The sequence below is a fragment of the Piliocolobus tephrosceles genome, chromosome 2 (assembly GCF_002776525.5).
Source record: "Piliocolobus tephrosceles isolate RC106 chromosome 2, ASM277652v3, whole genome shotgun sequence".
NCBI classification, from domain to species: domain Eukaryota; kingdom Metazoa; phylum Chordata; class Mammalia; order Primates; family Cercopithecidae; genus Piliocolobus; species Piliocolobus tephrosceles.
The window spans coordinates 116,801,193-116,864,444 of record NC_045435.1 but is presented as its reverse complement, the minus strand read 5'-3'; the positions used below and the strand labels follow the sequence as shown (position 1 = coordinate 116,864,444).

General features: G+C 41.9%; 1 protein-coding gene across 1 annotated transcript; it reads left to right on the top strand.

Moving 5' to 3' along the window:
• Positions 1-25,411: 25,411 nt before the first annotated feature.
• SKIL (SKI like proto-oncogene) lies at positions 25,412-59,632 on the top strand. Its single transcript, XM_023213463.2, has 7 exons — positions 25,412-25,850; positions 27,790-29,519; positions 46,385-46,482; positions 49,382-49,614; positions 53,188-53,429; positions 54,006-54,230; positions 55,220-59,632. The coding sequence occupies exons 2-7, from the start codon at positions 28,422-28,424 to the stop codon at positions 55,376-55,378; spliced, it is 2,055 nt and encodes a 684-aa protein (XP_023069231.1). The 5' UTR covers positions 25,412-25,850; positions 27,790-28,421; the 3' UTR covers positions 55,379-59,632.
• Positions 59,633-63,252: the final 3,620 nt, after the last annotated feature.

The window sequence follows — 63,252 nt, the reverse complement described above, 5'->3', positions numbered from 1 at the left end:
TTTTTTTTTTTGAGACGGAGTCTCGCTCTGTCGCCCAGGCTGGAGTGTAGTGGCCGGATCTCAGCTCACTGCAAGCTCCGCCTCCCGGGTTTACGCCATTCTCCTGCCTCAGCCTCCTGAGTAGCTGGGACTACAGGCGCCTGCCACCTCGCCCGGCTAGTTTTTTGTATTTTTAGTAGAGACGGGGTTTCACCGTGTTAGCCAGGATGGTCTCGATCTCCTGACCTCGTGATCCACCCGTCTTGGCCTCCCAAAGTGCTGGGATTACAGGCTTGAGCCACCGCGCCCGAAAATTCAACACTTTTTACATGCATATGCACATGCACACACACACGCACATGTGGGCACACACACACACACACACTCTTTACCTCTCCTCTCTCCCCTCAGCATAGTTATACACAATTTTTGGTTAACGATAAGGTCTTTACATTGCTATGATTATGTCAATGCTTTCCATAGCAGAACTAGGTAATGTATTATGATTTTTCCTTTTTCCTTCTTGAGTAACTTTTTGGTTTTTCTTCTTTTCTTTTTTCTTTTTTCTTTTCTTTAATGAAGTCTTGCTCTGTAGCCCAGGCTGGAGTGCAGTGGCATGATCTCGGCTCACTACAATCTCTGCCTCCGAGGTTCAAGTGTTTCTCCTGCCTCAGCCTCCAGGGTATCTGAGATTATAGGCACGCACCGCTGCACCCAGCAAATTTTTTATATTTTTAGTAGAGACGGGTTTCTCCATATTGGCCAAGCTGGTCTTGAACTCCCAACCTCAGGTAATTCACCCACTTCAGCCTCCCAAACTGCTAGAATTACAGGCATGAGCCACCGTGCCCGGCCAACTTTCTGGGTTTTCCTACAGTTAATAAGTACCTTACAACAAAAATTTTGCTCAGTTTTCTATTTACCTGTTTACCACTATTCACCTTCAAAACTTCTCACTAAATAATAAATCTCTCTCAACATGTTCAAACTTTAGGAAATGTGTCATTTTCTGTCACTTCTCATCCTCCTGCATTAATCTGGACCAGTACATGGTTGTGATTCTGAGGCTTCCCTTCACCATCGGTCTCTCTTTGTCCTCTTTGCTTGCAGTTTTCATCCTTGTGGATTTATGCTTAGTTTAGTCATTTACTTCCTTTTTTATGAGGATTCAGAAACGTACAGATATTATTTTTTTGGGAAGGCTTATCAGGTACTGGAAACACGACATACCCTAGCCTGAGATGATTCCAACTATCTGCATGACAGTCGGATTTCAGAGTGAAAAGAAATGTCCTCGTAAACTCTAGTAATGCTAATTCTAGTCTACAGATAACACATTTAAGAAACTCATGACCACTCCTTTTGTAAGTTCTGGCAAGTAGCTCTTAGCCATATGGGAAAGTGAACACTGATGTGGTTGTTGGTCATTCATCTCAAAGAACCAAAGGACTCTTGTGGCCAAAAGTGGGAAATTTCAGTCAAAAACAAACTTTAATGGATTGAAACACATAAAATATGCTCATAAGGACACAGAAAACTAAAACCCAAAAACTCACTTGTCATATGTTTGGAGGATGTTCATTATCCTGAAAATTGGTAAATATAAATAAATAAATAAATAAATAAATAAATAAATAAAACATACTGCCTTTCCTGAAAACAAAAACAAAAACAAAAAAGCTGTATTTCAAGGTAACCAATAGATGATAAGCAAAAGTTCTTCCTTTTAAAAAATATTTCCAGCTAATTCATGAAGATGAAATAAATGATATTGCAATCCCTAATGAAATAATGGATCCAAGCAATGATCATCAATGGCTGCTGAAACCACTTGCTGAAAACTGATTGGGGAACATTATAATAGATGGATCAGGCTAACAACACCTGAACACACTGATCAATCTTAATATTACAAGAGGATAAGTAGCTATTATGTGTATCATGTCATGTAAGAGAAAGTACACAAAACTGACAATAAAACCTTCTTACCGCAAAAACATCACATGTAATCTGATTAAGTCCCTAGATTTTACTACCATTCTCCATAAATTTTTTCTTAATAACTAAAGGGAAAAGAGAGGGAGCCCAAACATGATAAATTGACATTATAGGGACTCAAAAGGATAATCAAAATTCAGAATACAAGAAACTCTATAAGACAAATGATATATATATATATATTTTTTGAGACACAGTTTTGGTCTCTTGCCTAGGCTGGAGCACAGTGGCGCGATCTCAACCTCCATCTCCCAAGTTCAAGCGATTCTCCTGCGTCAGCCTCCTGAGTAGCTGGAACTACAGGCATGCACCACGACACCTGGCTAATTTTTGTATTTTTAGTAGAGAGGGGGTTCTTGAACAGTGTTAGCCAGGCTGGTCTTGAACTCCTGACCTCAAGTGATCTGCCCACTTCAGCCTCCCAAAGTACTGGGATTATAGGCGTGAGCCACAGCACTCTGCCAAATGTTAGTTTCTTTCACAAATAAAGTGCAAGAAAAAAGAAGGAATGCCTATAGATTATGGGACTTAAACATACTCAAGCACAGTATGTGAATCTTCATTCAAGCACAGAAACTATAGAAACAAATATTTATGAGACATCCAGGAAATGTGAACACTGGCTAGATATTTGATGATATTATGATATTAAGGAATTATTGTTAATTATTTAACAATTAGAAGTTACTGTTGGCCGGGCGTGGTGGCTCATGCCTGTAATCCCAGCACTTTAGGAGGCTGAGGGGGGCGGATCATGAGGTCAAGAGATCAAGACCATCCTGGCCAACATGGTGAAACCTCGTGTCTACTAAAAATATGAAAATTAGCTGGGTGTGTCACGGGCCTGCAATCCCAGCTACTCGGGCGTCTGAGACAGGAGATCGCTTGAACCTGGGAGACAGAGGTTGCAGTGAGCCAAGATCACGCCACTTCACTCCAGCCTGGCAACAGAGCAAGACTGTCTCAAAAAATAAATAAATAAATAAATAAATAAATAAATAAATAAATAAATAAATAAAAATTTTATGTATATATATATAGTTAATTGTTTAAGGTATGATACTGGTATTGTGATTGTGGGTTTTTTAATTTTTTTTAATTTTTATTGTGTTTTAAAGACTTCTTGCTGTTTGGGAATACATACTGAAATAAAGAGAGGCTTATGTGACCTGCCTTCCTTGTCCCACAACTGTTATCCCACAGGGTTGAGTCTCTTTATAACAGAGTCAGAAAACTGGCATAGAGGCCCAGAAACCCAGGCCCCCTCTGACTCATCACAGAGCTTGCCTTTGTAAGTCACCAGAGTCAGCCTGGGTCTGCGAGCCAAGGTAGATCCAGGGTAGCTGGTCACTGGGAAAAGTAGTAATTGCTGAGTATGAAAATGTTTCCCTGGGCCAGTGATAGGAAGTGGTGGGACCATGGTAAACTGAAGAGTATGCTCTAGCTGAAGGCCTTCAAATTCAATGAAAGAAGAAGGTGGGCCGGGCACGGTGGTTCACCCCTGTAACCCCAGCATTTTGGGAGGCCGAGGTTTGTGGATCATGAGGTCAGAGGTTCAAGACCTGCCTGGCCAAGATGGTGAAACCCTGCCTCTACTAAAAATACAAAAATTAGCTGGGCATGGTGCCGGGCACCTGTAAACCCAGCTACTCAGGAAGCTGAGGCAGAGAATTGCTTGAACCTGGGAGGCGGAGCCTGCAGTGAATCGATATCACACCACTGCACTCCAGCCTGGGTGACAGAGAAAGACTGTCTCAAAAAAAAAAAAAAAAAAAAAGAAGAAGAAGAAGGTAGGGAGAGAAAGAGAAACACTGAAGACCAAAGAAGTTACATTCTCTGGCCAAATTCATGATCCCTAAAGTAGACCTAAACCTATACTTGAGCTAAATCTAGACTTTGCTTAGAAGTGCAACTTTTGGCCATACGCATCTCCTTAAAGTCAATACAAAACTCTAGCACTTCATCAGAGTGAATTAAAAATATTACGCTTCTCACTGACAAAGCAAGAATGGCTAGGAAGTGCTCTACCAGGAAAAAGGCAATCCCTTGAGGAGACTGACTGTGTTGATTTAATGATAAGATTTTGTACACGTAAGTGTGTCAGCCAGCACAGGCAACCCATGCAGGTGGAGGGTTAGAAGTCCCCAGTCAGTACTGATAGCCCGCAGTCACAGTGAAGGGGTCCAAAGGGCAGGCACCCTTTTGCATACAGACAAAGGGCATATTTAGACTGCCCAGTCATGGGAGACTTCCCCAGGCACTGAAAAAGAGTAAAGACAGGGAGTAAGGGCCTCACTCAGAAAGAGGCAAAAACCTACTTCTGCTTTTCTCTCTGTAATTGGTTGATTTTTTGTTCAATTTAAAAATAGGCCGGGCACGATGGCTCAGGCCCATAATCCCAGCACTTTGGGAGGCCGAGGCAGATGGATCACCCGAGGTCAGGAGTTCAAGACCAGCCTGGCCAACATAGTGAAACCCCGTCTCTACTAAAAATACAAAAATCAGCCAGGTGTGGTGGTGGGTGCCTGTAATCCCAGCTACTCAGGAGCCTGAGGCAGGAGAAACGCTTGAACCCAGGAAGTGGAGGTTGTAGTGAGCCAAGACTGTGCCATTGCACTCCAGTCTGGGCAACAGAGCAAGACTCTGTCTCAAAAAAAAAAAAAAGCTGAGATTTTTATGTATTTATTTTACCTTAAGTTCTAGGGCACATGTGCAAAACGTGCGGGTTTGTTACATAGGTATACATGTGCCACGTTGGTTTGCTGCACCCGTTAACTCATAATTTACATTAGGTATTTCTCTAATGCTATCCCTCCCCCAGTCCCCCACCCCACAACAGGCCCTGGGGTGTGATGTTCCCCACCCTGTGTCCAAGTGTTCTCATTGTTCAGTTCCCACCTATGAGTGAGAACATGCAGTGTTTGGTTTTCTGTCTTTGTGATAGTTTGCTGAGAATGATGGTTTCCAGTGTGATCCATGTCCCTGCAAAGGACATGAACTCATCCTTTTTTATGGCTGCATAGTATTCCATGGTGAATATGTGCCACATTTTCTTAATCCAGTCTATCATTGATGTACAGTTGGGTTGGTTCCAAGTCTTTGCTATTGTGAATAGTACTGCAATAAACATACGTGTGCATGTGTCTTTATAGCAGCATGATTTATAATCCTTTGGGTATATACCCAGTAATGGGATGGCTGGGTCAAATGGTATTTCTAGTTCTGGATCCTTGAGGAATCACCACATTGTTTTCCACAATGGATGAACTAGTTTACACTCCCACCAACAGCATTCCTATTTCTCCACATCCTCTCCAGCATCTGTTGTTTCCTTACTTTTTAATGATTGCCATTCTAGCTGGTGTGAGATGGTACCTCACTGTGGTTTTGATTTGCATTTCTCTGTTGACCAGATATGATGAGCAGTTTTTCATGTGTCTGTTGGCTGCATAAATGTCTTCTTTTGAGAAGTGTCTGTTCATATCCTTTGCCCACTTTTTGATGGGATTGTTTGATTTTTTCTTGTAAATTTGTTTAAGTTCTTTGTGAATTCTGGATATTAGCCCTTTGTCAGATGGGTAGATTGCAAAAATTCTCTCCCATTCTGTAGGTTGCCTGTTCACTCTGATGATAGTTTCTTTTGCTGTGCAGAAGCTCTTTAGTTTAATTAGATCCCATTTGTCAATTTTGACTTTTGTTGCCATTGCTTTTGGTGTTTTAGTCAAGAAGTCCTTGCCCATACCTATGTACTGAATGGTATTGCCTAGGTTTTCTTCTAGGATTTTTTATGGTTTTAGGTCTAACATTCAAGTCTTTAATCTATCTTGAGTTAATTTTTGTATAAGGTGTAAGGAAGGGATCCAGTTTCAGCTTTCTACACATGGCTAGCCAGTTTACCTAGCACCATTTATTAAATAGGTAATCCTTTCCCCATTTCTAGTTTTTGTCAGGTTTGTCAAAGAACTATTTTAAATTCTTTTAAAGCATCTTTTTTTTGTTTGTTTGTTTGTTTTTTGAGGCGGAGTCTTGCTCTGTCGCCCGGACTGGAGTGCAGTGGCCGGATCTCAGCTCACTGCGAGTTCCGCCTCCCGGGTTTACGCCATTCTCCTGCCTCAGCCTCCGGAGTAGCTGGGACTACAGGCGCCCGCCACCTCGCCCGGCTAGTTTTTGTATTTTTAGTAGAGACGGGGTTTCACCGTGTTAGCCAGGATGGTCTCGATCTCCTGACCTCGTGATCCACCCGTCTCGGCCTCCCAAAGTGCTGGGATTACAGGCTTGAGCCACTGCGCCCGGCTTAAAGCATCTTGTATTTATTTATTTAATTTATTTATTTTGAGATGGAGTCGTGCTCTGTCACCCAGGTTGGAGTGTGGTGGCATGATCTTGGCTCACTGCAAACTCCACCTCCCGGGTTCAAGCAATTCTCTGCCTCAGCCTTCCAAGTAGCTGGGATTATAGGTGCCTGCCACCAGACCCAGCTAATTTTTGTATTTTTAGTAGAGACAGGGTTTCATGATTTTGACCAGGCTGGTCTTGAACTCCTGACCTCGTGATCTGCCCGCCTTGGCCTCCCAAATTGCTGGGATTACAGGCGTGAGCCACCGCGCCCGGCCCAAAGCATTCTTTTAAATGCTAAAAATTATCAGAAGGTGAGAGGAAGCTGTTACCAAAAAAAAAAAAAAAAAAATAGAATTTAGGCTGTGTTTCAATATTTTGCTCATCAGGTAAGATTCTTATTTATTGGTGGGTTAGCAGAAAGACTCAATGTATCAACTTCTGCACTATCAAGAAGGAATATTTATTGAGAGTACCATGTAAAGGAACCACAGCAAACCGTGAGGACACAGATATGAAGAAGATGCAGTTTCTGCCCTGCCAGATTGTAAGTGGTAGATGAAGGTTTTACCCGAGGTCAGGAGTTTGAGACCAGCCTGGCCAACATGGTGAAACCCTGTATCTACTAAAAATACAAAATTAGCTGGTCATGGTGGTGGGCGCCTGTAATCCCAGCTACTCAGGAGGCTGAACCCAGAAGGCGGAGGTTGCAGTGAGCTGAGATTGCACCATTGCCCTCCAGACTGGGCAAAAGAGTGAAACCCTGTCTCAAAAGAAACAACAACAAAAAAACCACCTAAAAATAAATAAATTACATTCTAAGACATAATGTGGTAAATGCACCGGATTGTGAGATTAAGAAAGGTTGAGATGGCTGGGCATGGTGATTCATGCCTGTAGTCCCAGCACTTTGGGAGGCTGAGGTAGGAGAATCGCTTGAGCCCAGGACTTTGAGACCAGCCTGGGCAACATAGTGAGATGCATCTCTACACAAAATTATAAAAACTGGCTGGGTGTGATGACACATGCCTATAGTCACAGCTTCTCTGGAGGCTGAAGGTCAAGGATCACTTGAGTTAGGGAACTGAAGGCTGCAGTGAGCTGTGATTGCACCACTGCACTCCAGCCTGAGTGACAGAGTGAGAATCTATCCCTGTAAAAGAAAAGAAAAGAAAGACTCTGGCCAGGTGCGGTGCCTCACGCCTGTAATCTCAGCACTTTGGGAGGCCGAGCGGGGGTGGATCATCTGAGGTCAGGAGTTCAGGAGCATCCTAGCCAACATGACAAAACTCTGTCTCTACTAAAAATGGAAAAATTAGCCGTGCATGTGGTGCATGTCTGTAGTCCCAGCTACTTGGGAGGCTGAGGCAGGAGAATTGCTTGAACCCAGGAGGTGGAGGTTGCAATGAGCAGAGATCGTGTCACTGTACGTCCGCTTGGGTGACAGAGCGAGATTCCATCTCAAAAAAATCAAAAGGAATAAAAGAATGGCTACTCCATAGACAGAGCAGCCGTGAGGGCTGCTGATTGCCCGTTTTAATGGTTATTTCTTGACCATATGCTAAACAAGGGGTAGATTATTCATGCCTCCCCTTTTTAGACCATATAGGGTAACTTCCTGATGTAGGCATGGCATTTGTAAATTGTCATGGTGCTGGTGGGAGTGTAGCAGTAAGGATGACCATAGGTCACTCTCGTCCCCATTTTGGTTTTAGTGGGTTTTGGTCACCTCCTTTACTGCAACCTGTTTTGTTTGTTTGTTTGTTTTCCTGAGATAGAGTCTTACTGTGCTGCCCAGGCTGGAGTGCAATGGCGTGATGTCGGCTCACTGCAATCTCTGCCTTCCAGATTCAAGCAATTCTCCTGCCTCAGCCTCCTGAGTGGTTGAGATTAGAGGTGCCCACCACCACGCCCGATTAATTTTTGTATGTTTAGTAGACACAGGGTTTTGCCATGTTGGCCTTGCTGGTCTCAAACTACTGACCTCAGGTGATCCACCTGTCTCGGCCTCTCAAAGTGCTGAGGTTACAGGTATGAGCCACTGTGCCCGGCCACTGCAACCTGTTTTATCAGCAAGGTCTGTATGACCTGTATTTCATGCTGACCTCCTATCTTATCCTGTGACTCAGAATGTCTTAATTGCCTGGGAATGCAGCCCAGTAAGTTTCAGCCCTATTCTACCCAGTCCCTATTTAAGGTCAGGTCCGGTGGCTCCTGCCTGTAATCCCAGCACTTTGGGAGGCTGAGGTGGACAGGTCACAAAGTCAGGAGATCGAGACCATCCTGGCTACCACAGCGAAACCCTGTCTCTACTAAAAATACAAAAAATTAGCTGGGCATGGTGGCACGCACCTGTAGTCCTAGCTACTTGGGATGTTGAAGCAGGAGAATTGCTTGAACCTGGAAGGCAGAGGTTGCAGTGAGCCAAGATTGCACCACTGCACGGCAACCGAGGAAAAAAAAAAAAACACAAAAAAAAAAAAAAAAAAAAAAAAAAAAAGATGGAGTTGCTGTGATTCACGAACCTCTGACATTTCCCCCCTCCCTTTTATAAGAGAACCTTTAATCCTAAGAGCTGCAGAGGGAGGAAGATCCAGCTTCTGTAACTTCTTCAGGCTGAATAGGGCGATGATATTCCTGCCTAACTATGAGGGTCTCTTGCATTGAGGGTAGAGAGGAGCTCAGTCAGAAAGCATTGGTATGGTAAGATACACTCATAACTCTTGAGTTTCGACAAGAAGTGGTATCTGGAAGATTAATAAGTCTTTAAGAAAAGATTCAGTAAACTTGTCCTGTGTTCCTATACAAAGAGTATAATGGCCATATATTCCCCAAGAGTAAAGCAAAATAGGCCAGGCACGGTGGCTAATGCCTATAATCCCAGCACTTTGGGAGGCTGACACGGGCAAATCACTTGAGGTCAGGAGTTCAAGACTAGCCTGATCAACATGGTGAAACCCTGACTCTACTAAAAATACAAAATTAGTCATGCATGGTGGGCATGCCTGTAATTTCAGCTACTTGGGAAGCTGAGGCAGAATTGGTTGAACCTAGGAGGCGGAGGTTGCAGTGAGCCAAGATCATGCCATTGCACTCCAGTCTGGGTGACAAGAGCAAAACGCTGTCTCAAAAAAAAAAAAAAAAAAAAGTGTAAAGCAAATAAATAAATCAATTCCAAGTTAAATTAGAAGACCTTTCATGAACTGGGCAACTGTTGGGACTAGGTCCATATGGGGTTTTTAGCTGATTGTAGTGTGCCCAGAATTAGAATTCTGATCCAAATGTTTATGTTACCCATCCCTCTTGTTTCTTCTGAGCAACAGAGATTACTGGTTGGTTCACAGGAATAAGCAGGGTTGCCGGGCACAGTGGTTCATGCCTGTAATCCCAGCAGTTTGGGAGGCCAAGTCAGGCAGATCACGAGATAGGGAGTTCGAGACCAGCCTGTCCAATATGGTGAAACCCCGTCTCTACTAAAAATATAAAAAATGAGCTGGGTGCAGTGGTGTGTGCCTGTTGTCCCAGTTACTCAAGAGGCTGAGGCAGGGGAATCACTTGAACCTGGGAGGCAGAGGTTACAGTGAGCCGAGATTGTGCCACTGCACTCCAGCCTAGGCGACAGAGCGTGTCTCTGTCTTAAAAAAAAAAAAGGAGGCCGGGCATGGTGGCTCAAGCCTGTAATCCCAGCACTTTGGGAGGCCGAGACGGGCGGATCACGAGGTCAGGAGATCGAGACCATCCTGGCTAACACGGTGAAACCCCGTCTCTACTAAAAATACAAAAACTAGCTGGGCGAGGTGGCGGGCGCCTGTAGTCTCAGCTACTTGGGAGGCTGAGGCAGGAGAATGGCGTAAACCCGGGAGGTGGAGCTTGCAGTGAGCTGAGATCCGGCCACTGCACTCCAATCCAGGCGACAGAGCAAGACTCCGCCTAAAAAAAAAAAAAAAAAAAAAAGGAATAAGCAAGATTAACCTACATTAAAGAAGCAAACTTAAAAACAGCTAATGAAACTAGACTCTAATAACAGGTATACCATAGTTTTTGAAATATAATATTTCTCTCTCCAGTTTCCCATTTTTACTATAGACAAATCATAGTAAGGGTGATTTGCTTTATTTTACTTGGCCTGATTATTTGCACAAAGTGCAGCAAGAATAATTATTTTTCACATAAGATCTGTTTGTTTTTATTTATTTTATATGTTATATTTTATATTTTTTGAGATGGAGTCTCGCTCTTGTTGCTTAGGCTGGAGTGCAATGATGCAATCCTGGTTCACTACAACTTCTGCCTCCTGGGTTCAAGTGATTCTCCTCCTTCAGGCTCCTGAGTAGCTGGGATTACAGATGCCCAGCACCATGCCCAGCTAATTTTTGTATTTTTAGTTGAGACAGGGTTTTACCATGTTGGCCAGGCTGGTCTCAACCTTTTGACTTCAGGTGATCTGCCCGCCTTAGCCTCCCAAAGTGTTGGGATTACAGGCATGAGCCACCATGCCCAGCAGAAGCTCTTTTTAAATTGGCTTTGATGGAATTCTGTTCCATAGAAAGAATTTTAGATAAGACTTTTTTAAAGCTGAGCCCAGCTATGGGTTTGTAACCACAAATACAAATGAGTTGGGTAAATTTCTTTCCTCTTGAGGTCCAAGATAACTTAAGGCTCCTGGATCTGTCGGAAAGTGACATTCTTTTTTTATTTTTTTTTTTTTTGAGACGGAGTCTCACTCTGTCGCCCAGGCTGGAGTGCAGTGGCTGGATCTCAGCTCACTGCAAGCTCTGCCTCCCAGGTTCACGCCATTCTCCTGGCTCAGCCTCCCAAGTGGCTGGGACTACAGGCGCCCGCCACCTCACCCGGCTAGTTTTTTTGTATTTTTTAGTAGAGACGGGGTTTCACCGTGTTAGCCAGGATGGTCTCGATCTCCTGACCTCGTGATCCGCCCGTCTCGGCCTCCCAAAGTGCTGGGATTACAGGCTTGAGCCACCGCGCCCGGCCCAAAAAGTGACATTCTTTACTCACCACAGGTCAGAAACCCTGCACAGGGACTGTTGTAGGCAAGGTATGAGGCCAGTTCCCCATGGGGCTTTGATTGGCTCTATAAGTCAAGTTTAATTCCCTAAAGAAAAACACACCATTCCAGTCAAAACCTTGTCAAAATAACCAATTGTGTCCTGTTACAAAAGAAAACAGATTCTTACTGCACCTATGCAAATAACTATATTGCCATAAGTTAAGAATACTCACAACTACTTTCCAAATTTGGGAGAAATCAGGTAGAGAAAAACAAATATGCTCCAAATTTTGTTCATAGGAATATACTCAACTGTTAAAAGCTGTATATAGCTCAAAAGAAAAGTTTTCTCGACTCTGAAAAATGAAACAAAAGATCAGCAGCATTTTAAGCAAAGTTAAAAAGATTAGACTTCTTCATAACTTCTGTTTGATAGTTATTAACATTTTAGTTCTCTATGAGAGTTCTGAAAGCTTTTTCCGCTATTTTGATGTCACAGTCTCCAAAGTTATTAGAAAACCTGCATTTAAGAGCACTTGTTACAGTTAAAACAAGACAACAATTGTCTGTGGAAGATAAAAAGTTTTAGGACAGCTGCTATTAAAGCCACAATTGACAAGGAAATTTGGTTACTTCTGTGGCACACAAAATTTTACATAACAGTGATAATTACTAGTAACATACACTAAGTCATATTAGAATTATAGGAATTTCCATAACTTTGGAACTTATACCAATAACACATTTATGTTAAGATAGTCCAAAGAAAGCAAAATACCATTCCACATTTGATAATGCTTCCTGTATTATTTTTATACCAAATAAGCCAAATTTCACCTTCACATTAATGTACTATTTTTATTTCCCAAAGATTACTAAAGTTACATGAACTGAAAGGCATTACAGTTTGTATTTTGCTTTCAAAAAGTATATATATATTTTTTGAGCCAGAGTCTCACTCTGTCACACAGGCTGGAGTGCAATGTGCGATCTCAGCTCATTGCAAACTCTGCCTCCTAGGTTCACGCTATTCTCCTGCCTCAGCCTTCCAAGTAGCTGGGATTGCAGGCGCACACCACCACACCTGGCTAATTTTTTTGTATTTTTAGTGGAGATAGGGCTTCACTATCTTGGCCCGACTGGTCTCCAACTCTTGACCTCGTGATCTGCCTGCTTCGACCACCCGAAGTGCTGGGATTACAGGCGTGAGCCACCGCGCCCGGCCTCATCCTTGCCTTTTTTTAAGAGGGACTTCTAATTACTCTGTTTTGGAAGAGACTCTAACTTTCCTAAGTTGGGCCTCTAACCCAATCCCATGCTTTATCTGGGTACTCCATCACTTACCCAAAGTTGTCCAATCAGTGCTACAGTCCATTTCCTTTGGGTCAGGGGGGGTCTCCTCAGTATTTTCCCTTTTGTGGTTCATGAGAAAGATGTTACCAGACCCCAACACTTACCCAAAGGTAACTGCTGGGTTGGGGGTTTCTGTAATATAGTCGTTTCTGTGGTCACCAGAAATATGTTACCAGATTCCAACACTTACCCAAAGGTAGCTGCTAGGTCAGGGGTTTATGCACTATAGTCCCTTCTGTGGTCACCAGAAATATGTTACAGGACAGGGGTCCTGATCCAGACCCCAAGAGAGGGTTCTTGGATCTCACGCAACAAAGAATTCAGGGCAAGTCCGCAGTCCAAAGCAAATGCAAGTTTATTTTTTATTTCATTTTATTGAGACTGAGTCTCACACTGTTGCCAGGCTGGAGTGCAGTGGTGTGATCTCAGCTCCCTGCAACCTCCGCCTCCTGGGTTCACGCCATTCTCCTGCCTCAGCCCCCCAAGTAGCTGGGACTACAGGCACCCGCCACCACGCCCAGCTAATTTTTGTATTTTTAGTAGACACGGGGTTTCCCCATGTTGGCCAGGATGGTCTCAATCTCTTGACCTCGTGATCTGCCTGCCTCGGCCTCCCAAAGAGCTGGGATTACAGGCAGGAGCTGCAAGTTTATTAAGAAAGTAAAGAAATAAACTGGGCGCAGTGGCTCACGCCTGTAATCCCAGCACTTTGGGAGACCAAGGCGGGCGGATCATCTGAGGTTGGGAGTTCGAGACCAGCCTGACCAATATGGAGAAACCTGTCTCTACTAAAAATACAAAATTAGCCGGGCTTGGCGGCCATGCCTGTAATCCCAGCTACTGGAGGAGGGCGGGGTCCGGGCTGAGGCAGGAGAATCGCTTGAACCTGGTAGTCGGAGGTTGCAGTGAGCCAAGATAGCACCATGGCACTCCAGCCTGGGCAACAAGAGCGAAACTCTGTCTCAAAAAAAAAAAAAAAAAAAAGAAAAGAAAGAAAAAAACAAGAAAGTAAAGGAATAAAAGAATGGCTACTCTATAGACAGAGCAGCCCGGAGGGCTGCTGGTTGCCCATTTTTATGGTTAGTTCTTGACAATATGCTAAACAATGGAGGATTATTCATGCCTCCCCTTTTTTAGACCATATAGGGTAACTTCCTGACGTTGCCTAGGCATTTGCAAACTGTCACGGCATTGGTGGGAGTGTAGCAGTGAGGATGACTAAAGGTTACTCTCGTGGCCATTTTGGTTTTGGTGGGTTTTAGCCGGCTTCTTTACTGCAACCTGTTTTATCAGCAAGGTCTTTATGACCTGTATTTCGTGCTGACCTCCTATCTCATCCTGTGACTTAGAATGCCTTAACCGTCTGGGAATGCAGCCCAGTAGATTTCAGCCTTATTTTACCCAGCTTCTATTTTAGATGTGGTTGCTCTGGTTCACACGCCTCTAACCATACCACTTGTAAGTCAAAATTATGAAGAAAAGAAGGTGTACTTGGCTACCTGGGAGCCTGAGGATTTTCTGGTTCCAGTTACAGTTTTCCTTATAATCCACCACCTCCACATGACTTAAAGCTAATGGAATGGATATCGACCCCTTAACCAAAATTATCTGATTATATGGACAGGATGGATGAAAATAATGACAAAGTTTTTTTTTCCTCTCTCTCTCTCTTTTAGTTCTGAGATCTTCTTGGAACAAATACTTTGTACTAAGAAGAAAGTCATCTTAATATTTATAAGGTGGACATGGCACTTCTATGCATGCAAAAAGAATCAACAAATGCCATATTAACCAGAACTTTCAGTTTATCTTTCTCTTACCCTGGACTTCTCTCTTTCCCTCCCTCTCTCCTTTCCCTCTTTCTTCCCTGTCTCATAGCTGAAATGAGAGCAAAGAGAAATTTAAGGTGGGAAATAAAATCAAATCAAGGGTATAGTCAACACACAATCGCAGCTAGTGGTAGCCTACAGGTGTGATCCTGAGCTTCTAAGGAGCTGGGGAAAAAATGTGATTAATAAGAATCCTCTTAGGGCTGGGTGCAGTGGCTCACACCTGTAATCCCAGCACTTTGGAAGGCCGAGGCGGGAGGATCACCTAAGATCAGGAGTTTGAGACCAGCCTGACTAACATGGTGAAACCCTGTCTCTACTAAAAATACAAAAATTAGCTGGGCACAGTGGCATGTGCCTGTAATCCCAGCTATGTGGGAGGCTGAGGCAGGAGAATCACTTGAACCCGGTACGCGGAAGTTTCAGTGAGCCAAGATTGTGCCAGTGCACTCCAATCTGGGCAATAAAAGCGAAACACTGTCTCAAAAAAAAAAAAAAAAAAAATCCTCTTAGTTTTCGTAAGACAGAAGCAAAGCAGTTAAGGCCCAACAGAAACTTCTCTCATGGTTTATCATAAAGAAAACACCGAGTTATCCTCAACCAACAAAAGATAGGTGGCTCTTTCTTAGAAAATTCCATATACAGATAGAGAACATAACGCCAAAAATCCTCTTCAGAAAGGGAACTCTTTGTGTTTTGAGTTTGAGCATTTCTGATAGTCTGATTTGATCCAAGGGAAAAATCCAAGGAGGGGAAAACAAGTCTAAAGAGCGAATGGCCTTGCAGTCCTCCAGGCAATTTTTGATGAATAGCGTTCCTCACAATTGTGCTTTGATAAGAATTAAAGTGCAGAGAACTTATATCCTGAAGGACAGAAATTCAATACAGCAGATTAACAGCAGAAGCCTACTTCTGACATTTTGATATTTGAACAATAGATGGAGCAGAGATTATGACTGGTGTCATTTTCTGAAGCAAGAAGCCAAACTTGGAGAGGCAACATAAGATCTTCCAGTTTAGTTAGAGATCTCAGCTGAATATCTGAGCCGGTGTGATGCTGCTGGTAAGGTCACAGAGGGCTGCAGGAGACTGGACTCTTACTTCCTATTTATTTTGGCCCACCATGATCTCTGCAATACATGTATATTTAGTGAATGGCCTCAGAAGTCTACCTCAGTGTGGATGATTGTTTACAACTAAATAATTTTGCAACATTTATTAGCATGCTGTTCTCCACTTTTGTAAAATGAAGTATTTATTTTATTAATATCTATTTTAAAATGTGTAAAATATTTAAATATTGAATACTGAAGGTCTGGCCTTTGTCCATTCAGGAGAAGCTGACTAAAGCACACTTAAAAAATATTATAGACTGGGCGCAGTGGCTCACGCCTGTAATCCCAGCACTTCGGGAGGCTGAGGCAGGCAGATCACCTGAGGTCAGGAGTTCGAGACCAGCCTGATCAACATGGAGAAACCCCGTCTCTACTAAAAATACAAAATTAGCTGGGTGTGGTGGCACATGCCTGTAACCCCAGCTACTTGGGAGGCTGAGGCAGGAGAATCGCTTAAATCTGGGAGGCGGAGGTTGCAGTGAGCCGAGATTGCACCATTGCACTCCAGCCTGGGCAACAAAAGTAAAACTCTTCAAAAATAAATAAATAAATAAAATAAAATAATAAATACATAAATATATTATATAGAGCTTTATTTCAGAAACTGACTTATTTAAAAATCGACAAAATGGTTGATGGAACTTCAGGGTAGTAACTTCACATTTACGTTAATCTTCAATGAGACCATGTGGTTTCTTTAAAATCTATATTACCTGCGCAAATGAAAACTATTCATTAGAAATCCAGTCTCTGATTTTGGCAACAGAGCCAATATTTATCTCCCACAGAGGCCAATTCTAGTGAGCTTTAAATCCAGGATAGTTAACTTTGTGAGTGTAAGACTTTAGTATCAACACTTATTTCCCCTGCTGTCAACTGAAAGAATATGTTGACCACCTACTATAACTAATTTAACTGGGGAGTGGTTGAAACATTAATGAATAAAACGACAGTGTTGTTAACATTTTTTTCCTGGAAAATAACTTTAATACGTACATTAGGCATATTTGCAAATAATCATTTTACTGCCTGAGGTTTTAATATATAACTAATTAATAAGGGAAAAATGCATCAATTCCACTTGTCTAACTCTGTCTTTTCCTGTTGTAAAAAGAGAAAGTCTAATTGGCCTAATTAATTAGTATTAACCCTCTGGGCTGGGCTTTTTGGGTCAGGCTAAGTGTAGGTTTTTGGTTCTGGTCCCTGCTCCTGACTCATTCAGCAACCATCCTTTGCTCAGGGGATACCCTAAGGCCAGAGTAAGTGACTGTGAGCCAGATGGTTTCTGTTAGAAGAGGATAGAGGAGTTGCATGCATCATGATTGATATAATTCAAAATAGAAAGTTTCTAATTTTTTGTTATGGTAAACACCGTTGATGCACATACTTGTTATACATCTTTTTGCATTTTTTCACTCTCTTTGTTAGGATAAATTTCTTGAATAATTGTTGAGTCAAAGGATTTGAAATTTTTTTTTTTTTTTGAGAGGGAGTCTCACTCTGTCATCCAGGCGGAGTGCAGTGGTACGATCTTGGCTCACTGCAACCTCCACCTCCTGAATTCAAGCGATTCTGCTGCCTCAGCCTCCCCAGCAGCTGGGACTACAGGCTCCCACCATCACGCCGGGCTAATTAATTTTTTAAATCTTTAGTAGAGATGGGGTTTCACTGTGTTTTGATCTCCTGACCTCATAATCTGCCCGCCTCGGCCTCCCAAAGTGCTGGGAATACAGGCATGAGCCACCACACCTGGCCTGACATTTTTTTTTTTTCTTTTTCTTTTTCTTTTGAGACAGGGTCATGCTCTGTCACCCAGGCTGGAATGCAGTGGTGCCATCTCAGCCCATTGCAACCTCTGCCTCCCTGAGGCTGAGGAGGCTCAGGCAATCCTCTCACCTCAGCCTCCGAGTAGCTGGGACCACAGGTGTACACCACCATGCTAGGCTATTTTTTGTATTTTTAGTAGAAATGGGGTCTCGCCATGTTGCCCAGAGAGAGAGAGAGCGAGAGAGAGAGAGCGAGAGAGAGAGAGAGAGAGAGAGAGAGAATCCCAGAGCGCTCTTTTTACTTAATTATGCCAATTTTGCTAAAGAGCATTTAAAAACTACTTTCAGGGTGGTGGAGCAGCAGGCCTATCTTGGACAGTCAGGCCTGTTCCTTCTCTTAAGAAAGTCTGCATTACGCTTTTGTCCTTCCTGCCTGAGTGAGCAATCTGAGTGACCCTGCTGCCACTGTTGTCCCTTGATCACCCTTGGGTAGGGGAACTCTTCCTTCACTTTTTCTGTATACTTCCCTTCACTTGGTATAGAGTCTCAAACTTGAGAGGACAGAGAAGCACTTGGGAGCTTGTTTAATAGAGATTAAAGGAAGAAGGCCGGGCACAGTGGTTCATGCTGTAATCCCAGCACTTTGGGAGGCGGAGGTGGGTGGGTCAGGAGTTCGAGACCAGCTTGGCCAACATGGCAAAACCCCGTCTCTACTAAAAATACAAAAATTAGCCAGTCATGGTTGTGCGCGTCTACAATTCCAGCTACCTGGGAGGCTGAGGCAGAAGAATCGCTTGTACTTGGGAGGTGGAAGTTGCAGTGAGCCAAGATCAAGCCATTGCATTACAGCCTGGGTGATGGAGTGAAACTCTGTCTCAAAAAAAAAAAAAAGATTAAAGGAGGAAGATTCCTGCATTCTGATCCCCAATATTCTAATTTGGTAGTTCTGGGGCCCAAGAACTCATATTTTTAACAGACTCCTTAGATGATTCTGGTGTAAGCACTTGGCAAATCCCACTTTCAGAAAAATTGCTCTGGTGCTTTGATGGGTACTTTTCGGGTAGTAAGAAGTCAAGATGAGGCTGGGCGTGGTGGCTCACGCCTGTAATCCTAGCACTTTGGGAGGCTGAGGTGGGCAGATCACTAGGTCAGGAGATTGAGACCATCATGGCTAACGGGTTGAAACCTTGTCTCCACTAAAAATACAAAGAATTAGCTGGGCGTGATGGCATGTGCCTATAGTCCTTGGGAGGACTTGGGAGGCTGAGGCGGTAGAATTGCTTGATTCTGGGAGTTGGAGGTTGAAGTGAGCCGAGATCATGCCACTCCACTCCAGCCTGGACGACAGAGCGAGACTCCGTCTCAAAAAAAAAAAGGTGGGGGGGGGAAGTCAAGATGAAAAGTTTCCTATTTAAAAACATTGGTTGTGCTACTCTTCATTTCAGTAAGTCAGTTCTGGGTCTCATCAAACAGTTTTCTGATGGGGATATTGAATTCTGAAGTGCTCAATACTTCCCAGATAAGAATGCTGCTGGTCCTCTCATTTTCCTGCTATCATCCTTTAGATTAACCCATCTGTCTCATAGTCTTCCATATCTAACCCCTCTGGCTCTCTGTTCTTATTAGGACATGCCAGAATCCATTAAGGATCTCCACAGTTTCTCCTGATCCTACTTAGAAAATAATATTTTGAAGATCTGTCCCTGGGACAGGTCAGGGAGTTGGTAGGGAGGTCATCTTGCTGTCTACCAGAGACCTGGCCACACCAAGGTTATCTGGGTTAATTAGAACCTGGCTCTTTGCCTTGAAGGTTCAGATAGCCAATTTTGTCAACAAACAAGAGTGATCTGGTCTGTGAGCAGACTCATCTTAACTAAATGTACAGCATTGGAAGCACACCACCAGCATGCCATACATGTGTTTACAGGTAGAAAAGGAACTGGAGCATTTGCACTGGCACAGATCTCCATGTGCAAGTGGTTTGAGAAGCCCCATTATAATCACAAGCTTATTTCATGGGTAAAAAATCAGCCGGGTGCAGTGGCTCACACCTGTAATGCCAGTACTTTGGGAGGCCGAAGTGGGCAGATCACCTGAGGTCAGGAGTTTGAGACCAGCCTGACCAACATGGAGAAAAACCGTCTCTACTAAAAAAATACAAAATCAGCTAGGCGTGGTGGCACATCCCTGTAATCCCAGCTACTTGGGAGGCTGAGCCAGGAGAATCTCTTGAACCCAGGAGGTAGAGGTTGCAGGGAGCCGAGATCGTGCTATTGCACTCCAGCCTGGGCAACAAGAGTGAAACTCCATCTCAGAAAAACAAACAAACAAACAAACAAAAACAATCAGAATAAGGAAAGGTAAATACCTGATTTTCTGAATACATTGAGGCTGATTCTTTAATCTCCACAACTGAGATAATTTTGTAACCTTGCTGATCAATTATGCCTTTTGAAGGATACATTTATTTTGTTGATTTGTTAATGCATTCAGTTAAATTTTACTCTGAACAGAGAATCATTTTTTGTCTTTGAAGTGACTTTGCCTCTTTCTGCTTCCTTCCCTCTTTCTTTCCTTCCCATTTTTATTTCTTTCTTTTTGTTTGTTTTACAGGTAATTCTCAGAGAGCCAACTTAATATCCTTTTATTCCAAGTTACTGCATAGAGTGGGAGGTAGGGACATAGTTTGCAGTTACTGGTTCAGATACTTCACAATTGTCCCCTAGTGTTTCTGTAGTACTCACTTCTTGTAATCCCAGAGCTTTGGAAGGCAGAGGTGGATGGATCACTTGAGGTCAGGAGTTTGAGACAAGTCTGACTAACATGGTGAAAAATTACCAAAAATTACAAAAATTAGCTGGGCATGATAGAATGCACCTATAGTCTCAGCTCCTCAGGAGACTGAGGCAGGAGAACTCCTTGAATCTGGGAGGTGGACGTTGCAGTGAGCCAAGATCTCACCACTGCACTCCAGCCTGGACGACAGAGTGAGACCCTGTCTCAAAAACAAACAAACAAACAAACAGAAAAAAGAAAAGAAAAATAAAACCCTAAGAAACTGAATTTTTAAGTATTTTATTTTAATTAATTAAATTTAAGTAGCCACCTGTGGCTAGTGGTTAACACATCGGACAGCACAGCCCTCTAACCATTGAAAATAGAGAGTTACTTCTCTGACAGGAAGCAAATCGTAAAGTTGGTTTACTAAAAATACAAAAATTAGCCGGGCGTGGTTGCACGCACCTGTAATCTCAGCCACTTGGAAGGCTGAGGCATTTTTTATGTTTGTTTATGTTTCAAGCTTCATGGTTTTTTTTTTTTTTTTTGAGACAGAGTCTCACTCAGTCGCCCAGGCTGGAGTGCAGTGGCACGATCTCGGCTCACTGCAAGCTCCGCCTCCCGGGTTCACGCCATTCTCCTGCCTCAGCCTCCCAAGTAGCTGGGACTACAGGCGCCCGCCACCTCGCCTGGATAATTTTTTGCATTTTTAGTAGAGACGGGGTTTCACCGTGTTAGCCAGGATGGTCTCGATCTCCTGACCTCGTGATCCACCCGCCTCGGCCTCCCAAAGTGCTGTGATTACAGGCATAAGCCACTGTGCTCTGCCTAGTTTGGGCTCTTTTGGCTGTAAGTAAGAGAAACCCACTATGGCTAGCTCAAGTCAAAAAAGAGGATTCATTTAAAGGTTCTAAGAGCATCCAAGAACAGAAACACAGTTCAGCCTCTGGGATGAACTGGAATCTAAGACTTGAAAATGCAAACATTTCTGGCCGGGCGCGGTGGCTCAAGCCTGTAATCCCAGCACTTTGGGAGGCCGAGACGGGAGGATCACTAGGTCAGGAGATTGAGACCATCCTGGCTAACACGGTGAAACCCCGTCTCTACTAAAAATACAAAAAACTAGCCGGGTGAGGTGGCGGCGCCTGTAGTCCCAACTACTCGGGAGGCTGAGGCAGGAGAATGGTGTGAACCCGGGAGGCGGAGCTTTCAGTGAGCTGAGATCCGGCCACTGCACTCCAGCCTGGGTGACAGAGCGAGACTCCGTCTCAAAAAAAAAAAAAAAAAAAAAAAAGCAAACATTTCTAACACGATTTTTCTCTATTTTACCATTTCTGGCTATTCCTTTTTGTATTTTTCTCTTTCCTTCCAGTTGCATGGAGCCTAAGTTAAAGCCTGAAAAAGCAGCTGGGCATGGTGGCATGCACCTATAGTCTGAGCTACTCAGGAGGCTGAAATGGAAGGATAGCTTGAGTGCAGGAGTTCAAGGCTGCAGTATGCTAGGATCACAACTACCAATAGCCACTGTATTCCAGCCTGGGCAACATAGCTAGACCCTGTCTTATTTAAAAAAGAAAAGAAAGGAAAAAAAGCTGGATAAAACCAAAAGGAAGTGCTGTGTGACACTATTCAGGGAGATGAGGTTAATAGTTTTCAAGCATCTGGTTTTCATCTTATTTACGGTACAGAAGTAGAAATAGGGACCTTGTAGATCCAGTACTGACTTGGCAGATAAGAGGAGAAAGCAGTCCAGAGGAGAAACCCTACTCAATGAGGGGAAGAAACTGTGCACTGGCAGTAACAGTAACACAAAACAAGTATGGAGGAGTAAAGTGTAAAGGGAAGAGGACAGGTAGGAAAATGATTAAAGTGCTGTGAAGAAGTTAAAGATCAGACCAGGCGCTATGGCTCACGCTTATAATCCCAGCACGTTGGGAGGCCGAATTGGGCAGATCACCTGAGGTCTGGAGTTCAAGATGAGTCTGGTCAACATGACGAAACCCCATCTTTACTGAAAATACAAAAATTAGCAGGGTATGGTGGCACACGTCTGTAATTCCAGCTACTTGGGAGTCTGAGGCAGGAGAATCACTTGAATTGCTTCACATGGTGAAACCCCCTCTCTACAAAATACAGAAATTAGCCAGACGTGATGGTGCGCGCCTGTAGTCCCAGCTACTTGGGAGATAGCACCACTGCACTTCAGATTGGGCAATAGAGCCAGACTCCATCTCAAAAAAAAAAAAGTTGAAGATCATAATTCTGAAAAATAGAAATTAATGAAAAGCTACAGGAAAAAAATGAGATCGAAAAGGAAATGGTTGAGATTCTTTTGTGAAACTGAAGGACCTCCTAGCATTTGACTTGCTGCTAAAAATAAAACAAACAAACAACAAAAAAACTTTTAAACACATTTTTTAAAATCGAGGCTCAAGGAAGGAAGACTTTGGCAGAAGGACCATCAGAGACCATAACTGGTTTCTTTTCTTTGGAAAGGAGCAGAAGGTGTAAATGCAAACACAAGCCAGTGTTAGAAAGCTTAATTAACATTTGACTTTCTTCCCTCTCCTTCATAAAAATAAAAATAATTTATGTTGAATTTTTGCATCTTACCCTATCCTTTCTCATTTCCATCTTCTTTGTAATTAATATTAGTGAGTCATTATCAACAGATCAGTACATGGAGACAAAAGAAAAGCATTTGCCTGAAACTATTTATCAGGTCACAGAACAGAACTGGCCTTCGAGTTTGTAACCTCTCCACTCTTGGTCTCTATTATCAGACAGCAATAACTACTGAAGAAGACATTCTAGACTACCTAGTACCAGTTAATTTGAATCTTCTATCTGTACTGTTTAATGGAAGGAGATGAAACAATAGGTAGTCTCCATCCCCAATCATTTGAAATTCTCATGCGCAGGCAAGCACGCTCTCATGGTGGTCTTGCTCAACTCCTGCTGGCAGCCAAGAAGGTGAGGTGGGAGGTCATGCAAAATCCACCTAATAACTATTTGTTGACCAATCCTTAATTGACTTTTCGACACTGATGAAGACCAAGAGCCTGTGGAATTACAAAATTCATTACCTCGCAGTGCTTATTTTTTCTAAGGCCTGCATTTTCTGTGTCTGTGCAATTCTGTATTTGGAATAAAGAACTATTATCATTTCTTTTCAATGTCGTATGATACATACAATCAATTTTACTGGTAAGTTCTGAAAATCCTTAAGTAGGCCTGCAAAAATGTGGCTTCCTGTGAGCCTCCCTATCTGCCTCAGATCTATGTATAAAGCGACCCCGTTCAGTTTCACTTGCTTTCAAACACGTATCTTTGAGATTTGGGAATTCAAGGGCAAAGTGATTTTAATTTGATGCATTTTGTACTTTGACCAGTAAGGGAAAAATAAATGCCCTCAATTTTGATTGGTTCTAGTCATATTTGCCGGTCACTATTTGTCAAACCATTGCACAGAAAATCACAGGCATGAAAGATCTCTCAAAAACAGATTTCTGAGGAATGCAAATAAACAGAATGGGGAGGCGGATTAATGTGTTTGATTTCTCAAAAGTCTATTTACTGTCCAATTTATCTTGGTCCTTGGACATGCTAGCAAGTAATTATTCTTATGGCTGGTAAAATGACTACTAAACATTTATTAATAATTGCAGTTTCAGAATTACTTTTTTTTATTATTAACCAGTCATGTGGGTTTCTAAAAATTGTTCCTTCTGGCTAGACACAGGAGCCAGGTGCTGAGTTGACCTGGTGCGAAGTTTCAGGATTGTCCAGTCTTCACAGCAGATCTTCAGCCAGGCCTTCTGAATATTCTCCCAGTTACAAAATCTATCCCCCCAGACTCGCAGATGCTGTTTTTCCCCCACTGGCTCTGCACAGAACATCATTATCTTTGCCAAGCTTCTGTCTCTATGGCAATAACAGATGGGAAGTGCTGTGGAATTATTCATGTTCAGGAAAGGAGGCAGTCAAGAAGGAAGAAAAGGGGGGCGGGGTGGAGAGGGGGCACGACCTGGCAGCTCGGCGGTGGGGGCCTAAGGAAGGGAACTTGGGTGGAGGTGCAGCGAGTGGTGGGGATCGAGAGGCTTGTGAGCCTTTCGGAGGCCTGTTGTGAGGAAATAATAATAAAAATAATATATACGAGCACGAGTATTTCCAGCCGGCCGACTCCAAATGTGGGCCCCCATAGGAACAACTCGAAGCAGTAAAACTAGAAGAAATTGGACGAAAATGGGGGAAAAAAGGGACAAAGCTCGAGTCTCCTGAATTCTGTGCACTGCTACTCGGTGGACTATTTCAGTTCCTGATCTTGTGGTGGGGTGGAGAAAAGGGGATTTCTTGGTGTTTCGAAATGTGACGGAGCAGCTCTGCAGAGTTCAATATGCTAATCGGCTACCCTGGGAACCAGGAAGACCACCCTACACGCCTCAGAGGGTCACAGCCGGAAAGCTCTTGAGTCCTATATTCCCAACCTCGTCTCGTTACTCTCCAAAAAAAAAAAAAAAAAAAAAAAAAAAGCCCTCAGTACTAACACTGTAAAAACCTGTAATTTATAGCTCCCTTCTGGAACCGAGAGAGCAGGCCGGTGGGGTAGAGGCAGGAGGCTGGGGAGCAGGGATAAAAATGTTTGCTCTCGGTTTTGCCAGAACTTTGGCCACCTCTCCCGCCCGACCCGATGGCTGATGGAGGTCAGCCAGGGGAAGGCGTCTGGGTGGAGGCCGCTCGGGCGAGGCCGGGGCCGCCGGGGCGGGGCGGAGCGCCGGCAGCTGGCTGGGCGGCCCTCGGGCAGGAGGCCCCAAGGGGGCGAGGGGCAGCCCAGAAGGGAGGTCCCGCGGGGGCGGGGAGCAGAGCCGGCCCCGGGGGCCCTGCAGGGCGGCCGCCGCCCCGCTGCCTCCGGGGCGGGGCGGCCCAGCTGCGGCCCCGCAGGGGGAGGGTCGCCCGTGCCTGACCTCGGGCGGCGGCGTTCTGCCGGGCGAGCACTGCCTCCGCCCTGCCGGGTGCTGGGGTCGCGCACAGTGCACTGCGCGGCTGCCCTGCCCCCTCTTCCCCGCTGCGCGGCGTCCGAGCAGCCAGGGCGCCCCCGGGTCTGGCCCATCACCACAGAGCGGCGGGTGGGGCGGGGGCGGGGCGGTGGCCCCAGACAGCCGGCTGGGCGACTAGAGGAAGGAAGGAGGGAGGGCGGCGGTGAGGGTGGGGTGGGGAGGGAACATCCTGTCTGCGCCGGGTGCACCGCAGACAGCGCCGCGCGCCAGCCGCCCAGACGGCGCGCGGGGCCAGAAGCGCCGGGCGCGCGCCTGGGGGGAGGGGCACGCGCGCGAGACGACTGGGCCAGGGGGGTGCTCTGAGGAGCCACAATAGGCCAGACGGCGCGCGCGTGCCCGAGGGGGTCGGGAGCCGCGAAGTGGCGGCGGCGGCGACGCCGGCGGTCCCGCGCGCGCGGCGCCGCCGCTGGCTTCGTTCCCTTCCCCTCCCCCTCCCCGCCGCCCTCGCTCTCCCCCGGGCGGCCGGAGACGGCGGCGGCGTCTGCGGGAAGCCGTGTGTCTCCGCAGTGACGTGGGCGGGCCGAGGACTCGGTGACGTCAGAGGGCTGTGTGTAGCGATGTGTGTGGGGTTCGGAGCGGCGCCGGCACAGCCGAAGGGAGCAGGCGAGCGGCGACGGCGGCGGCGGGCACAGGTGCGGCTCCGGCTCACGGCGGGGACGTGGCGGAGGCGGTGGGAGGACAGAGGCGCTCACCCTCCTGGGAGCCCGACGGTGGCGACAGTGGTGGTGGGGAGTTCACAAAGCTCGTGGAGCTTCCCCGGGCACCGAGGCCCCAATAGGGGGTTTGGATTTGCGGATCCCGGGTGGGGTCGGGGCCAGAGGGGGTCCCTAGGCTCGTGTCCCACAGCTGATCACGCTTCGTTGGCCCTAGGCGGTGGGCTCGGGCAGGGCAGGGCACTGCACTTGACGGGAGCCGCGGGGACCCCGGAGACCCGGACGCCCGTCACCGACCCCCTCCCCCACTCCAGCAGTGCTCCGCGGGGATGCCCTGGTCTCGACCTGGTCCGTCAGTCCCCGGCTGCGCGGGGATCCGCTTTCGGCGCCTGAACTGCCCCAGTGCCCTCTTCGTTCTGGCCCGGGGCTGGTGGGGGGAGGTGCAGCATTAGGGGCGCTGAGGTGACACCCGAGAACTTCCCAGGGAGAGGGTGCGCGGGGGGTGCGCGGGGGGGGATTTCCACAGTCCTTCCCGCGGCCCCCGCGGGGGGGCGGTGTTGGGAGGACACTTGGGGTTATCCCAGGCTCGCGGGTGGGGGTGGGGGGACTCCTCCCTTTACTTCCCTCCGCCCCCTTGCACACCCACCCCCAGGTTTCCCGTGTCCCTTGTTCTTCCCCTCTTCGGGTTAGAGATAGGTGGGTGGCTTTGAGTGGGCGGAGGACTTTTAGGGGCTCCCGCATTCTAGGGCATGCCTCTTGCCCTCTTCCTTGGCCTGTGTTGACTGAGGTGTGTTCTCGTGGTGGACAAAAGTCTGTACGATGGTTGGTGGCATTGGTCCTTACTCCTTTGGGTCTGTTTTAAGGTAAATTGCTGAGAGTTTGGAAAGTAAAAATTTCTATTTATTGGATTTCTTTTGGGTTTTCTCTCAAGAAGGAAGTAGAAGAAGAGTCTTTTCTTTTCCCCTCTTCCTCCATTTGCATTCTTTGTGAGGTTTGTCTGCCTTGTGTTTTTTGTCCCGGATTAGTCTTGTTCAAGGATGGAGATTCCCAGGCGTGGAGTCTATAGCTTTTGGCTTCCATTAAGTAAAATCGCTAACCTTTTAAAGAGAGAGTTAATTTTTGTCTACAGTCATTCCAGAAAAATAGTGTACACGGACTAGCTGAATTAATTCACTTGAAATTGTAACTTAGTTACATATGGTAGATATGTTAACTCCTATCTGATTTTTTTGGATGAAACTGTTTTTTTTTTTTTTTTTTTTTTTTAAATAGGAGATGAAGTAATGGATTTTTTTCCTCCCTTAAAATGGCATAACTGAGAAAGCCTCTGGTACTGATTGAGATGATCTGTTCAAGAGTCTTCATATTCTGAACTCGAATGGCTTTTTGTGTTGTATTATTGCTCGCTTTCCCAAACTCCAAATTGCTTTCCTATTTAAATGAATGTTCTTCTAGTAAACTGGTGTTAGATTTAAAGAAATCACTCAAGCTTCACCTTTGCTAAAGTGAACTCAGTTTAAGATTAAGAAACTGGTTTCGGCCGGGTGCGGTGTCTCACACCTGTAATTCCCGCACTTTTGGGAGACCCAGGTGGGAGGATCACCTGTGGTCAGGAGTTCAAGACCAACCTGACCAAAATGGTGAAACCCCGTCTCAACTAAAAATACTAAAAAATTAGGTGGGTGTCGTGGCTTGCGCCTGTAGTCCCAGCTACTCGGGAGGCTGAGACAGGAAAATTGCTTGAACCCAGGAGGCGGAGGTTGCAGTAAGCCGAGATCACTGCATTCCAGCCTGGGTGACAGAGCGGGACTCCGTTAAAAAAAGAAAAAAAAAAACAACTGGTTTTAAACTGTCCCCGTTTGGCCTCTGAAGCAAATTCAAATGTAACTCTTTCCCCACCCCCCTTCTCTTCTTCCAGATTAATTAAAAGAAGAATGAACTATAATCCTTGAAGATAACTGGGCAATTTTTTAAGTCAGAGGCTGTTCTTACTGGTTTGAGGATTTACACACGTCTTCGGTTTTCCAGCACAGACCAGCAGACCATCATTTTTAGAGGAAATACTCCCTCTGCCCTCCTTTTCGGTTTCCTTGGTGGTAAAGATTAAATTTGGTTGCATGATTTTGAGTTGTGTTTGAGTCTAGATTTTATGGCCCAAGGAATGGCATAAACTTTTCATGTGTTTTGCTTAAAACAAACCAAACCATTGCATTGATCCTGGACATCTTTAATTGAGAAATTGGTAACTTTATTTTAATATGTATATCTGAAGAATTCAAGAAAACAAAGGCATTCTCAGAGGTGTGCCTCTTTACTGTTAGAGGCAAAACGAACAATTATATAGGACTTGCAGTGAAATTATACCAGATTATATAAGGAGAACCAAAACTAAGTCGCAAAATTTATTAATTTAAGGGAATCTCTCTTTGAAAAGTTTCTTTGAGAGTAAGTTACCATAAGCATTTGTATACATTCATTTCCTCTTTTTCAAATAAGCAACTAAATAGAAATGCTAATCTCAGATTTAATTATTTAACAGAATAGTGTAGAATGGAAAACCTCCAGACAAATTTCTCCTTGGTTCAGGGCTCAAATAAAAAACTGAATGGGATGGGAGATGATGGCAGCCCCCCAGCGAAAAAAATGGTAACAGACATTCATGCAAATGAAAAAACGATAAACAAGGTGCCAACAGTTAAGAAGGAACACTTGGATGACTATGGAGAAGCACCCGTGGAAACTGATGGAGAGCATGTCAAGCGAACCTGTGCTTCTGTTCCTGAAACTTTACATTTAAATCCCAGTTTGAAACACACCCTGGCACAATTCCATTTAAGTAGTCAGAGCTCGCTGGGTGGACCAGCGGCATTTTCTGCTCGGCATTCCCAAGAAAGCATGTCGCCTACTGTATTTCTGCCTCTTCCATCACCTCAGGTTCTTCCTGGCCCATTGCTCATCCCTTCCGATAGCTCCACAGAACTCACTCAGACTGTATTGGAAGGGGAATCTATTTCTTGTTTTCAAGTTGGAGGAGAAAAGAGACTTTGTTTGCCCCAAGTCTTAAATTCTGTTCTCCGAGAATTTACACTCCAGCAAATAAATACAGTGTGTGATGAATTGTACATATATTGTTCAAGGTGTACTTCAGACCAGCTTCATATCTTAAAGGTACTGGGCATACTTCCATTCAATGCCCCATCCTGTGGGCTGATTACATTAACTGATGCACAAAGATTATGTAATGCTTTATTGCGGCCACGAACTTTTCCTCAAAATGGTAGTGTACTTCCTGCTAAAAACTCATTGGCTCAGTTAAAGGAAACTGGCAGTGCCTTTGAAGTGGAACATGAATGCCTGGGCAAATGTCAGGGTCTGTTTGCACCCCAGTTTTACGTTCAGCCTGATGCTCCATGTATTCAGTGTCTGGAGTGTTGTGGAATGTTTGCACCCCAGACGTTTGTGATGCATTCTCACAGATCACCTGACAAAAGAACTTGCCACTGGGGCTTTGAATCAGCTAAATGGCATTGCTATCTTCATGTGAACCAAAAATACTTAGGAACACCTGAAGAAAAGAAACTGAAGATAATTTTAGAAGAAATGAAGGAGAAGTTTAGCATGAGAAGTGGAAAGAGAAATCAATCCAAGGCAAGTTTTTTATATCAATTTTTAATAATGGTAATGGTTTACTTTGAAATGAAAATTAAATGTTTAGTGTGTAAACTTAACCTGTATGTTGAACATTGCTCATGCAACAACAACAAAATGCCAATTGATATTTTTGTATTGCAATTTTTAGGTCATAAAGTGCTTTCCAGTATGTTTTCTCATTTGACTTTCCAAACAGTGGAAAAGTAAGACTTGTGAGAGAAGTGAGACCATTATTCCATTTTATAGATAAAGCAAATGAAGCTCAGAGAGATGAAATGACTTTCCCAAAATTATGTAGCTAGGGAGTGGAGGAGTTAGGGCTTATTATTATTTTTTTTGTACTTTTAGTAGAGACCAGGTTTCAACATGTTAGCCAGGCTGGTCTTGAACTCCTGACCTCGTGATCCACCCACCTTGGCCTCCCAAAGGGCTGGGATTACAGCCTTGAGCCACCATGTCCCGCCAGGGCTTCTTTTTCTTATCCTCTTTTGCACACATCCTGCCTCTTGACCACTACATCTGTTTTTCTAGGACTCAAGATAATTTGCACTTTGGTGTTATCTCCATTTGCAAATGTACAATGACTAGTCAAAACAATTCCTGTGGGCTCGAAACAGCATTTTTCAGAGATGCACCTATGATTTCTGATGTTTCTATGCTTAGATATTTAGGCTTGCTCAATATTTGAAACGGAAAAGACATGTATCTGAAGAATTTGTGATTTGAGTAAGCAAGTATCCTTTTTTTTAAAGAAAAGGATAACAAAAAAAAAAAAGACAGAATAAGGAAAAGTTTATTTTAAACTAATAAAGTATTAATATAAAAACCTGCTAGGCTCAGTGGCTCACACCTGTAATCCCAACACTTTGGGAGGCTGAGGTAGGTGGAGCACCTGAGGTCAGGAGTTTGAGACCAGCCTAGCCAACGTGGTGAAACCCCGTCTCTACTAAAAATGCAAAAATTAGGCGGGTGTGGTGTCACACACTTACAATCTCAGCTACTCAGGAGGCTGAGGCAGGAGAATCGCTTGAACCCCGGAGGCGGAGGTTGTAGTGAGCCGAGATTGCCCCATTGCGCTCCAGCATAGGCGACAAGCGGGAAACTACATCAAAAAACAAAACAAAACAAACGAACAAAAAAAACAACCTATCAGCAGGTGGGAGCAGTGACTCACAATCCAAGCACTTTGGGAGGCCGAGGCGGGCAGGTCACTCAGATCAGGAGTTTGAGACCAGCCTGGACAACATGGTAAAACCCCATCTCTACTACAAATACAAAAATTAGCCAGGCGTGGTGGTGTGTGCCTGTAGTCCCAGCTACTTGGGAGGCTGAGCCAGGAGAATCTTGAACCTGGGAAGCGAAGGTTGCAGTGAGCTGAGATCACGCCACCACACTCCAGCCCGGGCATCAGAGTAAGACTCTGTTTCAGAAAAAAAAGAAGAAAAACACAAACAACCACCGATCAGCCAAGGTATCATAATTTTATTTTTCCTGCTGCATTATCTAGTAGGCTAAACTATTATCTTCATTCTGAGGTTTTGAATGCCTAGGTCCTAGGTAATGGACAAGATTTGGATTATTAAATATTCACTTTGTTGGTTGGGTTGTTTTATATTTTTTCTATTTGACTAAAATTGATATATAATAACAATTCCTAACACTAAGTGTTTAAAATGTGGCAAGCGTTGTTCTTGAGCAGTTTTACATGTGTAATTTTATTTAATTCTTAACAAGAGGCTGGCTATGTTTCATTTAGGAACTTTGAATTTTTCCACTATTAGTTTTGATTCCTTGAAATATCTTTGCCCTTTTCTATTCTACAGAAGAAATGAATAAAGCATATTAAATGACTGACTGAAGGTTTATTCACAGCAAAGTTAGAACTTGGACTTAGTCCTTAAGACTTGGGATCCTGTGCTTTATTCTGTTGCCTTTAAAGTTTTGAGGGAAATTTAGTTCACAGTGTAGTTTAAGACATTGGTTTAGCCTAATGAAGATAATAATTTTAGACTCATTTATGGTAGTTTGTTGCTTGCTGCTTCCAGAAGACCAGCACTTTGAAGTTTCTTGCCAGTGTCTGCTAGAAAAGTTTATATTCTTCAAGTGCAGTTATTAACTGATTTTTTTTTTTTTTTTTTTTTTTTTTTTGAGACCGAGTTTCACTCTTGTTGCCCAGGCTGGAGTGTAGTGGCACGATCTCAGCTCACCGCAACCTCCGCCTCCTGGGTTCAAGGGATTCTCCTGCCTCAGCCTCCTGAGTTGCTGGGATTACAGGCACCCGCTTTAATTTTTGTTATTTGTAGCAGAGACTGGTTTCGCCATGTTAGCCTGGCGGGTCTCAAACTCCTGACCTCAGGTGATCCACCCGCCTCAGCCTCCCAAAGTGCTGGGATTACAGGTGTGAGCCACCGTGCCCGTCTGTTAACTAATTTTAAATCAGGATTGACTTCAAGCCAGTGCTCAGTGTAGAACTTGCTTACAGCTGGACTTGTCCTGTGCTGAAGTTTGTGCTCAGAGGTTATATTTCAAAATGTGAAATGCCCCTTTTGATATTTGTGATATCTTGCCCCCAAGCTAATTAGGTGCTGTACTCTTTTTTTTTTTTTTTTTTGTAGAGACAAGTCTTGCTCTGTCGCCCAGGCTGGAGTGCAGTGGCGTGATCTCAGCTCACTACAATCTCTGCCTCCTGGGTTCAAGCAGTTCTCCTGCCTCAGTCTCCCGAGTAGCAGGAATACAGGCGCACACCACCACACCCAGCTAATTTCTTTTGTATTTTAGTAGAGAGGGGGGGTTTCACCGTGTTGCCCAGGCTGGCCTCGAACTCCTGAACTCAGGCAATGCGCCCGCCTCTGCCTCCCAAAATGCTAGGATTACAGGCATGAGCCACCATGCCCGACGGTGCTGTACTCTTACACATCTATTGAAGGCCACATTATTTGCCAGATATTGTTGCTCCAGTCTTTTTTTTTTGAAATGGAGTTTTGCTTTTACTTCCCAGGCTGGAGTACAATGTCGCGATCTCGGTTCACTGTGACCTCCACCTCCCAAATTCAAGTGATTCTCCTGCTGCAGCCTCCTGAGTAGTCAGGATTACAGGTGCCCGCCACCGTGCCTAGCTAATTTTTTGAATTTTTAATAGAGATGGGATTTTACCATGGTGGCTAGGCTGCTCTTGAATTCCTAACCTGAGGTGATCCGCCTGCTTCGGCCTCCCAGTTGCTGGGATTACAGGCATGAGCCATGGCATCCGACCCGTTCCGGTCTTTATTACTCTGACCTAAGTGTATTTTGGATAAACTACTTTTCCTAATATTCTTGTTCTGTGTTTATGTGAAAAACATCTGAGAACCATGTTAAAGGTTAAAAAAAAAAAAGATGATGGATGAATTTACTTAACTGAAACAATGTGCTAAGGTTTAGTTAACACTGAAACCATCTTTCTTCTGGGATGTAATCCCTTTTTGTTCCAGAATTCACTAATTTGAATACATTTTTGATTTTAGGAAGGTGTGAGATTTTTTTTCTGATCTTTTTGCTGTGTTACACTTTGCAGTTTTTGAATTAGTGTTTGTGGTTTTTTCTTGTCTTTTTTTTTTTGAGACGGAGTCTGGCTCTGTGGCCCAGGCTGGAGTGCAGTGGCATGAACTCGCTCACTGCAGGCTCCGCCTCCCGGGTTCACGCCATTCTCCTGCCTCAGCCTCCCACGTAGCTGAGACTACAGGCGCCCGCCACCTCGCCCAGCTGATTTTTGTACTTTTAGTAGGGACGGGGCTTTCACTGTGTTATCCAGGGTGGACTCGATCTCCTGACCTCGTGATCCGCCCACCTGGGCCTCCCAAAGTGCTGGGATTACAGGCATGAGCCACTGCGTCCGGCTGTGGTGTATTTTGATATTGCCTGTAATTTCATGTGAATTTGAGAAATTTAAAGGAATTTAAGAAAATTTCAAACATCCAGTACTTTAAGAAAGATTGTTTTTTTTGGTTCATGTTTAATATGTACTTGAGTGGTTGTTTTATTCTGCTTACCACTTCACGTTTTAAAAACGTACTCAGAACATTGTGAAGTACAGTTATTTTTTAGGGCCTGTGACGAAGATGAATGACAGTATTTCCCCCTCTTAGATGGGTCACATGCTCCTGGTTATATAACCAGAATCAGGAGTTGAATACACATCTTCTAACTTGAAGTTTAGTAAGTTTTCACTATTTGCCCTGAAGCACATGTTAGTAGCAGAAAGTGAATTTTGAGAAACATTAACGTTTCTTATCAGTTTACCTTAGTACAGGTTGAGCATCCCAAATCCAAAATCTGAAATGCGCCGGGCGCCGTGGCTCAGGCCTGTAATCCCAGCACTTTGGGAGGCCGAGGCGGGCGGATCATGAGGTCAGGAGATCGAGACCATCCTGGTGAACATGGTGAAACCCCATCTCTACTAAAAATACAAAAAAATTAGCCTGGCGTGGTGGCGGGCGCATGTAGCCCCAGCTACTCGGGAGGCTGAGGCAGGAGAATGGCCTAAACCCGGGAGGCTGAGCTTGCAGTGAGCCGAGATTGCGCCACTGCACTCCAGCCTGGGCGACAGAGCGAGACTCCGTCTCAAAAACAAAACAAAAAAAAAACACAAAATCTGAAATGCTCTAAAGACCAAAACTTTTTGTTTGTTTTTTTTTTTTGAGACGGAGTCTCGATCTGTGGCCCAGGCTGGAGTGCAGTGGCCGGATCTCAGCTCACTGCAAGCTCCGCCTCCCGGGTTTACGCCATTCTCCTGCCTCAGCCGCCTCCCGGGTTTACGCCATTCTCCTGCCTCAGCCCGGATCCGAGTAGCTGGGACTACAGGCGCCGCCACCTTTCCCGGCTAGTTTTTTGTATTTTTTAGTAGAGACGGGGTTTCACCGTGTTAGCCAGGATGGTCTCGATCTCCTGACCTCGTGATCCGCCCGTCTCGGCCTCCCAAAGTGCTGGGACTACAGGCTTGAGCCACCGCGCCTGGCCAAGGCCAAAACTTTTTGAATGCTGACATGGCACTCACAGGAAATGCTCATTGGAGTATTTCAGATTTTGATTTTTGGATTTGGGATGCTCAACTGCCATATTGTGCAGATATTCCAGAATCTGAAAAAAATCAGAAATTCAAAATACTTTTGGTCCCAAGCATTTCTGATAAGGGATATTCAGCCTGTATGATAATTCTCAAACTCTGTTTTAACCTGCATATAAATTTAAATACTAAGATATTTAACTGAGAATGAGGTAGTCCTTGACTGAGAAACAGTTTTTATTTTCTTATATGAGTCATTGAGTTGGTTGCCAAACAAGCCAAACTGACCCAGGGGGAGCTCATTTTAAAAAGTCAGGCTGGGCGCGGTGGCTCAAGCCTACTGTAATCCCAGCACTTTGGGAGGCCGAGACGGGCGGATCACGAGGTCAGGAGATCGAGATCATCCTGGCTAACACGGTGAAACCCCGTCTCTACTAAAAAAATACAAAAAACTAGCCGGGCGAGGTGGCGGGCGCCTGTAGTCCCAGCTACTCGGGAGGCTGAGGCAGGAGAATGGCGTAAACCCGGGAGGCGGAGCTTTCAGTGAGCTGAGATCAGGCCACTGCACTCCAACCTAGGCCACAGAGCGAGACTCCGTCTCAAAAATGAAATAAAATAAAAAGTCAAACTAGACTTTTTTTTTTGAGATGGAGTTTCGCTCTTGTCGCCCAGGCTGGAGTGCAATGGCGCGATCTCGGCTGACTGCAACCTCCACCTCCTGGATTCAAGTGATTCTCCTGCCTCAGCCTCCCAAGTAGCTGCGTTTACAGGCACCTGCCACCATGCCCAGCTAATTTTTTTATTTTTAGTCGAGAAGGGGTTTCAGATCTTGAACTCCTGACCTTAGATGATCCACCTGCCTCGGCCTCCCAAAGTGCTGGGATTACAGGCATGAGCCATTGTGCCTGGCCTTTTTTTTTTTTTTTTTAAAGACTGTGCTAAATATATTAATGTGTTATGTAAAGGACCTGATGTTTAGTGTGAATACTAACATGATTTGACATGCTTGTATAGTTTATATAATCAAAGTATTGCTTTTGGATTAAAAAAAGTCCTGAAACTCAATAGGCAGTTGTTTGAAATGAAACAACTTAATTATTTCACAATTATATGTAATATATTAATAAATTATAATATCTTATAATTAAATTATAAATAATGTGAAATGAGATAACTTAAATATAGCTAATAACTCTTTCTTACTCAAGTCACCATAAGAAATATACTTGATTTTAGGCCAGGCGTGGTGGCTCACGCCTGTAATCCCAGCACTTTGGAGGCTGAGGTGGGCGGATCACCTGAGGTCAGGAGTTCAAGACCAGCCTGGCCAACATGGCGAAACCCTGTCTCTACTGTAAATATAAAAACTAGCAGGGCATGGTGGTACACACCTGTCAGCTACTTGGGAGGCTGAGGCAGGAGAATCGCTTGAACCCAGGAGGTGGAGGTTGCAGTGAGTTGCGTTCACACCACTGCCCTTCAGCCTGAGTGACTGAGTGAAACTCTGTCTCAAAAAGAAAAAATGTGTATATATATATTCACATACACACACATACACACACACACACACACACATACACACACTCAGTCTCCCTAGTAGCTGGGATTACAGGCGCCTGCCACCATGCCCACCTAATTTTTTGTATTTTTAGTAGAGATGGGGATTTCGCTGTGTTGGCCAGGCTGGTCTCAAACACCTGATCTCAGGCAGTCCACCTGCCTCAGCCTCCCGAAGTGCTGGGATTACAGGTGTGAGCCACTGCGTGCAGCTAAAATTTAAACGTTTAACATTTAGACTGGACTACTCTTAGGTAAGTAAAATATTTTAGTTTTTAATATATTTGTGGGGGAAGGAACTCTATAGATTACCTATGATACAAATGGATGACCTAAAGATAGCAACTTAAAATTTTTTTTTCCCTGAAAGCATATTAGCCATTTCAGAGGTTAATTTTGCATTTTCGTTTCGCTTCTCTGTTTCTGTAGAGATCATTGGAGTAATAATAGTACAAAATATTTTTCCCCTTTTGCAAACTTTTAATTATACTTGTGTTATGCAGATTTGTCAGTATACACCTAAATGAGATAAGGAACAGTAGAATGGACGACTACAAAGAGTTGGGTTGGGACAGAATGTGATCCAGTAATCATTGTGGTGGATTTGATAGTGATTTGCTACCCCAGTGATATAGATTACATTTTGCGATTAGCAAAATTTTTGATCAAGTGGGGATAAGGTGAGGGTCAAATGAAGTATTTGTGCTCATATGAGGGACCAGTATGAATACTTTTGTCTAACTTTCTAAAATTAGTAACTGTTCCCACTAGTTTAGAGAGTATTTTTTCTATTTTTTTTGGAACTGAATTCAAAGCCTGGCATGTCAAAGGCACTCAATTAAATTTTTCTTTTTTTAACTGAATAGATTTTTGAAAAATAACAAACACTAAACTATATTTTAGAATATTTGGATTTTCTTTTAAAGATGGCTTAACCTTTAAACCGATACAATTTGCACATAAACTGTTACTATAACTCATCAAACAAGAGAATGAGCATTTTGGAAGTTAAGAGCCTTTATTGCAGAAATGTAGGGTGGTATTTCAAACTGCTATTGAAATATTATGTATTTGAGAAGTCCTCCTTTCCTCAAACATTTTCTTATCTAGAATTATGTTTCTGAGACAAATAAGATAACTGAGTATTGGGTTCAAATGTATCTCATTTATAGTTTTTTTGTACACAGTAATTATACTAGTTGGATATTTGTTAGCTTACTAAAATGAAGTGTGCAAGAAGAAAGTGTGAAACAGTTTTTTTTTTTTTTTCTCTTTTTTTTTTTTTTTTTTGAGACGGAGTCTTGCTCTGTCGCCCGGGCTGGAGTGCAGTGGCCGGATCTCAGCTCACTGCAAGCTCTGCCTCCCGGGTTTACGCCATTCTCCTGCCTCAGCCTCCCAAGTAGCTGGGACTACAGGCGCCAGCCACCTCGCCCGGCTAGCTTTTTGTATTTTTTAGTAGAGACGGGGTTTCACCGTGTTAGCCAGGATGGTCTCGAACTCCTGACCTCGTGATCCGCCCGTCTCGGCCTCCGAAAGTGCTGGGATTACAGGCTTGAGCCACCGCGCCCGGCCGAAACAGTTTTTTTTAATAATAGAAGCATTTTCTGAATTATTTCATTATTTTAGATTTGTGACCCAAAAAGGCACATTGATTGGAGATAGTGCCCATTGCAATTATTTGGTTGATACCACATTGGGGTTTTGAATGATGGAGACCAACACAGACCTGCTTAGATAGGATAAGGGTTTGTTTAGTGCCTTTCTCGGCTTTTATAAAATGACTTTTATAATAACTTCAGAGTAAACAAGTTTTTGGAGCTCATTCTGTTAATAAGAGGATATATATGGACCCTCCCTATCCCTGACTTTTTTTTTTTTTTTTTTAAATCTCTATAGAGTGGCTTTGCAAATAGTGCCCCCTGTGGTTTAGGAAATAGAGTCTATATTTGTTTTTATTATTAAAAAATATAATTTGTTAGCATATGATTTTTAAAAGTTAGAAATTTATCCTTTTTGTTTGAGAAATGGGAAAAAACTTAGAAACTTTAAAGAAGAAAAACAAAAAAGAGCGCCGTGTTTTCACAGTAGGCCTGGATCATCATAGTCAGCCAGTAGTTTTCTCATAGCTGTGCATATGTTATCATTTATGCCACTGGGAAACCAAAGAAGTAATCAAGAATTGGGCTAATTTTTTTTTTTGATACGGAGTTTTGCTCTTGTAGCTCAGGCTAGAGTGCAATGGCGCAATCTTGGCTCACTGCAACCTCTGCCTCCTGGGTTCAAGCAATTCTCATGCCTCAGCCTCCCCAGTAGCTGGAATTACAGGCATGTGCCACCATGGCTGGCTAATTTTTATATTTTTTGTGGAGACGTGGTGTCACCATGTTGGTCAGGCTGATCTCAAACTCCTTATCTTAGGTGATCTGCCTGTCTCCGCCTCCCAAAGTGCTGGGATTACAGGCATGAGCCACTGCACCTGGCGAATTGGGCTAATTTTAATCCCTTTAGAATTCTGGGAGTGGTAAGTGATTGTGGAGCCAGAACTCTGTTCCTAGTAAAGGGGTAGAACTTGTTTGAGAATAGCTTTGGTAATAGCTTGAATCTGTATTTTGTTCACACACAGAATCTTATTCTACTGGGGTTCATGTTACATAAAATAAGGATGTTATTAGACTCTAGAAAGCAAAAGAATATATAAACAGTGCATCTTGTTTTAAGATGTGGTTTGCTTCAATCACTAACTCATTATATGAGGCAGAAAGAGGAATGAATAGGAAAGATATAAAATTATTTTGAGTCCTTTTGATTTCATGACTTCTAGACTTAAGAGTGGATCACAGAACTATATAATGTAAAGGCTAGGTAGAGGCCCCCCCAGAGCAGGAGTTTACCTTGTAGTCTTCGAATCTAGAATGTGGTGGATGCCTAATAAAGGTTTGGATAACAGTGAAGTCTAAGTGGCCCTATAAAGTTACCAGTGATTCTCGAAGAGGGAAACAGGTTTGGTTTTAAAACAAAGCAGCATTTCGTTTTTATTTGTGATACTGAATTTATTTTGACATTTCAAATGACATTAAAAGTACATATTTTGCATTTTTTATGGGAACAAGGAATTAAAAAGCTTACAAAACTTACTAAAAGTTTGGGCAACATAGTTTGACCCTGTCTCTACAGAAGATAAAAACAATTAGCTGGACTTGGTGGGGCATGCCGGTAGTCCCAACTACTTGTGGGGCTGAGATAGGAGTATCGCTTGAGTTGGGGAGGTTGAGACTGCAGTGAGCTGTGATGGCACCACTGCACTCCAAGCTTGGGCAGCAGAGCAAGACTCTGTTTTTTCTAAAAAAAAAACAAAAACAAAAACAAAACCCTTAATACAGATGATTTAAGACTTTTATGCTTTTTATATTCTATGTTAATTTTTTTGTGTGGTTATGAAAGCAATATAGGCCCATTGTAGTAAATACTAAAATAGTACAAAGAAGAAAAAACAATTTCCTCATAATTGTACCTTGCGATAACTGCCTCTGGAATTTATTCACTTGCATATGTAACTGTAACTGTGCGAAAGCATCTCTAGAGTGCATAAGTATTAATAAAGGAGTGGTAGGCCTGGTGCTGTGGCTAATGCCTATAATCCCAGGGCTTTGGGAGGCCAAGGCAGGCAGATGATTTGAGGTCAGGAGTTCGAGACCAGCCTGGCCAACATGGTGAAACCCCATGTCTACTAAAAATTAAAAAAAAAATTAGCTGGGCATGGTGACACATGCCTGTAATTAGAGCTACTTGGGAGGCTGAGGCAGGATAATTGCTTGAACCCAGGAGTCAGAGATTGCAATGAGCAGAGACCGTGCCACTGCACTCTAGCCTGGGCAACAGAGTGAGACTCTTATCTCAAAAAAAGAAAAAGAAAAACAAAAGGAGTAGTTACTGGAATAATACTTTTGTACTAATTTTAAGACAGTTCATTTAGAGCAGTGTTTTTCAAACTGCAATTTGTCATTCATGTAGCCATCTCAAGCAGAGTTCCATAAGGGGAGATTTAAGCACTACAGAAAATGAATTGAGTGCTGGTTTTGTCATTTCTCCCAATGATGGTACTGGTACCATTCTAAATGTACTGGAGAGAAGGTAATTCATTACATACAAAGGATGCCTTGGGGCATTTTAAATTCTCCTGGGAAACTCAACTGAAAACCGCCAGGAGGGTCATGAAATCAATTTAGTGGGTCACCAGCATTAAAAAACAAAAACCTGAAGTAGAATAAAATGGAAAATAGAGGACGTTGCACATAGTAAGATTAATCAATCTCCATTTTGATATTGCTAGTTTACATTATTTGAAGGCCAGAATAATCCAGGACTGTAAATTGTTAAACATATATGCTAAAATGAGATAGAAAAGTAAAGCCTTAGAATTATAGAGATTAAAATGTTTGACAACAAATATTTCAGTGGAAAATAGTGTATGACACTGAGATTTCCATGTAGTTGCAGTATTAAATTATTGGGCATCATAGACCTTCAGTATAAAATGTTACGGGATTAACAAGATTTTTATCAGTGTATTTCTCTTCCTTCAAGTTGTAAAGGGGATGTTATACTACCAACTTTGCATGGCTTTGCTTCCATAATAGACTTAAAATAATAGTTGCAAAAGTGTTATAAGAACTTGAGCCTTTGCATTTTCTGTGAGCATTTTTAAGTATCTCAAATCTAAAATTGGCTTTGTGAGGTAGGTGGTATGATTTTTCAGCCTGTGGAAACAGCAGCCATTGCTGTGACTCCTGACGATCTGTTTTTGATCAGTTTAGTGCAGGTGCTTAGATCATACTGTTCCAGTTTTGCATTAATTTGATCAGTTCTATTGGTTACAGTGAAATGAGGCCTGAGACTAAGCCTTAAAATCTCTAAGTAGCTATTTGCTACCTTGTAACACTGTTCTGTTCCAGTTGCTGAAACACTCATTCACAACATGATGGAAGTATTCAGGAAACCTGATACTGTCCTGAGGGATTCTCTTTTTTTTTTTTTTTTTTTTTCCTGAGATGGAGTCTCACTCTGTCTCCCAGGCTGGAGTGCAGTGGCCGGATCTCAGAGCTCACTGCAAGCTCCGCCTCCCGGGTTTATGCCATTCTCCTGCCTCAACCTCAGCCTCCGGAGTAGCTGGGACTACAGGTGCCCGCCACCTCACCCGGCTAGTTTTTTTTGTATTTTTTAGTAGAGACGGGGTTTCACTGTGTTTGCCAGGATGGTCTCGATCTCCTGACCTCGTGATCCGCCCGTCTCGGCCTCCCAAAGTGCTGGGATTACAGGCATGAACACCGCGCCTGGCCAGCATTGTGTTTTTTTCAAAAAGCTGTTTTCATGAATTGTAAAATGCCTGAAAAAGTTTTGAATCTAAGTGGTATATAGAACATAATTTAGCTATGTCATGTTGACTCAAGACTTTTTTTTTTTTCTTCCTTTTTTCCTTTTTATTTTTTAACGAGACAGGGTCTGGCTCTGTCACGCAGGCTGAAGTGCCATGGTGCAATCTCAGCTCACTGCAAACTCTGTCTCCTGGGCTCAGGTGATTCTCCTGCCTTAGCCTCCCAAGTAGCTGGGACTACAGGCACACACCACCTTCCCTGGCTAATTTTTGTATTATTATTAGAGATGGGGTTTCGCCATGTCGTCCAGGCCAGTCTCACACACCTGAGCTCAAGCAGTCTGCCCACTTTGACCTCCCAAAGTGCTAGGTAATATCACAGATGTGAGCCATTGCTCCTGGCCAACTCAAGAGTCTTAAATATTAATTATTATACTTTGTTGAATTCGGTAGGGGACAATTGAGATATATTAAATTATTTGCCCTGGTCTATGCTAAAGCCTTTACTCAGATTATCTTGCTTTTTGAAGCAGTTTTTGTGTTTGCATCTTGTAATTTTCTTCTCTCCTTAGGCTGTTAACTGTCACTTAGCATCTATCATTTAGTATTTCTGTTGCCGGAAGTCAGTTCCCTTTCTAATTTACTGTTATAACTAAGCTGTAGGCTGAGAAACTAGCTAAATAAGTGATTGGTTTATTTTATAAATAGGCAGTTGAATTTGCCCAGATTCTGAATATTAGTTCAAAATGTGAGGTTTTGTTTTTTCTTTTTTTTTTTTTTTGTTGAGATAGAGTTGCACTTTGTTGCCCAGGCTGGAGTGCAGTGGTGTGATCTCAGCTCATTGTAACCTCTGCTTCCCAGTTCAGTTGATTCTCCTGTCCTCCCAAAGTGCTAGGATTATAGGCATGAGCCACTGTGCCTGGACTTTTTTTTTTAAATTCCACATTTACATGTAGTGTAGAGATCCTCACTGAATATTCAACTCTTAAATCCTTTAAAAATATTAGTTTTTTCCCTATAATTCTGAGATCTTGTTAGTCTTTCAAATTCATTGCTCAATAATTCTTTTTTTTTTTTTTTTGAGACGGAGTCTTGCTCTGTCACCCAGGCTGGAGTGCAGTGGCGTGATCTCGGCTCACTGCAAGCTCTGCCTTCTGGGTTCATGCCATTCTCCTGCCTCAGCCTCTGGAGTAGCTGGGACTACAGGCGCCCGCCACCACGCCCAGCTAATTTTTTGTATTTTTTTTTTTTTTTAGTAGACATGGGGTTTCACCGTGTTAGCCAGGATGGTCTCTATCTCCTGACCTCCTGATCTGCCCACCTCAGCCTCCCAAAGTGCTGGGATTACAGGCATGAGCCACCGCACCTGGCCTGCTCAATAATTCTTAACAAAAATAAAGATCTTCCACATACATATTTTTGTCTTTTTTTTTTTTTTTTTGAGACAGAGCCTTGCTCTGTCACCCAAGCTGGAGTGCAATGGCACCGTCTTGGCTCACTGCAACCTCCACCTCCCGGGTTCAAGCGATTCTCCTGTCTCAGCCTCCTGAGTAGCTGGAACTACAGGTGCATGCCACCACACCCGGCTAATTTTTGTATATTTAGTAGAGATAGGATTTCACTATATTGGCCAGGCTGGTCTTGAACTCCTGACCTCGTGATCTGCCTGCCTCAGCCTCCTAAAGTTCAAAGTGCTGGGATTACAGGCGTGAGCCACCTTGCCCGGCCTATTTTTGTCTTTTAATTGGCCCTAAATCATCTCCTGACTGATCATATTTTAAGATATATGTTCTAAGAGCTATTTCCTTTCTGTTTTTAACCTGTTGAGGGCAGTGGGTTACTTGTCAGGTCTCTCTCAGGTTTCTTCATTCTCATTGGTTTCCTCCATTAGTAGGATCTCAGTAATCAAACCAGAGTTTGGACAGTTTAGAGTTGATTTTGTTTTAATCATTATTGCTTAACATCCAGAGATCTGTTTCCAGTCCTTTAGTTTCTTGGTTCCAAACTGGAATGTTGGGACATCAGGCAAAACAACTTTCCTACTTTCCTTATTTGTTGGTGTTTAGTGGCTTTCCACTGTGTGTGGTTTTATTCATTACTGAATGAAGTTGTCATTCCCCATACAGAAGGAATTGGGAATTGGACCCTCTTTTTTTTGTTTGTTTGTTTTGAGACAGAGTCTTGCTCTGTCACCCAGGCTGGAGTGCAGCGGCGCGAACTCAGCTCACTGCAACCTCTGCTTCCTGGATTCAAGTGATTCTCCTGTCTCAGCCACTCAAGTAGCTGGGATTACAGGCACTTGCCACCATGTCCGGCTAATTTTTGTAGAAACGGCATTTCTCCATGTTGTCCAGGCTGGTCTTGAACTCCTGACTTTAGGTGATCCTCCCCCATCAGCCTCCCAAAGTGCTGGGTTACAGAGGTGAGCTGCCGCACCCGGCCAGAATTGGAGCCCCCTTTTTTTCTGTCTTGAGATGGGGTCTGGCTCTGTTGCCCAGGCTGGAGTGCGGTGGTGCAATCTTGGCTCACTGCAACCTCCGCCTCCTGGGTTCAAGTGATTTTCCTGCCTCAGCCTCCCAAATAACTGGGATTACAAGTGTGCGCCACTACATCCAGCTAATTTTTGTATTTTTAGTAGAAACTGGGTTTCGCTATATTGGCCAAGCTGGTCTCGAGCTCCTGACCTCAGGTGATCTACCCTCCCGGGCCTCCCAAAATGCTGGGATTACAGGCATGAGCCACCGTGCCCAGCCATGGAGCCTCTTAAAGGCATAGTTTAGAGAAATACCTGCTCTCATTTTTGTCTTATCCCTTGGTTAACTCATTCCTAATCTCATTCTCCCTCACTTTCCTGGTTTTGTCTGTTAACTTCCTATTTTTGTTGCTCTCCTTAACCATGCCACCTTTCAGCTCTCCTTTTCTTCTTTCCCCTTTCCCTCACCAGTGAGTCTTGCCTCCCTCTTTTAAGTATCCTTTTCCCACAAGAGCAAGGTAATTTCGTATAATAGGAAATATGTGGGAGATGAAGGGAGGACAAAATGTAAATAAAGCAAACCAAAATAAGGGAGAAGTTCGTAACCACAGGTCGTTTATTCTTTTTTTTCCCTTCAATTTCTTTTTTTGTTTTGTTTTGTTTTTTTGAGACAGTTCTTGCTCTGTAGCACAGGCTGGAGTGCAGTGGCATTATCTTGGCTTACTGCAACCTCCATCTCCTGTGTTCAAGTGATTCTCCTGTTTCAGCCTCCTGAGTAGCTGGCATTATAGGCATATGCCACCATGCCTGGCCAATTTTTTGTATTTTTATTTTATTTTATTTATTTTTTGAGATGGGGTCTCACTGTGTCACCCAGGCTGGAGTGCAGCAGTGCAATCTTGGCTCACTGCAGCCTCCGCTTCCTGGGTTCAAGCAGTTTTCCCACCTCAGCCTCCCGAGTAGCTGGGATTACAGGGGCTGCACCACCACGCCCAGTTAAGTTTTGCATTTTTAGGAGAGACAGGGTTTTGCCATGTTGGCCAGGCTGGTCTTGAACTCCTGACCTCAGGTGATCCACCCACCTCAGCCTCCCACAGTGCTGGGATTACAGGTGTGAGCCACCGAACCCGGCCCCTCTTCAATTTCTGAACCTCAGTTGTTTTCTCATCTGTAAAATGGTAATGATACCTACTTAAGGGGGGATATTTGGTAGAATTAAGAATGATGTATAAAGTTCTCAGCAGGTAGATGTTCATTAAGTTGCCAGTTACCTTTCTCCTTATTTTTCTTTATTTTTAGTTATAGTTCATCCTTAAGCATTAAAAAATGCTTTTAATATTTATTAGGAAATATGGTTTAATGACAAGTGTTAGCAAACAATGTGGTTTTGGATTTAATTTGGCAAAGTATTGCTGTAGAATGGTATCTATAGCTAATATGCTAACAAATACTGTAGGGCTGGGGTATAATCTAGCTGATTCTAGCACAGGAATAAGAATCAGAATTTTCCAGTGCTGTACCTTTACAGAGTTCTGTTATTTAAAATGGATTTCCAGCTGGGCTCAGTGGCTCATGCCTGTAATCCCAGCACTTTGAGAGGCTAAGGAGTGGGGATCACCTGAGGTCAGGAGTTTGAGACCAGTCTGGCCAACATGGCGAAACCCCATCTCTGCTAAGAATACAAAAATTAGCTGGGCATGGTGGTGGGCACCTGTAATCCCAGCTACTCAGGAGACTGACACAGAGAATCACTTCAACCCGAGAGGTGGAGGTTGCAGTGAGCTGAGATCTCGCCACTGCTCTCCAGCGTGGGTGACAAAGCGAGACTCTGTCTCAAAAACAAAGCAAAATAAATAAAATAGATTTCATAAGTATGAAATTTGATGGAATCATTTCTGGCACTCCACATTAACATGCGTACTGAAACTGTTCTTGTGATGGGATAGTTTATGTGGGTGTCTCTGAGTTTCAGGTGATTAATCAGGCTTCTTCAAGGGAAGACTGCCTTATTGGAAGATGACTCTTGAGACAGGGTCTCACTCTGTTGCCCAGGATAGAGTGAAGTGGTGCAGTCACGGTTCACTGCAAGCCTCAACTTCCTGGGCTGAAGGGATTCTCCCACCTCAGCCTTCCAAGTAGCTGGGACCACAGGTGTATACCTCCGCACCTGGCTAATTTTTTTTTTTTTTTAAGAGACTGGGTCTTCCTGTGTTGCCCAGGCTGACTCCAGGGCTCATGAGATTTTCCCCACTCTGCCTCCCAAAGTGCCGGGAATACAGATGTGAACCACTGTGCCTGGCATGATGACTCCTAAATAATGTTACTTGTCTTTACTCAGTGGCCCAGTCAGGTTGACACATAAAATTAACCTTCACAGGTTAAAACTTCAATAAATGTTTCACTTCCATGTTTTTCTGCAGACAGATGCACCATCAGGAATGGAATTACAGTCATGGTATCCTGTTATAAAGCAGGAAGGTGACCATGTTTCTCAGACACATTCATTTTTACACCCCAGGTAAGTTGGTATTTATTTGTTTGTTCGTTCATTCATTTCTTCATTCAGCAACTGTATACCACACACTATTCTAGGACGTGGGAATTTAATTATTTATTTATTTATTAATTTTGAGATGGAGTCTTGTTCTGTTACCCAGGCTGGAGTGCAATGGCACGATCTCGGCTCACTGTAACCTCCACCTCCTGGGTTCAAGCGATTCTCCTGCCTCAGCCTCCCGAGTAGCAGGGACTACAGGCTCACACCACCATGCCCAACTAATTTTTGTATTTTTAGTATAGACGGGGTTTCACAATGTTGGCCAGGCTGGTCTCGAACTCCTGACCTCAGGTGATCTGCCTGCCTCAGCCTGCCAAAGTGCTGGGATTACAGGCATGAGCCACTGCGCCTGACCAGGAATTTATTTCTTTATTTTCAGGCTTTCTTGTTAATCATAGATTATCTTTGAAAATTCCAAATTATTTTTAAATAAGTCCGTTGGTATTTAATGTATTTTTTTGTTTCATTTATCATTATAGGGAAATTGTAGACAAATTGTGTTTAGTCACTCTTACTAGAAAAAAATTCAAAGAAAGAATCTAAAATGAAATTAATTAAAATTGCACTGAATATTTGAAATAACCTTTACTATGTATTTCTATGTGTTTTCTAGAAATAGGTCATTTTCTTTTTGCCCTAAAGTAAAAAATGAAAGTTCTTTAATTTCTTACTTTTCTTCAAGAGGTAAACCAACTCTTCAAGAGTTTGGTGTGCAACTTTGATTTTTTTTTTTTCGAGACAGAGTCTCACTGTGTCACCCAGACTGGACTGCAGTGGCAGGATCTTGGTCCACTGCAGCCTCCGCCTCCCAGGTTCAAGCAGTTCTTCTGCCATGGCATCCTGTAGCCGAGCCTGAGCGCCAGCTGCCACTTCCGGCTAATTTTTTTGTATTTTTAGTACAGACAGGGTTTCACCATGTTGACCAGGCTGGTTTTGAACTCCTGACCTCAAGTAATCTGTTGGCCTTGGCCTCCCAAAGTGCTGCTAGGATTATAGGCGTGAGCCACTGCGCCCAGCTGCGACCTCAACTTTTTTTTTTTTTTTTTTTGGGGGGGGGGGTTGCTTTGTTGCCCCGGCGGGGGGGCAATGGGGCGATCTCCGCTCCCTGCAACCCCCACCTCCCGGATTCAAGCGATTCTCCTGCTTCAGCCTCTTGAGTAGCTGGGATTACAGGCACCCGCCACTACACCCAGCTAATTTTTGTATTTTTAGTACAGACGAGGTTTCACCATGTGGGCCAGGCTGGTCTCGAATTCCTGACCTCAAGTGATCCACCTGTGTCAGCCTCCCAAAGTGCTGGGATTACAAGCATGAGCCCCTGCACCCGGCCTGCAACTTTGATATTTTAAAAATAAATTCTTTTGAAACTTAGAGCTTTCTTAATAACCACACTTCTCAAAATCAGAGTTTTACTTTTTCAGTAAATGTGCACCCTAGATTATAAGTTTTTGTTGTTGAGTCCTAGATTTTTATCTACTAGTGTAAATCTGTATTCCCTCCAAGCATGGCGACAAAGAGACCGAGTCTTATTTACGTTTTATAATCACTACTTTACCTGTTGTATTTGCAGTAAGTCTTTTGAGCACTATTAAACCTGTCAATTTTCTTGTCCTGTCAGAAAACTGAGATTTTGGCTCAAAAATGTATGTTATTAACAAAGGGGAACAATATAGATGTCATGTACAAAGAAAATGAAATGTAAGAGGAGATTGTTTGGGGTTCAGGGGATGGAGTGTCAAGTCTTAAATGGTTGCATCTTTTTGCTAAGTGTTACTCAGAATATAGTTACAAATATGTAGCTGAAATTTGTTTGTTCCACGAGCTTCTCAGATGTGTCTACTGGGCAATTTTATGTGAGTTTTGATCAAAATTGGTAATCTCTTCAATCTTAGTTTTGCATAATTTATTATTGCCATTTTCTCAAATGAATAGGAAGTAGTGAAGTATTTTAAGAAGATTGCTCGGTGGGGTTTGATACAAGAACTGCCCAGTAGCTGGGTGGCATTCAGAGTGCATATTCTCTCTCTGAGGTATGTAAGAAGAGCCCTGAGAGCTCCTCATTGAGCCTCTTGTGAATCAGTCCGTAACCTTGCAGTCTGCAACTGAAGCAGCCTCACCAAAGCAAAGAGCCAAGATTCCCTGTTTGGAAGGGTGGTGGGCAAGATAAAGTCCTCCAAAGTAGTTATATAGATGATTCTCTTTCTGGAGTAAAACTTACCTGCTCAGAGTTGTTACACAGCTGTATAAAGTGCTTAATGCTTTTAGTTCTGGGGTGGTTCTGAGGGAAGGAGAAGAGCCTGTGATTTTCTTTCTGAGTATCTTTTTAGTGCTTAGAAATAACTTGCCAAGAAGAAAAAAAAAAAAAAAAAAACCACGAAATTACTTGCAAGCTGGTTATGGTTGCTTATGCCTGTGATACTAGTGCTTTGGGAGTTAGACATGGGAGGGTATCACTTGAGCCCAGGAGTTCAAGGCCAACTTGGCAGCCTAGGAAGACCCCATCTCTAAAAAAAAAAATGCGGATGTGTCTTCCCAGCTACCTGGGATGCTAAAGCAGGAGGATTGCTTGAGCCCAGGAGTTAGAGGTCACAGTGAGCCATGATCACACCACTACACTCCAGCCTGGGTTACTTGCAGACTAACAAAAAATCCCTTATAATTTTGTTTGTAATGCCTAAAGTGCTGATTTTTTTCCTAAGAATTCTTTACTGTGACCTTTATTTTCTGAGTTGTAATATTGTCTGTTTAGGTTAAAAAAAAAAAGTTTAACCACAGAAACTTTACATGTTACATACATATTTGATTTTTACTTAATCGTAATATGTAATATATGTCTTGTTTTGCTTTTACTTGTTTTCAGCTACTACTTATACATGTGTGATAAAGTGGTTGCCCCAAATGTGTCGCTTACTTCTGCTGTATCCCAGTCTAAAGAGCTCACAAAGACAGAGTCAAGTAAGTCCATATCGAGACAGTCAGAGAAGGCTCACAGTAGTTGTAAACTTCAAAAAACAGTGTCTTATCCAGATGTCTCACTTGAGGAACAGGAGAAAATGGATTTAAAAACAAGTAGAGAATTATGTAGCCGTTTAGGTAAGTATTCAGAGATTATCTTTCTAAAATTAAATATCTAATGAACACATTTATTCAGCATTTTCAGACTTTTTGTTTAAGCTAAATTTTCAGAGCTTTTACCTTTAAAAATGCTACCCTTCAAAACTCTGGGTGATTTATTTTAATCTCAGTTGCTATACTTTCCTAGCGTGGTGATAGCTCAGGAGACTGGGATAGATACAGATAGGCTACCTGGCCTCAGACTGCAAGTTATTTTGGTCTGAATTTTTTCCTTTCCTACCTTTTGTTTGCTGTCAGTCTTCAGGACATCCTTGTTTTTCTTTCATCCTTTTTTTTTTCTTTTTTTGTGACAGAGTCTTTCTCTGTTGCCTAGGCTGCAGTGCAGTGGCGAGATCATGGCTCACTGCAGCCTCAACCTTTTGGCTCAAATGATCCTCCCACCTCAGTCTCCCTGGTAGCTGGGACCAGAGGCACACACCACTGTGCCTGCCTAATTTAATTTAATTTAATTTAATTTTTTTTTTGTAGAGATGGGTCTTGCTATGTTGCTCAAGCTGGTCTCGAACTCCTGGGCTTAAGTGATCCTTCTGCCTTGGCCTCTCAAAGTGTTGGGATTACAGGTGTGAGCCACCACACCCAAACTTTATTTTTCTTTCTAATTTGCCGTGAACTGAGACAGCATTTAACTAATACTAAGAAGTACATGTAAGTAAGAGTAGTTAGGTATAGAACTCAGGGAAACTTAGTTATGGAATAAAGCAAGGATTGAAAGCTCTGGGGGCCAGGCATATGGCATAAATGTGGAATATTGGCTGGTTGTTTAAAAGAAAAAAATAGCTGGCTACTTACCATGCCTTTTAAAATACTGTGGATTAAATGAGACATGTCCACAGGTATTGCCTGTGTTACCATCCATATAGCAGCACAGCTTTGCTTAGTGTTTAGGCAGTGTGACAATTACTTTAGCTGCCTTGGAACAGTTGGAGGGTCCTCTATTTATTTAATTTTTTAATAGAGAATTGAGATTCTTGGGGGTTTTCTTTTTTTTTTTTTTTTTTCTTGAGACAAGAGTTTCACTCTTGTCGCCCAGGCTGGAGTGCAATGGGGTGATTTCGGCTCACTGCAACTTCTGCCTCCAGGGTTCAAGCTATGCTCCTGCCTCAGCTCTCCGAGTAGCTGGGATTAGAGGCGTGCATCACCACGTCTGGATAATTGTTTTGTATTATTAGTAGAGACAGGGTTTTCGCCATATTGGTCAGGCTGGTCTTGAACTCCTGACCTTAGGTGATCCACCTGCCTCGGCCCATAATATTTTCATCACTCGAAAAATTAACCCTGTAATCCATTAGGAGTCACACCCTGATTCTCCCTTTCTTGAAGCCGCTGGCAACCACTAATCTATTGTCTATCTTTATGAATTTGCTTATTCTGTACATTTCATTATAAAAGGAATTGTACAACATGTGGCTTTTCGTGTCTGACCAAAAAGCTTATGCTTCTTTCATTAAGGATAATGTTTTCATAGTCCATGTTGTTGCATGTACCAGGACTTCTTTTCGTGGCCTGATAAGATTCGATTATGTGGATATACCATGTTTTGTTTATCCCTTCATCAGTTGGTGGACATTTACAGTGGCTCTACTTTTTGGAAATTATGAATAATGCTGCTGTAAACACTTGTGTAGCAGTTTAAGTGTGGGACTATATTTTCAGGTTTTTTTGGTATATATTTAGGAGTGAAATTGCTAGGTCATGTGGTAGTTATGTTTAATGTTTTGAGGGACTGCCAGACTTTTCTAAAACAGTTGCACCATTTTACATTCCTGTGGTAGCTTGGGAGTTTCAACTTTTGCATATCTTTGTCAACGCTTGTTATTGTCTTTTGAATATAGCCATCCTAGTGGTTGTGAAGTGGTATGTCATGGTTTTAATTTGCAGTTTCTCAGTGAATGATGATATTGAGTATCTTTTCATGTTTTTCTTGGACATTGCATATCTTTGGAGAAATGTCTATTCAGATCTTTTGGCTGTTTTAAAACTAGGTTGTCTTTTTACTATTGAGTTGTAAGAGTTCTTTATATATTCTGGATACTAGATCCTTATCAGATATTTGATTTACCATGCTGTTTTCTTATTACTTTCTTATTAGTGTTCTTTTGTGTGTGTGTGTGTGTGTGTGTGTGTTTTCCTGAGACAAAGTCTGGCTGTATCACCCAGCTCTGCTCACTGCAGCCTCTACCTCCCGGGCTCAATCCATCCTTTCACCTCAGCCTCCCAAATAGCTGGGATTACAAGGATGTACCACCATGCTCAGCTAATTTTTGTATTTTTGGTGGAGTTGGAGTTTTGCCATTTTGAGGCTGGTCTCAAACTTGTGAGCTCAAGCGATCCACCTGCCTTGGCCTCCCAAAGTGTTGGGATTACAGGGTGTGAGCCACCATGCTTGGCTGTGTTAGTGTTCTTTGAAGCACAAAAGTTTTAAATTTTTATTATATCCAATTTATTTTTTTTCTTGTTTTAGGTATCATATCTAAGACTATTGCCTAATCCCAATTCCAAGGAATTTATATTTATTTATTTTTGAGACTGAGTCTCCCTCTGTTGTCCAGGCTGGAGTACAATGGTGTGATCTCAGCTCACCGCAACCTCCACCTCCTGGGTTCAAGCAATTTTTCTGTCTCAGCCTTCTGAGTAGCTGGGATTACAGGTGCACGCCACCATGCCCGGCTAATTTTTTTTGTATTTTTAGTAGAGACAGGGTTTTACCATGTTGGTCAGGCTGGTGGCAAACTCCTGACCTCAGGTAATCCACCTGCCTCGGCCTCCCAAAGTGCTGGGATTATAGGCATGAGCCATCACACCCAGCCAAGAAATTTATATTTAAGGGTTGTAGCTCTTACATTTAGGTCTTTGATTAATTTAGAGTTAATTTATTTTTGTATACAGTGTAAGGTCCAACCTTTTCTTTTGCATGTGGATATAGTTGTCTGTATGTTGAAAAGATTATTCTTTCCTGATTGAATTGCTTTGGCACTTGTCAACAGCAATTGCCTTATAAAGTATGAGTTTTTTAAATTTCTGGACTCTGAATTCTGTTCTAGTGATCTGTATGTCTATCCTTAAGTCATACCACACAGTCTTGATTTCTGTAGTAAACTTTGAAATTGGGAATTGTGAGTCTTTCAACTTTGGTCTTCTTTTTCAAGATTGTTTTATCTATTTCGGGTTTGCTGCATTTCCATATGAATTTTAGAATCTGCTTGTCAATTTCTGCAAAAAATCCAGTGGGGATTTTGATAGGGATTGCACTGAATAAGTAGATCAATTTGGAGACTGTTACTGTCTTAACAATATTAAATTCCAATCCATGAATTTGGGATGTCTTTCCATGTATTTAGGTCTTAAATTCTTTTAGTGATGTTTTGTAGTTGTAATTGTACTTGCACTACTTTTGTTAAATTTATTCCTATTTTATTTGTTTTAGTCTAATTTATAAATGAAATGTTTTAAAATTTTCATTGATGGATTGTTCTAGTGATTTTTTAATGGAGTGATATTCATACTTTGTTACTTGATTTTTTTCTCTCAAAGATACATCAGTCTCAAATAATTCTACAAGTAAAAGGAAATCTGAGTCTGCCACTTGCAAATTAGTCAGAGACATAAACCAAGTGGGAATTGGCCTTGTTGCTGCCGCTTCATCTCCTCTTCTTGTGAAAGATGTCATTTGTGAGGATGATAAGGGAAAAATCATGGAAGAAGTAATGAGAACTTATTTAAAACAACAGGAAAAACTAAACCTGATTTTGCAAAAGAAGCAACAACTTCAGATGGTAAAGTTGTTATGTAAATGATAGTCCATTATGAAAAGATACTTTTGTATATTGCTCTGTCACCCAGGCTGGAGTGCAGTGGCACCATCTCAGCTCACTGCAACCTCCGCCTCTCAGGTTCAAGCAATTTCTTCTGCCTTAGCCTTCCAAGTAGCTGGGATTAGAGGCACATGCCACCATGCCTGGCTAAATTTTGTATTCTTAGTAGAGATGGAGTTTCTCCATGTTGGCGATGTTGGCCAGGCTCTAACTTTTGACCTTGTGATCCACCAGCCTCAGCCTCCCAAAGTGCTGGGATTATAGGTGTGAGACACCGCGCCCAGCGCCCCCGTATATGCTTAGTAAGAAAAGTCAAGATGAGATGCTATAATGTACTTAAGATTATTGTTTTACACTGATAAGCAATTTTAATATACTTTAACATTTTTTGAGAAAATAGTTTTTAAAAATAATTACCTCTATATAGAACTGGTAATGCTGAATTTTAGGTATTTTCTGTGCTGTATTTTCCAGAACTGAAAATTTTAAGATGATGAAAATAAAGTAAAAATTGTATTGTGATTCTTTACATTACAGGAAGTAAAAATGTTGAGTAGTTCAAAATCTATGAAGGAACTCACTGAAGAACAGCAGAATTTACAGAAAGAACTTGAATCTTTGCAGAATGAGCATGCTCAAAGAATGGAAGAATTTTATGTTGAACAGAAAGACTTAGAGAAAAAATTGGAGCAGATAATGAAGCAAAAATGTACCTGTGACTCAAATTTAGAAAAAGACAAAGAGGCTGAATATGCAGGACAGGTAAGAATTACTGTTTGTATAATGGTGCCCTTTCAGCATGGAAATGGAAACTGTTACTTCTCTTTTTTTTTTTTTGAGACAGAGTCACTCTGTCGCCCAGGCTGGAGTGCAGTGGCGCGATCTCAGCTCCCCACCACCTCCGCCTCCCGAGTTCAAGCAGTTCTCCTGCCTTGGCCTCCTGATTGTAGCTGTGATTACAGGCGTATGACACTATGCCTGGCTAATTTTTGTATTTTTTAGTAGAGACGGGGTTTCACCATGTTGGTCAGGCTGGTCTCAAACTGCTGACCTCGTGATCCGCCCTCCTCAGCCTCCTAAAGTGCTAGAATTACAGACATGAGCCACTGTGCTCGGCCACGGTTACTTCTCTAATAAAGGAATTACTTTTTGTCAAGCTCAGTTTACGAAGCTAGATTTCAAAATAGATAATTCTGTTAAACATAGCTTTATGCTATATTGTCCAAGATGATTATTTTGATGTTTGTTGCTTTTATTAGTTTAAACTTTTATTAGGTTACTGCAGTTTAGTTACCTAAATTGGTAATCTCTAGCCCTCTGAATATCATATGTTATATTATTTTAATGTAGTATATGAGCTTTCAAATCTGCAAATTAACAAACAGGAACTGTTGCCTATTATGTTCAAAAGCACTGGAGCAAAAATAAACAATTCTCTTTTGTTAATAGAATCTCACAATTTAAGGAACATGAACAAATAACTAACATGAGCAGGCTGTGATGAGCCATATAGTAAAGTATAGGGCATAATGAACATGGTGGATGTGTTCGTTCCTCTCGTTCCTTTGCTTTTTCTTAAATTTAATGTCCTGTCGGATGTCAAATTAATAGTATTAGATGCTTAACGAATTTAGTATACATGAAATACTTCATTTTGTAAGAAGTAATTTGAAAATAGGTGTTTTCTATGATATGAGGATTAGTGGAAAAACAAAACAATTAAAATTGACATCACCTTTTAAATCACATAGCTGGCAGAACTGAGACAGAGATTGGACCATGCTGAGGCCGATAGGCAAGAACTCCAAGATGAACTCAGACAGGAACGGGAAGCAAGACAGAAGTTAGAGATGATGATAAAAGAGCTAAAGCTGCAAATTCTGAAATCATCCAAGACTGCTAAAGAATAGAAAATGTTAAAGAGATTCATCTGTGTATTATTGACAAGGTTTTTTTGTTTGTTTGTTGCTTGCTTTGTTAATTGAATTCTGAAGAACTTATCTGCATGAAGATAACTAGGCATTCTATCCATTTGTAGATCAGAGAAAGTGAAGAGATTATATATTAGTACTTAAATTTTTACATTTTCCAAATGAATGAAAATGTATGTTTCTTTGTACTTTTTTAAAAAAACAGCTTAGTAACAATACCATATGGTTTCAACTAGTAGGTAATCTGCTTATATTTCTAATGCAAACTTAACAATTGTGTACTTTTTAAAAGCTGCAGTATGTGATGGAAAATAACTGTGGTCAATTTTGTTATCCATATTTCAGACTCAATTTTAGATACAATGTAGCTGTATATTTTAAGTATATAGAGCTACTCAAGGAGTTGAATCTCCCCTTTTCTCATTAACACAATTTTTCTAAGTTGATACAGTATACTCATTAACATACATCAAATTTACTTTTACTTGGTTCAGATTGTGGAATGAATTTCCACCAGTTCTCTTCTTTTTAATGTGTATCCTAGGAGGAATTTTATTGAAGTTATAGCATACCCCATGAGCACAGTGGGCAAGAATAATGTATTGTTATGCACTGCTGCTAAACAGAAGAAGCAGTTGTAATTTGTTTTTCAGTTTAAATGTGGTTATATTTAGATTTTTTTTTAAGCAGCAACTTTTCAAAAATAAAATAATAATTTCTGAACTTTGTGTTGTTAATAATGGTGTGGAAATATTAATGTTCTTGAGAAAAACTGATACCATTGTTGTATATCAGTTTCTATACAATCCATAATCCTCCTGTATAGTTTTTATATGTAGTTATGAGTCTTACTGAAATTTATATAATGGACTTGTTTTTCTTTAAGTTGTAAAATGTTAAACACCTTGAAGGTTATTTTGGACTTTTGTATGTTTAAATGTTAAGTCTTACCAAAATTTGCACGAATGGACCATTTTCAAATACTACTTAATATAAAAATCAGGAATTTACAGTCAACTGATAGTACATGATAGGTGCATATAGGACAGTTTAGTTATCTGCTACTAAAAGATTTTTAGATAAGTTTTAGGAGATAAAGGAATTCCATAGTTTCGGGAGGGAAAACATCTTCTGCACTTTTTTTTTGCACAGAAAAGTCTGTCATTCTCTAATGGCAAATTTCATATTTGTTAATTCTTGGCTTAAAATATATTAGGTAAAATTCTTAGATCTGTTTTTAAAGGAAGTTTCCTGAAACTATTATTAATTGACATTATTACCCCATGGATTTTATGGGATAATACATGTTTTTCATGTTCTCTTATAAGGTACCATGTATGAATTACTTCAGCGAGCTGTATGTATTTTAAAATAAGTTAGCTAGGGTTAAGGTTATACTCTATTTCCAGCACAGAAGGTAGATAATCTAACGGTGTAGAAAGAAATCACTAGGTTGTCATTTAACCAGTTATTTTCATATTTTGCTTAATAGTACATATCCAAAAAAAATTTTGTATTTCCCCAGATGTAATTTTTTACTAAATTGAGTATGACCTAAATGTGTATTTTCATTCAGTTTTCCATTTAAATTTTGCTATATTAAGACTAATTTAATTTGTTGATTCTTGGAATCTTCTCAAGGAGGAACAAATATTAAAATGACATGCAGAAACAAATATTTAAAATGTTGTATTCTCCCAATACAATCTATTTAGATCTGGAGAAAGAAAAATCAGATATTTATGATACAGTTTTATTTTAATTTTGAATTATTCGTGTCACAGCTCAGCTTTTTGTAGACAAACTGAAACACCTATAATTTCATTTATATTTCTAATTCACTTGGAACCTTTCTGCTTTATGTTACCTAGAAAATGATAAAATAATTTGTTTCAACCCAAAACTTCTAAAATAAATTGCTTAATCCTTGAAATATGTTATTTGAAAATTTTAAGCAGTGCTTAAACACCATTAAATTATTATGAACTGGTAATTCAGAATTGAGTAAAGAAATATTTTTTCTAGTCCTTCACATAATGAAAATTTGCCACATGACGTTGTATAGTCTTCATTTTTCAGAAGATGCGTTGATGTGCCATAGGTTTCTGTCTAACTTCCTTGAAAATAATTTTTTAAGTCAATTGTAAATATACATATTATTGTTAAAAGTAACTTTAAACTGCACCACATAGCTTGAAAACAATATAGAGATTTTGTAATACCTTATAAGTGGCCTCGGCTAAAATACCCATATAAAACTTATTCTATTCTTTGCATGCTTATTTTGTGTGTTGGTTGCTAGCTTAAAGTTTGATTTGTTGTTAGTTTTTGTGTGCCAAATTCACTAGGCAAGCAGATTTTTCCTCAGACTTCAAAAAATAATTCTTTTTGGGAAAAATGTAAAAATGTTTACTCTAAAAAGCTGCATTAAAGGGACAGCCTATAAAAAGTTTTGCTAGCTCCTCTTTAGAAGGAAGAAAGAATATTAGCTTGGGTGATGTTTAATTTGGGTGGTGATAGTTTCTGTAGTCTAAACTGTATGAGAAAAGTGTACCTACTCTATAAAGGTAATAAATGTAAAACCTCTTGCTGTATTGAGGAAGCTCTTCAACTACTCTAAATTTCACAAATGTAACTTATAACACTATGAAAAGATTTGACCAACAATTTACGTTTGCTGTGTGCTTTAGTTTTTGTTTAAGCATATTCTTTTGCTTGAATTTCTGTGTTCCTGAGAGTTAGGGTGTTTTATGCTTCTTGAACTAATTTTATAACATATTTAATATATTACCAGTTAAGATATAAAATCATTTGTACATAGTGAATTGTAAAGCAGCTATTAAAGTAGGTGAAATAAAGTATATATTTGTGGGCTATCCATATCTTTTAGAAGTCCTGACAGAACAATCAGTTTATTTGCACATAGGTAGCTTCTGTTTGAAGGAAAGTACAGTTATAAGGAAACTCTAATACTATAAGACGTGTCAAGGTATTTCTCCAGAATTAATTGCAAAGCTAGTGCGGAAGGTTTTTAATCAGCTTCTAAAATTTTCTTTTCAATAAGACATATGTTTTGATTACTTAGGGAAGATTCCTCATTTTTATTTGCCCTTTATGCATTTAATCCACATGATAAGAGATTAAAAATTAATATAAAGAAAAATTGTGCTCATACTGTACATGTATTTCTGTGCTTGGAACTACTTGTTAATAGTTTTTATCGAAGCTGTCAGCAATAAGGGACATATAACTGCTGTATTATACATTGTGGAATTGAATAAACAGCCTATTTTTTTTTTTTTTTTTTTCTAGTATAGGGTACTTAAGCATTTCCACTTTTGGAAGAAAAACATATGAGTATTTTATATTGCATTTCGTTTAAAAGGACAGTTTTGTTTTGGTTTTTTTTTTTTTTTTGGTAAATCCTTTCATTGAAATGGCTTCTATACTGTATAATGTAGTTTGGAGCCTATTTAGTAATAGAATTAAATGTCTTACGTAGTGCTACAATTTTTGAATTAGAAAGTGATCAAATGTAAAAAAAAAAAAAAAATTTAAAAATTCAGCCCAGAAAACAAAATAGTGTATTAAATTAGTTTAATATAAAAGGAATTTATAAGACTTTTTTCCTCAATATAGATACCTCACTTGAAAAGAAAGCACAGCATACTTAAAGTAGTTCTAGTAAACATGTCCTAGAAAACAGTTGCTAAATGTAGGACATCTTTTGAGGAATTAGTTTATGAGAAATAAAATTTTGCTTGTTTTTAACTATCCTGTTAGAAATATTTGTTTATCCTGATAATTTTAAGCCAACATAGTAGTCTTAAATTATTTTTGAATTTCTAATCTGTGAAGGCAGTAAATGAAATACGTGTTCTGCAACTGTTGAAACAAATAATTGACATTGACCATAATTAAATTTAAAAATTTGCCAATGATGTACAGTTTTACAGTTAAAAGTTGCTGTGGTTGGTTGCATTACATGACACAGAAAAACTGTCCTCTACCTCACGTGAAATAAATATTTTATATGGTTTTACTAAAAATAAGACTCATGTATCTGGTCACCTAGTTTACAAATTTTGAATTATATTTATTGAAACATGACATACTGTGCTCTGAGCTTATACCTCAATTGTATTTTGTGCTGTTTTCCATTTTCATGCCTTGTAAATAACTTGTATAGATTGTGGATCAAATTCTAAATAAAAACTTTTAATGCCAGTTAAATTTGATTCAAGTTATTTCAGTATCGTGTGTGAGCCTGACTTTCTTGTTCCCTAAGATTGACATTTTCTCCTTTGTTCCTTTAAAGTCTATTATTCGTCGCCTGGGCGCGGTGGCTGATGCCTGTAATCCCAGCACTTTGGGAGGCCAAGGTGGGCGGATCACCTGAGGGGAGGAGTTTGAGACCAGCCTGGCCAACATGGTGAAACGCTGTCTATAAAAATACAAACTTAGCCAGGTGTGGTGACTCATGCTTGTAATCACAGCTACTTGGGAGGCTGAGGCATGAGAATCGCTTGAACCCAGGAGGCAGAGGTTGCAGTGAGCTGAGATCGTGCCATTGCAGTCCAGTCTGGGTGACAAGCGAAACTGTCTCAAAAAAAAAAGTCTATTATTTATTACACACTAACTTGAAAAACCTGTTTTATTATAGGAAATTTTATGCAATGTTTCAGGTGATGAAAATACCAGCATTATGTGATGATTTTCTTTAATGATTTTTAGACTTTAACCTTTTTTTCACCATCCTTACTAAATAAGTTATCTACTGCGTAACAATTGCCCCCGTATTTAGCAGTGTCAGAAATTCAGGAGATGGTCAGGCACACTGGCTCTTATCTGTAATCCAGTGCTTTGGGAGGCCAGGGTGGGAGGATCGCTTGAGCCCAGGAGTAGCAGATGAAGCTGCAGTGAGCTGTTTTGTAATCACACCATTGCACTCCAGCCTGGGTAAGAGTAAGCAGAGTGAGACCTTGTCTCTAAAAACAAAAAACCCCAAGCTACTTACAAATTATATCATGGTGTTATCAATAAGGGCAATTTTTTAAAAAGTCTAGGAACATTTCGCTTGCTGTTTTGGCTCAGGAGCTCTTGTAAGGTTGCATTTAGGATGTTACCCAGGGTTGAAGTCTGAAAGCTGGATTGAACTAAAGGATTTGCCTCCAAGCTCACTTACATGGTTGCTGACAAGGTGCTCAATTGCTCACTATGTGGACCTGTCCATGGAGTTCTTCATGACATGACTAGTTTACCCCAAATGAGTGGATCCAGAAGAAAATGTCATGCCACAATTTTTTTATGTCCCAGACTGGAAGTCACACACTCACTTTTGCCTTGTTTTATTACAGGACAAGTTTATATAGGGTTTGAATACCACAAGGCAGGGATCATTAGGGACTATCAGAGTCTGTTTATATACCCTCTAAATTGTAATTAAATTTTTTTGTGTGTGATAAGGTATACACAACAATTCACTATTTTAGCCGTTTTTAAGTGTACAATTCAATGACATATGGTCACAATGTTAGGCAACTGTCACCATTGTTTTCAGCACTTTCTCATTATCCCAAACAGAAGCTCTGTACCTATTAAACATTAACTCCCTAATGCATAGCTTCTCCCCCAGCCCCTGATAACGTTTTTTCTACTTTCTGTCTCTATGAATTTGCCTATTCTAGGTATGTAAGTGGAATAAAAATACTTGTCCTTTGTGTCTAGCTTGTTTCATTGATCATGATGTTTTCAACATATATCTGTGTTGTTTCATGTCGCAGAATTTCACTTCTTTTTACAGCTGAATAGTAATCCATTGCATGTTTATACCATATTCTGTTTATCCATCTGTTGATTGACACTTTGGTTGTTTGCACCTTTTAGCTATTGCAAATAATGCTGCTATGAACATTGCTTTACAGTTATCTACTTAAGTCCCTGATTTCTCTTCTTTTGGATGTGTACCTAGGAGTAGAATTGTGTATTCATATGGTAATTCTATATTTAACTTTTGGAAGAACCACCTAAGTTTTCCACAGGACTGCTTCATTTTTCATCTGCACCAGGAATGCATGACAGTTACAGTTTCTCTACACCCTTGCCAACACATGTTATTTTCCATTTTACCAGTATTAGCCATCCTATTGGGTGTGAAGTGCTATTTCATTTACATTTCTCTAGTGACTGATGATGTTGAGCGCCATGTGCTTTGTGTATTTTCGGAGAACTATTCAAGTCCTTTGCCCATTTAAAAAATTGTTGTTTTCGTTGTTGCTGAGTTGTAGGGATTCTTTATATATTCTGGATATTAATCCCTTATTTTTATTTTTATATTTTTTTGAGATGGAGTCCTGCACTGTCATCCAGGCTGGAGTGCAATGGTGCAATCTCGGCTCACTGCAACCTCCATCTCCTGGGTTCACATGATTCTCCTGCCTCAGCCTCCCAAGTAGCTGAGATTACAGGTGCACACCACCACATCCGGCTATTTTTTTGTATTTTTAGTAGAGACAGAGTTTCACTATGTTGGCCAGACTGGTCTCAAACTCCTCACCTCAGGTGATCTGCCCACCTCGGCCTCCCCAAGTGCTGGAATTAGGCTAGGCACAGTGGCTCGTGTCTGTAATCTTAGCACTTTGGGAGGCCAACATGTGTGGATCACTTAAGGCCAGGAGTTCGAGTCCAGCCTGGCCAACATGGTGAAACCCCATTTCTACTAAAAATACAAAAAAGAAAAATAATTAGCTGGGTGTGGTGGTGCATGCCTGTACTGGCCATCCAGCTACTCGGGAGGTTGAGGCAAGAGAATCGCTTGAACCCGGGAGGCAGAGGTTGCAGTGAGCTGAGAGCACGCCACTGCACTCCAGCCTGGGTGACACAGTGAGGCCCTGTCTCAACAACAACAACAACAAAGTGCTGGGATTACAGGTATGAGCCACAGCGCCTGGCCATTAGATAATGATTAAAAATCCGTTCTGCCAATGTCTTATTTTTTACTTTTAATTGATAAGTTAAAATCATATACATTTATGGTGTACAACATGATGTTTTGATACATGTATACACATGGAATGGCTAAATCAGGCTATTTAACATATGCATTGCCTCTCATTATTTTGTGGTGAAGACACAAAATCTACTCTCTTAGTAATTTTCAAGTATATCATATATTGTTATTAACTGTAGTCACCACGGTGTAACATAGGTCCTTGAACTTATTCCTCCCAAGATTTTGTGGTGTTTGACCAACATCTCCCCAATCTCTCTAGGCTCTGGTAACCACCATTTTACTATGAGATTGGCTTTTTTACAGTCCACATATAAGTGAGATCACATGGTATTTGTCTTTTTGTGCCTGGCTGATTTCACTTAACATAATATCCTCCACAGAAGTTGCAGTCAGCCGAGATCACACCACTACACTCCAGTCTGCGACAGAGCGAGACTGTCTCTAAAAAGAAAAACAACAACAACAGCAACACCCCATAATATGCTCTAGGTTCATCCATGTTGTTGAAAAATGACAGGTTGTCCTTTGTCAAGAATGAATAACATTCCATTTTGCATATATGCTACATACACCCCATTTTCTCTTTCCCTTTCTTTCCCTTCCTTTCCCTTCCTTTCCCTTGCCTTCCCTCCCCTTCCCTCCCACTTCCCTTCCCTTCCCTTCCCTCCTCCTCCCCCTCCTCCTCCTTCCCCTTCCCTTCCCTTTTACTTCTTTCTCTTTTTTCTTTTCTTTTCTTTCTTTCTCTTTCTTTCTTCTTTCCTTTCTTTCTTTCTTCTTTCTTTCTCCCTTCCTTCCTTCCTTCCTTCCTTCCTTCCTTCCTTCCTTCCTTCCTTCCTTCCTT

Coding starts and splice junctions, on each gene's coding strand:
- SKIL (XM_023213463.2), top strand. CDS start 28,422: ATGGAAAACCTCCAGACAAATTTCTCCTTGGTTCAGGGCTCAAATAAA. Junction 46,483..49,381: donor CATTCATTTTTACACCCCAG/GTAAGTTGGTAT, acceptor ACTTGTTTTCAG/CTACTACTTATACATGTGTG. Junction 54,231..55,219: donor AGGCTGAATATGCAGGACAG/GTAAGAATTACT, acceptor TAAATCACATAG/CTGGCAGAACTGAGACAGAG.